General features: G+C 46.2%; 1 long non-coding RNA gene across 1 annotated transcript; it reads right to left on the bottom strand.

Moving 5' to 3' along the window:
- Window positions 1-53,164: 53,164 nt before the first annotated feature.
- Window positions 53,165-67,096, bottom strand: LOC131480954 (uncharacterized). Its single transcript, XR_009245913.1, has 3 exons — window positions 66,973-67,096; window positions 54,092-54,190; window positions 53,165-53,255 (listed from the first exon to the last, which is right to left on the bottom strand). It is a non-coding gene; the product is annotated as an uncharacterized LOC131480954 (long non-coding RNA).
- Window positions 67,097-72,089: the final 4,993 nt, after the last annotated feature.

The raw sequence follows: 72,089 nt of genomic DNA, 5'->3' as shown, positions 1-72,089 counted from the left end.
AAAGGACAGAATCTGGGCTTTTCCATCAAGTGACCCAAGAAGGGCAAGAGGAACCGTTGTTGGGTCATGGAAACAATTATGACAGCTCTTTTATAAACCGCTTTGCACCGTGTATTCAGCATAGCTTATTTGCTGAATAATACCTGCTTGAATGTGCTTGATTCTTTTGTAATTACTTTGTATCGTACGTAGGCTTGGAATATAAAGATGCTAATCAGCCGAATGCTAATCATGGTTGTGTGAGTGAAAGGCTTAAGGTTTTGCTTGTTATTTTCTTGCTCCTTAACTGCATTTCTAAAAACTTCTTCGTGACATTTAAAGAAAAGACCAAAAGACATAAAAGGAACAAGAAAATAACAAAGTTCTAAATTTAAAATGTTGATGTGTTCTGTTGTTCTGGTGAATTTCTCCTGGCTTTTTATTTTTTAAAAAGTATTTAATTTCTTTGAAAGGGAGGGAGAGACAGAGAGACGGGAGGCAGCAGGGGGAGGCGGGGAGAGATAGAGAGCGAGCCATCATCTGTTTTTCCTAATGCCCCTAACAGGTGACCAAAGTCATGAGCTGGGGACTCAGTCTGGGTCTCCCACAGACCCAGGTAGCAGGGATAAAAACTGCTGTGGCCATCTCTGCTGCCTCCCAGCATAGAGCAGGCTGCTGTCACACGCCAAGGGGACCAGCTGATCTGTGGCACCATTCACAGGCTGCAGTTGCGTCTGACTCTTAGCATGACCTTCAAGCATAAGCATGGCAGTAGCTCTAGTTCAAGCCTCACACAAGCCCCCTGTAGCCACGCAGAAAAGGAAACTGCGGCCGAGCATCTTAGTAAGTTGCCTTGGCACAAACACCGCTGCCCCACCCATGACCCATCTTCTCTGGTTTCTCAACTTCTCCACTGTCATAAGAAACAGCATTGGCCTCTTCTTGTTTTATATGTATGGGGAAAAGACCACACTTGCAAATCTTTTATGTATATATAAATATAATAATACTATAAATAAAATAATATAAAAATAAATTTGTATTATAAAAGATTATAAATAAATCTTTTATATGCATAAAAGATTTATATATATAAATCTGAAAAAATATATAATATATATTATGCATATAATATATATATGACCAACTCAAATAAAACATAACTCCATAATTATTTAGTCTACCTTCCAACCCAACCTTAACCTCCTGAAAACATTCAAATTTTGAAAGAGGAACTTGGAAATTTGATGAGTCTATGATTGATAGATTGTCTGTTGGGGCAAAGATTTTGAGAACAGATAACTATTTCTTTTTCCTTAGCTTTCCTCTGTTAGCTCCAGTTTCTACACTTCATCAGCTACCACAGCACTGGAATCAGCAACTGACATCTCTCTTTTCAAAGTTCACAATGTCATCCTGAGAGTGGAAGGGTCCTTTAGTTAGTTTCCATGAAATAAAGTTACTAAAGGAAATGCTTTTTATTCATGGCCTAAATATATCATGCTAATTTAGACACAGAATATATTCCATTTTTCTTAATTTAAAGTTTTATTTATTTGTCTCCCATCCAAGTACTAACCAGGCCCGACCCTGCTTAGCTTCCGAGATTAGGTGCGTTCAGGGTGCTATGGCCGTAGCCAACAACATAAAGTTTTATTTTTTTGAAAGGCAGAGTTAGGGAGAGAGGGAAAAACAAAGGGAGAAATCTTCCATTGGCTGGCTCACTCCCCAAATGGCTATATGGCTGAGACTGTGCCAGGCCAAAGCTGGGAGCCTGGAGTTTCCTCTGGGTGTCCCACTTGGGTAGTATGGGCCCATGCACTTGGGACACCTTCTACTGTTTTCCCAAGCACATTAGCAGGAGGCTAGAGAGGAATGGAGAAGTTAGGACTTGAACCCATTCCCATATGGGATGCCAGCACCCTGAGTGACAGCTTAACCTACTCTGCACATTTCTAACTGATACTTCCAGAGAACCCCTCTCTCCATTTTATAACCTCATTTACAGGCTCAGCTTCGCCCATTCTCACTTCCTCCTGCACCTGCACTCTCCTACTCTTGTGGATTTGAAAGTCCTTGAGGGTAGGATCTTCATCTAATTCCTCTAGATAGAGTCCACACACACCTAAGACAATACCATTACAACACACTGAACACAATGTAATTACGACATGCCAACCTTCGCACAATATACTACTTGTCGAGAAATACATTTTTTTTCTTCACAGCTAAATATCAAACACTGTGTGTGCTTATAATTGGCATATGTATTATCTTGTTGTCTTTTACTCATTTTCTGGTCTGACTTTTTTGTGGTTGAATTTTGAGAATTCTTCAGATTTTAGATATTAATCCTTTGACAGATCCATAAATTATAAGTATTTTCTTCTGGTCTCTTAATTTGCCTTTTGATAGGGATCCAACAGAACAAAAGTCTTCAATGTTGGTAAAATCCAGTGTATCAATTTTTCACTTGCTTGTTACTTGTCACTTTAGCCTAGTCCTAGACCATGAATGTTTACTGACATCTTTCTTCTTGAACTGTTTTCTAGGTTTTAAATCCACGATCCATTCTGAATTAACATTTGTGTAAGGTGGAAGGTTTAGATTGAGAATCACTGCTTTGCTTTTGAGTACCCGATTTCTTCAGCACCTGTTCATTGAAAGAAGAATTTGCTCCATAAGACTTCTTGAGTTGGGGATACATGTGTGAACCTGCTTCTGGCTCCCCCTCCTGCTCCATTGTTCCCCATGTCTATCTCTGCTGGTGCCACACATTCTTGATTACTGCAGCTGAATTAGATGAATGAAAATTAATTGGGTAGACAGGTCTCATTTCCATTCTCTTTTAACACAATCATTTTAGTGATTGTGGTTCATCTTGCAACAGAGTGTCAGTATTCTCTTTCTCCAGCTTTGATGGGGATTGTGTTCAACCTGCAAATCAACTGGCAGAAGACTGACATGTTTGCTATGTTGAGTCTTCTAACCCACAGCAAAATATGTCTTCACTTAGTTAGGACATCTTTGGTTACCTTTAGCAACACTTTGTACTTTCAGACATACAATTTAAAAAAAGAGATTTATTTATTTATTGGAAAGATGGAGTTGGAAGAGTGGGTGAAGAGAAATAGAGATCTTCCAGCATCTCATCGTACGAATCTTGTGTGTATTTTGTCGAATTTATACCTACCTAAGCATTTAATTTTTGAGCAATTGTAAATTATGTTGTATTTTTATCCGGAAAATAGAAATGCCATTTTGTGTATTTATGTTCTGCTCCTTTCTGAAGCTACCCATTCTAATAACTTCTTTTAGATTTTTCATTCAGTTACAACATTGGAAAACAAGGGAGGCATTGTTTTTCCTTCTTTCCTAATCTGTATGCATGATTTTCACTTCTTGTTCTTGCTATGATTCTTTTGCCTGCTGCACTGGCTAGAAGTTATAGCAAGAATAAATAAGAGTAGTGAAAAGAAACATCCCAGAGTCCTGATTTTAGAGAGAAATCATTCAGCTTCTCACTACCCAGTACAATGTTATCTATAAGTTTTCTGTAGATGCTCTTGAGTAAGTTGAAGGTCTCACTATCCCTATATTTAAAAAAAAAAGTTTAATTATTCATTTGCATGGAGGAATATAGAGAGACAGAGAAAACAGAAGGGGTCAGTGAGAGACAAAAAGAGTTCCCACTTGCTGGTTCATTCCTCAAGTGCCCACAATGGTTGGTGCTGGGCCAGGGTGGGAGACAGGCTTTGAAAACTCAATCCAGGTCTCTTTGGGTAGCAGGGGTCAAACTGCTTGAGTCTTCACCATTGCTGTGCAGTGTCTGTGTTGGCGGGAAGCTGGAGTCGGGAGCCTGAGTGGGAACAGAACCTGGACACTTCAATGTGGGACGTGAGCATCCTAACGACTATGCAAAATGCTCAGTTCCTGGGAGGTTTTTTTTTTTTTTTCAGTTGAGAATGGGTGTTGGATTTTGTCAAGCATGTTAATACCTTGATTAATCCAATCATATGGTGTTTCTTCTTTAGCCTGTTTGTGTCCTGGATAGCAGTGAATAATTTTCAAATGCTTAAACAGACTTTTTGGAGGGTGGTGGTGAGAAACCAACTGATTTTCTGGGTTGCTGGATTCTCCAGTACCTAGTAAAACAAAACAAAACAGGACCCGGAACGGTGGCCTAGCGGCTAAAGTCTTCGCCTTGAATGTGCCATCCCGGTGCTGGTTCTAATCCCAGCAGCTCCACTTCCCATCCAGCTCCCTGCTTGTGGCCTGGGAAACAGTTAAGGATGGCCCAAAGCCTTGGGATCCTGCACCCGTATGGGAGACTTGGAGGAAGTTCCTGGCTCCTGTCTCCAGATTGGCACAGCACAGGCCTTTGCGGTTCACTTGGGGAGTGAATCATTTGACAGAAGATAGTCCTCTCTCTATATGTGACTTTAAAAACAAAACAAAACAAAACAAAACAAAACAAAACAAAACAGAACCCAACACCATGTCAGTCTTTTGAGTCTCAGGGTATCCAAGTTTTCTGCTGTCTTCTCTCTACCTTTCAAGGGCCAATCATTTCCAGTGGTGAAATGTCTCCTATACCAAAGACCCTAAAACATACATACAATAGCTAATTAAGTCATCTGTGTGAAATAAACAACTTCAAGTATTGGTCATCTTGACTCTGATTTTTGGATTTCAGATGGTCAAAGGAAGTAACAGTCTGGATGCTCCACAGGCTAATGCGAAGGAAAAGTGTCTTCTTTTCCCATTGTGTAACACAGGCCATTTCCTAAGACAGCGCTGAGTTTTTCCAGACAGGTGCTTCATGTATGATGTGGATTTGGAACTAGGATATGTGCTGTCTGACAAATATAGTGGTCTCAGATACTATACTCGAGTAATTAGGATTGCAAAAATCTTGTGATCTCCTGTAAGAAACAATATCAAAGCATAGAAATAGGCATAAGGCCTGACATGATGGCCTAGAGGATGAATCCTTGCCTTGCACGCATCGGGACTCCATATGGGCACCGGTGATCAGACGATTGTGTTCCAATCATGTGGATGACAGAGCCGAGACAGAACAAGGCCTGGCCAGGTCACCCTGGACCTTTTAGAGGTTTCCAGGGAGTCACCTGTGATTGATCTGTTGGCACCTTGCTTCTTCGTGTTGTGTTTTTCCAGGACCAAGGTGCAATCTCTTTGTTTATCCTCAACACCCACAGAAGATGGGGACAGACTGGGTCCTTGCTGGCAAGAAACAGAGGACAGAAGGATTCCAAGAAGGCTGAGGAGATGTTATTGAGGAAACAAAAGAACTTGCCTGGTTTTTCTTGAATTGAGATTTTTTAAAAAAAGATTTGTTCTTAGTTGAAAGCAGATTTTATGGAGAAGGAGAGTTAGAGAAGGCCTTGTAAATGCTGGTTCACTCCCCAAAGGGCCCAATGAACATTGCTGAGCTGCTTTGAAGCCAGGAGCCAGGAGCTTCTTCTGGGTTTCCCATGTGGGTGCAGATATCCATGGCTTTGGGCCATCCTCTACTGCCTTCCCAGGCCGTAAGCAAGGAGCTGGATTGGAAATAGAGCAGCCAGGACACAAACCTGCACCCATATGGGATGCCAGTGCTGCGGGGTAAAGGATTAGCTTGTGGTAACACTGCACTGGCCTCTTGAACCGAGATTCTTAAGCTGTGGTTCCAGATGCTGTACACTTTGATTCTCAAACTCAGATTATGGAGTCAGATGCACTACCATTGTGCAACGAGGCCCCTGCTTCTCAGACTCAGATTAGAGCAATTTCCTGTCATAGCCTGATCTATAATGCAGATGTGTAAGTTACAACGAGGATTCCTGGGGTGTCCACCCAGAGATTTTATTCCAAGTCCACTAGGGAGCCCAGGACTCTGCATCATCATGGAAATGCCAGAAGTCTTACAAGCATAAATCTGGAGGCTACAGAGAAATAACCTGAGAGTGGGTGGGTGGTTGTGGTGGGTGAGCAAGAAAATGTGGAGGGAGTCACTGCTGAAGCCCTGAAATGTACAAGAAACAGCATCCAGTGATGCTGCTGATCTTTTCTAAATGTGTTCACGGACACATTCACACATGCAGAAGGGCCGGTGCACCAGCCCTTGTCGCTGTCCACAGCAACATGCGAGTCTGCAGAAACTAGTCAATCTCAAATTCCTCAGGGAAGCTTAGCTTCTCTCCACTTCCAGCCTCAGATTGCTCCCTGAAATCCACGCAGGGTCACAAAGGCATGTCCCTGGTGATTCTGTTGTGGATTTTAAAAAAAAGATTTATTTATTTTATTGGAAAAGCAGATTACAGAGAGAAAGGGAGACAGAAAGAAAGATCTTCCTTCTGCTGATTCATTTCCCAAATGGCTGCGGTAGCTGGAGATGAGCCGACCCCACACCAGGAGCCAGGAACTTCTTTTGGGTCTCTGATGAGGTGCAGCATCCCAAGGCTTTGGGTTGTTCTCTGCTGCTTTCCCCAAAAGGCCACAACCAGGGAGCTGGATGAGAAGTGGAGTAGCTGGGACACAAAATGATGTCCATATAGGATTCTGGTGCTTGCAAGTGGAGAATTAGTCAGTTGAGTTATTGTGCTGGTCCCAGTTTAGTAGTCTTTTTTTTTTTTTTTGAAGACTTGTGTATTTATTTTTAAAAATCAGAGCTGTGTATTTGTATATATGTATATATGTGCAGACAACCAACTGAGCTGGTGTTGGGGTGGTAAAAGAATTCAACAGCTATGACAGACTGAGCAGATACAGATTAGAAGGACACCAGGAGCAGGAAGAACAGGTGGGAGCTTACTACTGCTAAAACAGACTATAATAGTCGGAGAGAGTAAACCTGAACGGGTGGTCCCTTGTCAATTGGGGTGACTGTTGCCTTATGCTCTCAGTGGAGTAGTAAGCAGGACAGCCAGAGTTTGTCTGTTGCTGTGTGGGTTGCAATCCAAGAAGCAAACTTGTAACTGTCCTATTTTATCAGGGAGATTACAGAGGAAAACAAGAAAATTTTAAAGGGGTTGGAAATGTTCATTGTTGTCATTGTGATGATGGTATTGGGGTTCATAAAGCAATACCCCAAAACACGGCAACCAGGTATTCTGGTTGTTTTAAAATAAAGGTCCTTGGAGAGAACCAGGTGCTGGAAGAGATTTTTAGTATTCCCTTATCAGCCTGTAGGTTGGCCTGCCAAAAAGAAAAACAGCTGCACTGGGATCCAAGTCAGTGCAGCCAATTAAATTGTCTCCTGCAATTCCTGCATCCCACATGGGCTCCAGTTGGAAGCTCTGGCTGCTCCATTTCTGATCTGTCTCCCTGCTAATGACATGGAAAGGTACAGAAGATGGTCCAATTACTTGTGCCCCTGCCACCCACGCTGGAGACCCAGATGGAGTTCCAGGCTTCTGACTTTGGCCTGGCCCAGCCCTGGCAGTTGCTACTATTTGGGGAGTGAACCAGAGGGTAGAAGATCTCTCTCTCTCACTCTCTCTACTTTGCCTAGGAAATAAATCCTTTTAAAAAGAAACAAAAGGAAACCATTGCCTTTAGTCTCCCCACATCCTACCAAAACCCTTGAGGTTCTTTATTAACTGAACTCACATTCCAGGAGCGAGGACTCTGGATGAACTTTGTCACAAGCTTTGCTTGTCTCCCAGGTCCATTCATTTTTTCCAGTGAGAATCAGGTATAAACTACTGTCAGTTCTCTTGGTATCCTCATTCCTGAGAGAGAGAGAGAGAGAGAGAGAGAGAGAGAGAGAGAGAGAGAGAGAGAGAGGTTATTAATCCTCCCTCTTGAAACTGCCTACTGCCCCCAACAGCATCCGCCCTGTGAAGACCGGTATCCAAGTAGCTGAACCTTGCTGTGATTAAGCACATCATCTGTTCATCCATCGTCAGTCCATTTCTCCAAATCTTCAAAAGGCACAGCAATTTTCCCTTGCTCCACTGCATGTGTATCTTTATGTGAAACTTGATCAACTTGTAAAGTGTTGACCTATACTTTTTTCTGTGTATCAGTTCTATCTGAGTAAAATGGCAAAGAAATCATCTTGTAAAGAGACTGAATGTCCAACCTGTGAAAGGGAACATTACTCAGGATCTGGTATAAAGAAAGCCCAACCATCCTTGGTTGGAGGAAAATACTGGAAAATAGTATTCAGGGATCATGTTTGCTTGGTCATTGAGACTAACGAGGTCTCTCCCAAGGCTGTTTCAATGACTGTCTCCACTTCTCTCCAGAGAGGCAGGAGCACACACTGATCACATGGTGGTGTGAGGTGAGTCTGAGGACGCAAGAGCAGATGCTGCTGGGAGCTGGGACCCAGGAGTGCTGCGTCCACTTGAGGCATCACAGAGCACAAAGAAAAATGGCTCCTTTCTCCTTTCTGTCTTCTAACCTTCCCCCAGCCTCTTCTCCACTGACGGGATAGCACGGAGGCAGGTAGGAGGGGAGTTTATTTTAATGGTTTTCAGCTTGGTGTGGTCAGAAAGGAGCTAGCAAAGGTGCTTCAGGAGTTGGAGACCAATGAGCAACTGGCATAGCTGTGTGATACTTGGTCATTTTTCAGTATCCATCAGAGATTAGTTGTAGGGCCCCCAAGGATCCCAAAATCCCAGGATGTTCAAGTTCCTTCTTGAAAAGGGGTTTGCTTGTAACATTTTGACACCCTACTGTGTACTTCAAACTACCTCTAAATAACTTATAGCACCTAATATACTTCAATGCTGCATAAGTAGTTGTTACATTGTCCAGAAACTAACAAAAAAAATCTGTACATGTTGCATATAAATGCAGTTTTTCCTCAAGTATTTCCTATTTATCCCTACCAGGTTATGGTTGTGGATGCAGAACTCATGGATATATAGGATCAATTGCATTAATATTGAGTTGGGAAATTATAAACTGGGTAAATCCATGTGATTTATACGTTCATGAGTATCATCTTCTAGCACAACCTAGTTCTCCTCTGATCTTACAGCTGTCCTGTCTTTTATCATTACCAAAGAGCTCTGTACTGGGGCCAGTGTTATGATAAAGCAAGCTAGGCTTCTGTCTACAATATCAGAGCCTCATATCAAAGCACTGGTTTAAGTCCCAGTTGTTTGTTGGGGCCAGCTTCCTGCTACCGCACCTGGGGAAGCAAGGGGAAACGGTGCAAGTGCTTGGGTCTCTTCCGTCAAGTGAGAGACACATTCCAGGATCCCAGCCCAGCCAAAACCATTGAGGCCATGTGAGGAGTGAACCAGGGGATGGAAACTCTCTCTAGCCCTCTCTCTCTCTGCCTTTAAAATAAACAGAACACATCTTCTACAAAAACTAGCTTCACATTAAAGCAGTTGCCAAAGCGAGGAGAAAGCACAGAATGCAGGCACAGAAGGTGGAGGGAAAAAGGAAAGGTGTTCGGGTGGGTGGGGACAGTGTTACACCAATGGGGGAGAGGTTGGTGTTCTTTTTTTATTTTGCCACTAAGCAGCTTTTGTGTATTTGACAACTGGTCTCTGAAATAAACCCATCTGAGAATCCCTGCTATATAGAGAGATGCTCATGGAACTCAGGATATGCCACCCGGAAATGTGACTGTCGGACCAGAATATGCCATTCTGAAATGTGCTTCTGTGGCATAAGGTTTATTTTTTAGTTGATTATTTTGGGAAGCAACTGATAAAGGAGAAGCTTTGAAAACAGACAGAAGTCATCCTTTTGTAAGAGAAGTCTATGTCTCCAAAGCAAGTGTCTATTTGTAAGGGTGACTTCTCTGTCCCCACTGAGAGAGAATGAGGTTAAGTCACTAGAGACCTTTATCAGTGGAGAAGGTGCCTTACAACCTCAGCCTTTGTGTTTAGTTCTTTTGCTGGACACCACCCTGTTACCCCATTCCCCTTTTTTTGTTTTAGCTGATGATGGTATTTCAGCCATTCCTTTGAGATTTTCAATTTTTCCTTGGGCAGGAGTTACCTATGCATCTGAGTCTATTTGTGCTCCTATAACAAAATGTGTTAACAACTGGATAATTCACAAGGAACAGAAATGTGTATTTTATTTACCGGAAACTGAAACCTAAGATGAAGGTGGGGGAACCATTGTATCCCCCAGAATGGAGGATCGCTGTGTCCTCACAGGGCAGGGCTCCGTCAGCTTCCCATCACTACAACCAAGTGCTCAAGACAAAGTACCTACGCAAGAAGGTTTATTTCAGCTCACGGTTTTGGAGGTTCACAGTCCAATGTCAGCTGCTTGCCTGGATCTGGCATTGGATGCAGGCTGTGAGCAGGGGAATGTATGCAAAGGAGGGGTCACTTGCTGAGCCAGGAAGCAGAGAGTCAAGGGCTGGGCCCAACTCTCAGGCTTTCCTAAGAACCCTCTTATGAGAATTACCTGTGGAGGGCATGCTGTTAGTGTCCTAAAGATCTCCCCCTAGGCTTGCCTCCTAAACATCATCGTTGGATAAAGTTCTCACTCTCTTGGTACCATCAACTTATGACATTGGGGTTTTAACTTTCGCCATATGTGTGCACTTAGAAGATTTATACATTTGCATAATACCAAATCTTTCATAAGGATGCTAATCCCATGACTCAATGGCCTCCCAAAGGCCACATCTCTTCACACTGTTAAGTTGAAGATGAAGTTTCCGATGAGGGCACAGGTGTTTACAGTTGAAGATGCCCAAGTCTGCATCAGTGCCTGGATTCAGTTTCTGGACCTAGGTTGAGTTTCAGACTCCTGGATTCAGCCTGGTTAGGCTCTGGCTATTGTAGACATTTGGTGAAGTATCCAATAGATGGAAATGCACACACACTTGTCCTCTTTCTTTCTCTTTGCATGTATCCTTGCCTCTCTAATAAATAAAAATTCAAAAAATGAAGCATAAAGTTTTTAGGGGACACTGTTGTTTAAATTATAGAACCATACTATTGAATTTTGGGTTTGCTATTAATCTGTCATGGAATTTAATCCCCAAGGAATTTAATCTCCATGGAATATTATTCAGCTATTAAGAAGAATGAAATTATACTCTTTAAAACTAGGTGGCCCCAACTAGAGGCCATTATGCTCAGTGAAATAAGTCAATCACAAAAAGAACAAATACTATATGTTCTCTCTTATATAAGAGAACCAGCAGGGAATGTGTAACTTTAATAATCCGATCCATACTTGGGTTTTTTTTTGGGGGGGCTGCATCCCATGTATTTTGATGTTTTTTATTTCAGTTTTATTTATTCCAAATACTTTTTTTTTTCTCTTGTTGAATTCATTGCTGGCTCATGGATTACACAGTGGCATCATTTTTCCCAAGAGACTTTTGTGTTTCCTTTTTGTCACCTATGTGTTGGTTACTCAGTGGTGCGTTTTTTCCATAGTGCTATAATTTGTTGTTGTCATTGTCATTGTTGTTATTGCGGTTGTTCTAACTCAGACCAGTTGTTGACCTTGTTTCTTGGCTTCCCAATTATGGAAATGTGTATGGTGATGGAGTACTAGAGTCTACCATATCCAGATATGGGGGTATAAAGCAACATGCATCCTTGCTTTCAGATGGAAAATGGATTCCCAATGAAACTGTTGGAAATGTGTAGACCATGGGATTCTGGACTGTCTGACATTGTACCAGCAATGTTGGGGTACATTTAAATAAGAGACTAATGGAATTGTGCTTCCTTATGAAGGACTATACCATTGTAGTAAAATGGGGAAAATCTGTAAGGGGGTAGGAGTTTGGGGGGGAATCCCAGTCTATACAAAGTTGTACCAATAATTCAAAAATTCTAAGTAAAAATAAAAAAATTTTTTTGAATAGAAAAAAAACCAACAAAGTAAGGCTATGATGTGTCCAACACTGTAGCCTAGTGGCTAAAGTCCTTGCCTTGCTTGCGCGCAGATCCCATATGTTTGCCAGATGTGTCCTGGCTGCTCCACTTCCCTTCCAACTCCCTCCTTGTGGTCTGGAAAGGCAATAGAGGATGGCCCAAAGCCTCAGGACCCTGTATCCACATGGGAGACTTGGAGGGAGCTCCTGGCTTCAGATTGGCTCAGTTCCAGCCGGCTGTTGCGAGCACTTGGGGAGTGAATCAGAGACGGAGGATTTTTCTTTCTTTCCTTCTCTTTGTAAAAATCTGACTTTCCAATGTAAACAAATAAATTAAAAAAAAAAAAAAATCTTAAAAGGGAGGGTGGGGCAGATCTTTCTAACCAAAAATGCAGCAAAGGTAGGAAACAAGTTGTTTTTTTCCTCCCTTAGAGTATCCTCAAAGATTAATTCCCACACTTGCATGTTAATTTATTTTAAGGGTGTTTGAAGAATATTGGGTGCCATGGAGGAACTCAAAGTTTACTTCTAACACAGAAAGTTATAATTGATGACGAATTCCATCTTATATCCCACAGACTTAAGCTCAGTTCCTTGCAAACCTGCTGTTTGCATCACAGTAACCATTTGCAAGGTTCAGTGTGGGAAGGAAGAGGCACCATTAGTGTAGTTCTCTGGCATATGCTTGCTTCTAATGGCTTAGGAATCCCACATGGTGAGTTCCGTTATTTAAAAATGTTGTGTCTTGTTAAATTGGTGTGGCACTGACAAATTCCCTGGTTACAACCTTTCAGTAATGCCTAACAAATCAAACACTCTGAGAAAATAGATGTAATGAAATAAAAGGAGTTGATTTTTTTTAATGCATGTAAATCCAGATCTTTGAGTTTTAACCCACATACTTAGAAAGGAGTCTCTGAGTTTATGAAATATTTACATTTAGTTTTGCTTATATAAGTAATTGACAACTAGTCAATGAAAAAACTTTATAGTACAGGATAGTGAAACAGGTTATAATAATTCCCCACAGTTGTTCTCCATCCTGGAGAATCATCATTATTAATGATATGCTTTTTCGTTTGGCCATGTATTTTTCAAAATCCTTCAGTAAGTTGTAGCTGTCTCTTTTAAAGGACTACACATTTATTCTTTAGTTCAATACTTGCTGTTTCATTGTTTTGAAATGTATATATGTTTTCTAATAAATTCTACAGTTTATTTTTGCTCGTGTCTAAGAAAAAAATAACTCCTAAAAAGAGTTTGCACACTGACTTAAGATTTTACTAATTCTGATAATTTGCCAGTTGATTCATTTGGATTTTCTGATAGATAACCACACCATTTGAAAACAATGAGAGCTTCCCCCTTTTCCTCTTCATTCTTTTGTCTTATTTTGGTATGGAATTAGCTAAAAATCTACTTTGCTTGCTTGGACTACCACAACAAAATATCAGAGACTATGTAGCTTAAATAACAAAAGTTTGTTTTCTCCAGCTCTAGAGATTGCAAGGTCAAAGTGCCAGCAAGATTGATTACTGGCGAGGCCTCTCACCCTGGCTTGCACACAGATGGCTTGCTCTCATGCTGTGTCCCCATAAGGCACCTGCAGAGAGATCTCTGGCCTCCCTTCCTCTTACAAGGACACTTGTCCTGTTGAACTGATGCCCGGCCCTATGACCTCATTTAACCTTGATAACCTTCTAAAGGCCCTTTCTCCAGATCAGCCAACTGGAGTGCAGGACCTCACTATATGAATTGCAGGGGGGGGCGATGCAATTCAGTGTAAAACACTGTTGGTGAATAGTAACAGCAGATTAATTTTTAAATGATTTTCCCCCTTTATCCCATTTCTAAATTAGCATGAAAATAACATTTTATTTTTATCTTATCTGAGAAATAACAAGGGCAAAATAGGCAAAGGAAACCTAAGTTTCACGCAAATCTGAGTTATCACACAAGTTTATCTAAAAAAATCCACAAACACCAATTCACTGGTAGGTGCAGATTGGATGTTCCAGCAGTACCTGTTCATTGCCGCTTAACAGAACTGAGATAGCCCTTTGCTATTATGCATGCTGTGTGTCTGAAATGTTTGCAAGTAATTGTGTTTAACACCACATAAGTGAGGAGTTTGTGTCCAAAAAGCGTCCATTCATTGTCTTTCTCTTTTATGCAGTATAGACATGCTGTTTGGTATTAGGTATGTTTAACACAGATGGCAAAGTCTCTGCCTGGTACTTGAAGATACCATGCTATTCTCTCTTCAACTAAGATGAAAAATATTGCAATAAATAGAATCTCAATTTTTGGATGACCCAAGGAAGTAAGTAAAATTTAATGACTATAAAAGTAGCCATAGGGATCCGGCGTGGTGGCCTAGTGGCTAAAGTCCTTGCCTTGAACACGCCAGGATCCCATATGGATGCCAGTTCTAATCCCAGCAGCTCCTGCTTCCCATCCAGCTCCCTTTTGTGGCCTGGGAAAGCAGTAGGGGATGGCCCAAAGCCTTGGGATCTTGCAGCCACATGGAAGACCTGGAAGTGGATCTGGGCTCCTGGCTTCAGATCAGCGCAACACTGGCCATTGCAGTCACTTGGGGAGTGAATCATCGTATGGAAGATACTTCTCTCTGTCTCTCCTCCTCTCTGTATATATCTGACTTTGCAATAAAAATAAATAAATCTTTTTAAAAAAAGTAGTCGTAATTCCCATTCTATGATGAATTGGAGATTGGGGGGGGCAAATGTTAATTTTGACCCCAAATTATTCTCAAATAGTTCATTCTTTTTAAACATATATAATATTAACTAGGTAAAGGATTAACAAGTAAATTCTAGGAAATGGTAAAAAAAAAAAGCATTGATATATTTTTTTAAAGATTTATTTACTTTTGGGCCTGGCGGCGTGGCCTAGTGGCTAAAGTCCTCGCCTTGAACGCCCCGGGATCCCATATGGGTGCCGGTTCTAATCCCGGCAGCTCCACTTCCCATCCAGCTCCCTGCTTGTGGCCTGGGACAGCAGTCGAGGACGGCCCAAAGATTTGGGACCCTGAACCCTGTGGGGGACCCGGAAGAGGTTCCAGGTTCCCGGCTCGGATCGGTGCAGCACCGGCCGTTGTGCTCACTTGGGGAGTGAATCATCGGACAGAAGATCTTCCTCTCTGTCTCTCCTCCTCTCTGTATATCTGACTTTGTAATAAAAATAAATAAAATATTAAATAAAGATTAAACGGATATTTAAGATATTTAAGATAGCATTCACTCAATAGCAATCCATCTTCTGTAACTGTCACAGTGAGTACAAGGTAGAAAACGAAACGAAAAGTTGATTTTGATGGGAAAAATGTTGAAGTCATATACACACATATATATGAATATATATGCATACACACATGTATGTATGTATATATACATATATGTATTATATATGTGCATGTATATATTTGAGTACGTAGAATAGGAATAACAATTGTCACCATTAACTTCCTTATTATGAAGTTGAATTACCCTTGGGAGCAGCTTGTGTGGGTGGATTTCTATGGCGTATGATTGAAGGAATACTGGAAAGGTCTTTTAAATTTGCATGCTCTGTCACAGTCACTGAAATACTGTTATTAGTAAGCCAATCATTTATATAAAACTCAGACTTTCTAAGTCATTAAAAGGATCCTTAAAATAGCAAACACTCAGTGCATGCGCATGCACACACATGCAGACAAATCCCTAAGAGGCAAAGTCAACACTGCAGGTGTAGGTGTAAGGGCCTGGTGAGGATTCATGTATTACCAACAAGGATCAGAGGCAACAAAAAGGCTGAAGGAGCAATGACGGGGAGAAGAGAACTGAGAGCTGTCTGGGACACAAGTTGACATATACTCCACATCAAAGCACCGAGGGGCATGCATGAGGCGCTGATACAAAGTGAGCAGCACATTGTGCCTGTGTAGCAGTCACAGAGGAGGACAGGAAAACACCTGCATCAGGGAAAGGTAGACCAGGGGAGCTGCACAGAACCAACCCTTTCTAGAAGGACACTGCACTGAGGGTTAATGCAGAATAGTGTCTGATGTGTCCCAAGGGACTATTTCTAGGCCTTGTATTGGAATTGCAACCCATCAAGGCAAGCGATCTTTTATTGAACACGTCAAGTTTGAAGCACAGCCTGGGAAATGGATTCTACTCTGACAAATGAAATCCATTTGTAAGGGAAGTAGGCCAAAGGAAACACGTAGGCCTGGACTCTCAAAACATTGCTCTGTGTGGATGTGTGATGTCCCTGGGACCCTCCCAGCACCTCTTTGTTCTGGTTTGCTCCCATGCACACTCCTGGCCACCAAGCTCGCCGATGGGAGGATGAGCACATTCTTGCAGCTGCTATATACCATAGGTCTTATGCCACATTTTTGTGTTGCTCATCGTTCATGTAATCATTGCTCAGCAGTGCTGTTGCTCTGGGACTTCCTCCACCTGGGGAGGGGGCTCTGAACAGAACTTTCGGTCCTTAGAACTTGCAGTTTCCTTCACTTTCTATGCCTCTGTCACCTCCACTGGAACCCACAAGGTACCTCCAGGGCCCAAGGAAGGGAGCCAGGCCCAGCCAGATCCTCTTCCTTTCTTCTTTTTTGCTTTCACTAGTAAATTCTGTGTTTGTTTTATGCTGTTTTTTTCCACTTACCCTGATAGTTCCTCTCTATTTGAAATCTGTCCTTGGTTCTGTGTTCATATCACAGTGCTTTTCCCTTTTCAATTTTTATAATTTTAAATTTTTACTTGAAAGGCAGAGAGACAGATCGATCTTCCATCCTCTAGTTCATTCTCCAAATAGCCACAATGGCCTGGGAAGGGCTGGGCTAAGGGCAGGAGCTCAAAACACTGTCCTGATCTCCCACAAGGGTGGCAGGGGCCCAAGCACTTAGGCCATCCTCTATTGATTTCCCAAGTCCCTGAGCAAGGAACTAGATCAGAAGTGGAGCAGCCAGTACTTAAACAGCACTCGGGCCCAGCGTGGTGGCCTAGTGGCTAAAGTCCTCATCTTGCATACGGCAGGATCCCAAATGGGTACTGTTTGTGTCCCAGTGGCCCCACTTCCCATCCAGCTCCCTGCTTGTGGCCTGAGAAAGCAGCCGAGGACGGCCTAAAGCCTTGGAACCCTGCACCCACATGGGAGACCTGGAAGAAGCTCCAGGCTTCTGGTTTTGAATAAGTTCAGATCTGGCTGTTGTGACCACTTGGGGAGTGAATCAGTGAACGGAAAATCTTCCTTTATGTCCCTCCTTCTCTCTGTATATCTCTCTGTATATCTGTATATCATAAGAGAAGAAATAAATAAAATATTGGGGAAAAAAAAAAGAAAGAACAAAACCAGCACTCCAATATGGGATACGGGATGGGGGCACCACAGGCAGAGGTTTAATCTACTGGGACCACAATATTGGTCCCAACTTTTTCCTTTTGAAAGTTTTCTTTTTTTGGATAAGTGTAGAAATGACCAGTTCAGAATATTAGTCAAGGTTGAGTTGCACATAGTAGTGAAAACAAAAGTTCTTTTGTCTACCATCTCAATCTGGTTTGTCCAAAACATTCCTGGTTGTAGCTCTGAGAATCCCATCCTCTAGCAAGCTGCTCATCCCAGGACACCTGACTGGCCAACCTCACCTCAGGCAGCTGTTAACCGAGTCCCTGCTGTGTGCACACTTTTGGGTGACTCCATCCTTGTGCCTGACCATCAGGCAAAGAAAAAACTGGAGTAAGTGAGACAGCTTTGTTGTGAAAATTTGACTAAAAAGGGGTTCATTTGAGAGGGGGACAAATTTAACAGTCCTGGACCCAAATGGGAATTTAGTGCAGAAAAATACAGCTTTCTTTCTAAGCAGAAATGTGTGATTAGCTACAGGGTGAGGAGTTCTCCCCTGCCAGGCATTGCCATTCTGTAGCTGACTTCTGACTACCTTTGAGTGAGGGGCAGAATCCTGCAGGACAATAGCAACGTCATGCACGTGGTTCCTGCTGAACTAATATGTGCCTCCTTTTACCCCCTTCACCTCCCCATGTCTCAGGAGCTGCTGCAGTGGGCTTTACCAAGAAGGTATGTGAGTTCTGTCAAGAACCAGCCCTGAAGAAGTTCTATAAAGGACAGGGCAGTGTTGGGAGCCAGGCCATTGTGCCCCTAACCTCCTCTAGGAAGAAGTGTTTTCATCAGTGGCCTTGAACATCTCTGAAACTGAGTGCTCAAGTTTAGCTTCCTTGGGCTTGTCCTGAGGCAGAAAGGAATCATGAGCGATGCTCCTGGCTGTTAATACAGCCATCTTTCAGTGTTCTTCCATAAAATGACAGCGTTGGTTTATAATAGCCAATACTCTGTAAATTCTCTGTAAATAGTCAGTGTGCCTTATTGTATAGGGAATGATGTCAAGGACAAAATGTCTGTGCATGTTCAATACAGACCTGATATTTTATCCTGAATATTTTTGATTCCTGGTTGGCACAATCTGTGAATGCAGACCTGTAGGAATAGTGTGCTGACTATAGCCATTTCCAGTCTCACACATGAGCCACATGGGCCATCTGCTCTTGCTGATTTGTTGCGTCTGCTTCAGGGGCCCACATTCAATGCTCAGAATCAGGGAGAGGCATTGCCCATGATACCAACCTTACATACCGGTGGTTCACACACTTTATAGTGCATCAGAATTGCCCCCACTTTACCCCCAGAGAGTCCAAGATCCCAGAGAGCTGGTGAACTGCATTTCAAACAAGTTTCCAGGCATGGCTGATCTTGCTGGTCTAGTACCAACTTTTTTTTAAAATGATATATCCATTTTCATTTTATTTCAAAGGCAGGAAGATACAAATAGAGGAACAGAGAGACAAAGAGAGGTTGTTCATCCATTGATTCACTCTCAGGCCAGAACCAGGAACCTAGAACTCAATCCAGGTCTCTTGTGTGGGTGTCAAGGACCCAAGTGCTTCAGGCATCACCTGTTGCCTTACAGAGCACACATCACTAAGAAGCTGGGTTGGAAGTGAAGCCAGGACTCCTCCAAGAAGAGATGCAGGTGGACCAAGGGATATTTTAACAGTTGCTCCAAACGCCTGCTTCTAGAGCTACCTCTTTTGAAAATTGTCCCTACATCCATTTTTGAGGGATCCTTGATGCAACCTGGTTACATAATGGTTTATGTTTTTATGTTGCATGATCAGGCTGCCACCTGAAGATGACCATTTTTCCTGTACAGGGTATAGCATGTTTCCTTCATCCCTTCTTTATTTTGATTTATTTATTTGAAGAGCAAAATGAGAGTGAGAGAGGGGAGAAAGAGGGAGAGAGAAAGAGAGAGAGAGAATGAGAATCTTTTGTCTACTGGCTCTCTCCCCAAATGGCTGCAATGGCTGATTTTAGTTCAGGCCAAAGCCAGGATCCAGGAACTCCACCTGAAACTCCCACAGGGGTATCTGAGACCCAGGTGCATTAGACAGGAGCTGGATGGGAAGTGGAGCTGCTGGGACTTGAACTGGTGGTAGGATATGAAACATTAAAGTCACAAGTACCGGCTTCACCAGCTGTGCCATCATGCCAGCCCCCTTTCTGTCTTCTAATTCTGCTCCACTGCATTCACCTCAGTGACGAAGTCACGGCAGAACAAGCCCTGCCAGGACCCCATGGTGGACTAGTGAATGACAGCGGGAATTCCTCCATTCTGTGCTTCAGTTGTGATTCTCAACCTTAAGAGAGAAGGGTCCATCTGGACAAAGGCCAGGAGGATGCTCTTCTGGACATGTAGAGAGGAGGGGCAGGCATTTCTGCTGCTGGACAGACTTGTGGGCAAACATGAGTCTATGCTGCTGAGCCTGAGGGTCCAGGATCTGTGGACCCCAAAACACTCTGGCAGGAGGGTTGCAGGCAGTATCCGCTCCTCCTCAGTAGGAGACACACAAGTCCTTGCTAAGGCCCCAGGTCCAGAAGAGTGAGCTGTCATTCACTACCAGTACTCTGAATTGAAATCTGGGGGGCCAAACTTTGGGCCCTAGGAAGAGTAAGTCAATGACGCACCTAGGGCAGCCGTGGGCCTGCTCTGTCTCCCACGAGGATGTGGTCCCAGGGATGTGGGCTGCTGTCCTGCTGCTGTGCTGCAGCCGTGGGCCAGCTCTGTCTCCCATGAGGATGTGGTCCCAGGGATGTGGGCTGCTGTCCTGCTGCTGTGCTGCAGCCGTGGGCCAGCTCTGTCTCCCGTGAGGATGTGGTCCCAGGGATGTGGGCTGCTGTCCTGCTGCTGTGCTGCAGCCGTGGGCCAGCTCTGTCTCCCATGAGGATGTGGTCCCAGGGATGTGGGCTGCTGTCCTGCTGCTGTGCTGCAGCCGTGGGCCAGCTCTGTCTCCCGTGAGGATGTGGTCCCAGGGATGTGGGCTGCTGTCCTGCTGCTGTGCTGCAGCCCTAGGCCTACTGACCTTAACAGTATCAGGTGTCTGAGGAAGCTGTCCCTCTGCTAAGAGACAGAGCTACCCAGAAGTGCCAGGGGAGGGCATTCCCTATGGCCACAGCAGTTAAGACAGACTCAATGGCTAATTAGTTACAGCAAAAACAAATCTTACAAGTACTGATTACAGGGAAAGTATTCTGTGCGTTTATGGCATGTCAAATTGAGGTATAATTGTAAAGTATGGCACATAATAACATGCCCATGGGGCTCATCTTGCTTCAGAGCGTGATTTGATCAAAGCGCTACATTTTTCCTTTTCTTTTCTCAGGAATGAATAGCAAAGCAATGGAGGAGCTGAGGAGGCCATCCAGTGGTTACTCAGAACAAATATCAATTTGCTTTCCATGAACAATACATAAAGATCCTTCTCTTGCCATATATTCATACACTTTTTAGTCGTAAAAATAGATAGATAGATAGACAGACACACAAAAAGCAGATTAAAACCACACATTACTTATAGGAAAGTCCTGGGGGAGAAATTTGATACATTTTTTAAATAATAAGATTAAATATTATTTATTTAAGATGGAGAAAGAGCCAGAGATCACCCATCTCCTGATTCAGTCTCCACATGCCTGGAATAGCCGGGGCTGGACCGGGCTGAAGCCCTGTAAGGGATGGGGCTCCAAGCATTTGAGCCATCACCCACTGCCTCCCAGAGTGCGTGCTATTAGAAAGCTGGAATTAGGCACGGGACCAGGACTCCAACTCAGGGCTGCAGCCCAGGGGAAGTCAGGCAGCTCTGAATACCTGCTTCATATCCCACAGTGCCCCAGACACCGGGAGGAAGTTGTAGAAATCAGCTGCGGGTCCTGAGACCAATCTCTTTCCATTGCCTTTAGGGTTCAGCAAATGCAATGTGGCAGATGCAAAGGATGATAAAACAGACGTGCAAGCAGGCAGTTTTAGGGACCCTTGCTCGCCTGTCTGTTCCAGGTAACCTGGGAAGAGAAGAGGAGCTGTCTTGGGTGAGAACCCACTTCCAATATGGGGCCAACAAAGGTGACTATCTGATTAGGGCTTACTCAGTGTGCGTACTGTATATAGGAGGAACAATACAGATGGACATGTATAAGCTGTCCCCTGGAAGGGGAGGGCACAGGACAAACCAAATTCCTTTCAGCTGCCAGAAGTTTGACAGGGCTGGGGGAATACAGATGTCCCGCTGAGCAGCCCTGGGTAACCCTGTAAATCGGAAGGGAGGAAATTGTTGGGACACTCAAGCTCCATTCAGCAGGAAGTAGTTATAGAATAATGGCTTCTTCCTGTATATCTCAAGGACTAGTGGTTAAGTGGCTGTCATTGTGGGGACAGTGGATAAAACTGTCTCTTGTGATGTGATGCCAGCACTGCTTATGGTCACATCCCAGCTGTTCCATTTCTAATCCAGCTCTGCTAATGGCCTAGAAAGGCAGTGGAAGATGGCGCGAATGGTCAGGCCTCTATTACTCTCATGGGAGACCTGGAGGAAATTACTGGCTCCTGGCTTTGCCTGACCCAGGCCTGCTTGCTGTGGCCATCTGGGGAATGAGTCAGCGATGGAAGCTTTTGCTGTTTCTTCCTCTCTCTCTCTCTCACCCTCTCTCTCTCTCTCTGACTCTCTCTCTCAAGTCTTTCAAATAAGTAAATACATCCTTTAAAAACTGAAAAGGGGGCCCAACTCAGTGGCCTAGTGGCTAAAGTCCTCTCCTTGAATGTGCTGGCTTCCATATGGGCGCCGGTTCTAATCCCAGAAGCCCTGCTTCCCATCCAGCTCCCTGCTTGTGGCCTGGGAAGGCAGTCAAGAACAGCCCAAAGCGTTGGGACCCTGCACCCCACATGGGAGTTCTGGAGGAAGTTCCTGACTACTGGCTTCGGATCAGCGCAGCTCTGGCCATTGCGGTCACTTGGGGAGTGACTCATCGGACGGAAGATCTTCCTCTCTGTCTCTCCTCCTCTCTGTATATCTGCATAAATACATCTTTTTAAAAAAACTGAAAAGGAAGAGTGAAATACCAGACAGGACATCGTGTAGCCAAGGGTTAGGATTTAGGCAAGAGAGAAGCACAGGAACTGCGCAGAGAACCTGAAGCGGGTGACTTCCTTGAGCTTGTGGGCCAGAGGATGTTCTAGAAAAGCTCAGCTTGCAACTTTGTGCTGACTGGGGGCCAAGCCGGCAGCCAGGAATCAGTCTGAATCAGAGCTGGGGACAAACGGTATGGGAAGATGTGTGTTGCTTGAGCACCAAGATGTCTCTTCCTTCCTCTTCACTGCATACTGAGCACTCCTCTCCCCCTTGCTGTGCAGGCCCTGGCCGACTGCTTCTCAGGGGGCAGTTTCTTTAGAGAACTCTACTTTCTCACTGACTCCAGTGCTTGTCACATGCTAATAAAGCTTTGCTCTGAGCAACTTCTGCTTGTGGCTGCTCATGGGGGTGACCCCACAAGCAGACACACCTCTGATTCAGGTTGGCCTTGAACACACCCCGCCACCCCAGGCATGGCTCAGAAGACTCCCATCTTGTGTCTGCTAACACTTCTACATTGTGGGTTCTGCCCCAGGTGGTCCTCTCTGCACTGGATAGGAAAAGAGGATGATATAGAGAGGGTCTACATGGATCAGTTGTGTATGACCGCCTGACTGTGGTCTGGATGAAGGACATGTGGAGGTGTCAGTCTCAGATGCAGTGGGAGTATCATCCTTGGGAATGAGATTCACAGAAACTGAATACTTGTGCAACATCTGTCAGCAAGCCCAGGCTCCCCTCCCTTCAGGGTCTCTCCGGGCTGTCTCCTGGGGACACACTATTATTACAGGGCTGCATATAGCAATGGGCTGGGAAGAGGGGATATGGCTGAGGGAGACACAAGATCACAAAACAACAGTCCCTAGTGAGTCAGTTCTTGCCTCCTTAAGGTAGCAGTGATGTACCTTGTACAAGACCCAGTGAAGCAAGTGTTTACCAAATAATACCTGATTGGGCATTACTGATCTGGGGAGAGAAGAAATCTGAATGGGTAGCAGAATTGGAACAGGTTAGGAAAGAATCCTCCTTATTTTGCTTAACAGTCTAGATGATTCTCTTCTCCACTTTTAGATAGTCTAGCTTCCTTATCTTCAGGAAATATTTATCTTTGTAAACTAAACAAACAAAGTAGGGGCCAGTGTTCTGGCACAGGGGTTAACTTGTGGAAGCAATAATTCAAGCCCTGGCTATTCCATTTCTGATCTCAGCTCTGTACAAATGTACCTGGAAAAGTAGAAACTGGCTCAAGTGCGTGGGTTCTGCACCCACACGGGAGACCTGGAGTTCTGGGCTCCTGGCTTTCAGACTAGACCAACCCAGACCATTGAAGCCATTTAAGAAGTGGATAGAGGATCTTTTCTTTTTTTTTCTCTTCCTCTCTATCACTCTTTCTAAATAAATAAATATATATATAAATAAGTCTTAAGGAAGAAGGAAAGAAAGAAAATAAAAAAGAAAGAAACTGTATAACTTGAACCAATCCCTTCTGAGAGTTGCAAAAATTCCAGCTGTGGACAGTTTTATTTTTTACCCAATTCTCTATTCCTTTGCTAACTCCTGACTTTCCAGTTTCATATTAGGCCCATCCATTTGCCCCAAGAGATTAAACCACAATCAATAGAAGCCCTGAAGGAAAGGCAGTAGGACTTTATGAATTTATGTTAGTATTGTCTTCCGAGGTTGGTGAAATGAAATTGAGAAAATGGCTGTAATAAAGTGAATCCCAGGAGAAGAAGTTTTCAGTGTGTGGCAGCTGCGAGGATTCTGCTGTCCAGGGCAGCTGGCAGGGAGAACAGGTGGCTGCAGATGTTGCAATCAGACCTCAGGAGGGTGGAGAGTGAAAAGCATTTGTGGAAAGAAGTAATTTAGTGCTTAACTGGCACTGAAATGATGGACAGTTTCGTAAAATGCATTTTTAAAGCAGGAGATAGGTTCCCTTCTAATTCTCTGAAAAAATAGGGACATTTCGGTAATGTAACATATATTACTTAGGATAAAAGACCCAACAATACTGTTGTTTAAAGAGCAAATATCTTGGGCCCACCACGATAGCCTAGTGGCTAAATCCTTACCTTGCATGCAGTAAGATCTCATACAGGTGCCAGTTCATTTCCTGGCTGCTCCACTTTCCATCCAGCTCCCTGCTTGTGACCTGGGAAAGCAGTCGAGGATGGCCCAAAGCCGTGGAACCCTGCACCTGTGCGGGAGAATAAGAAAAAGAGTCAGGCTCCTGGCTTTGGATCAGCTCAGCTCTGGCAGTTAGGGCCACTTGGGGAGTGAATCAGCAGATGGAAGATCTTTCTCTCTGTATCTCCTTCTCTCTGGAAATCTGCCTTTCCTATAAAAATAGATAAATCTTCAAAAACCAAAAAAACCCACAAATACCTTTTTCTTGCTTGGCTTGGTGTCTGCACATGGATTAGCCAGACTGGCAGAACCATTCTATTCTTTCTTTTTTTTTTTTTTATTAAAACAATTATTTATCTGAAAGGCAGAGTTATAAAGCAAGGAGGAGGAGAATCTTCCATCTACTAGTTTCATTCCCCCAAATGACCACAATGGTTGAAGCTGTGCCAGGCCAAAGCCTAGCATAGTCTTAAGAGTTCCATTTGGGTTTTTTTTTTTTTTTTTTTTTTTTGAGTGCAGGAGCTGAAGTATGTGGGCCATCCTCCACTGCTTTCCCGGGCACATTAGCAGGGAGTTGGGACTCCAACCGATGGCAGCATATCAGACAGAAGCTTAATCTGATGTGGCAGATGCTGGCCCCAGAGCTGATCTGTTCTTTAACCCCTTCAGATGTGTAGGACTTCATAATCATTGCCCCATTCCCTGCTGTGTGATCAAAGCTGTGTTACCACCAGCCTGTGCTCCACTCTGATATTGTGCATGCACAGCATCTTAAGACCAGACTTGAGCCTGAGAAACAGTACTTCCTTGCACAGAGAGATCCAGCAGTAGAACCACATTCAGGTAGTGTGGTCCATAGTTGGGCAATCATGTGTAATGATTAGCCCCGTTGCCTTAGAGTTAGAAGGAAAGTCTTGGTAGGCAATGAACTGACCAACACAGTTCTCAACATGAAGGAAGCGTTGCAGGTTGACCAAATCTATCCCAGAAATGAGTCGCAGGCAGACTTTTAGAAGCTCAGGAGTCTTTATTTACCAGTCAGGGCAGCCGGGATGGCAGTTACACAACAAGATGCTGATAAACTACCATCCTGAGCCTTCCAAGTGAGGGGTGTTTTAACGCTCAAAGTACATTCTGAGTGATAAGAAAAGCCAAAAGAGGCAATTAGAAAAATGATGTTGTTAATCAGATAAGGGTATAGATAGCACTTGTGGAAGCCATATGCAGTGTAATCAGGGTCAGGGTTACAGCCAGAAACAGTCCTTTAATTAGAATAAATATGAGTTGTGGGCCACAACAAACAGGACTTGTTCTTCCCCCGGCTCTTGCTCAGGAGGGTAGGAGTTCAGGTCACTAGGAGATTAAGATGGAGTGTTATTTACAGTCTAGTAACATCCTGTAATGTGACAGAGGTTCAGGGAGGTGGCCCATTACAGAAAGGGAAAGAATTCTTTTGGCATAATCATAGACTGTGATGTGTAGGAAGAAGAGGATGCTGATGGTGCAAAAGCCTGTTGAGGACTGGTAGGTGCTCCACAGGCAAAAGCCAGAATGCCCCTGCCCCACCCTGACCTGATGGGTTGTGATGGGATTAGATGGCCATCCACTGAAACTGGAGGCCAGGCAGAAGAAGTGGGATCCTATGGACCAGACTCCCCAGAAGAGGAAAGAGAAAGAATTTAAGCAGAGTGACTTGAGGCCCCATGACTGCAAGAAGGACTGGACATGTGTAGCTTCTGCCAGAGCCAGAGTGAACAGCCCATGTCTGGTAAGGGAATTGCAGGTGAAGGAAGACAAATCAAGCAAAGAGCTTCCATTCTAGAACATTCCTTGGATTGTTCTCTGAAAGAATGAGAAGATCTGCCAAGAATCTGAAAAACTGTTTTGAAATTCTCAAGAATCCTGAGTATCTGAGTGAGCAGTTTGGGAATAGCCTTTCCAGTTGCTTCTACTGTGGTTAAAAGGGTTATGCTGCCTGGTTCCACTTCTCCCTTCCAGCTGAACAAGCAGGGCATTCTCCACAGGGACCCTGTTGACCTATACAAGGTACATTTTTTGATGCAATCCTTTGGTGACCAGGACTCTTACTATTGCTTCCCTCATTGTTTTGGTAACTCTTGTTTTTGTATCTGTCTTGTGTCTCACATTGGAAAGCTGGGATCTGGGGTCTCCAGTGCCTAGGTCAGTTCTTAACACAGGCTCAACACATAGTAGGCACTTGATTAATAACTTCTACATTTCTATGGGGCCTTGTGGATTGTGGATGATGACTTACGATGGCGCTCAAGAAAGGGCCGAGAGCTATCTGAAGAGGAATGGAGAGCCACATTGCCCTGGCAGCTTCTCCTGTAGCCTTCCTCCCAGTGCCTTGCTCTTCACCAGTGCCACCCCTTTCTCTGGGCCCTTTGGACCACATAAAATCCCTCCTCATCTACAATTTCATCTCTTCCCTGAGGACTTGCATGAAAAGGCAGGTGGGATGGAAGAGACTCCTCAGCCTCTGGCATAGCACACATGCTAGAATGCATTGAGAGGCTGTCATTGCCTTCTACATTTCCAGACCTGTTGTCTTCTCTAAGATCCACACTTCTTAGATGTTCCTTTCTTCTGCTTTGCTTGCCCTATGTGTCTCAGTTCTGTCATCCAGATAAAATGGCTTTACTCTCTTGCCTTGACAGATGTGGCCATTTGTTCTTGGCCATTCTCTCACCAGCCACATTGGCCCCAATGTCCTCTCTGACCCTAGTCTTGGAGAGCTGGACCTTCTCCTCAACAGTCATGCATTCCTTCACTTTGGCTGCTTCTTTGTTCCCTCTCCAACTTCAGTGCCAGCTTCTTGGAGGAAGAGCTTGTGAGTTCTGAGGGCCTGGGACAGGGTTCAACCAAAGCAAGCTCTCAATCAAAGTTTGAGTGAATGGCTAAACAAATGACCATGTAAAAATAACCATCTGCCCACATTGGAGGTACCAAAGTAAGGTATTTAATAAGTCACACTGCATCGAGTCACAGGATCCTTAACTTCAGCTAATTATAATTAGCTGTGCAAGACCTTTACTTGGAGAATTCCAGTACTATTATAATTGTGAAGATCATAGACTCAAGTTTGTCATCCTTCAATTATGAGAATATTAGGTCTTGGTATGGAAATTTTGTAAGAAAATACCTATTGCTATGGGGAAGTGGAGGAAGGACTAATTTGACATGTGAAAGAAACCGAATGTTGACAAAAGCTCATCCTGAGAACAGAGCTGAGAATTAGCTGTCACAGGATGGTTTTAGGCTGTGTTTTTGTACCTCACAGAGGGCTACCTCAAAGATCATGTCCTCTGGATTCATTTCTGTGACTTAGGATATAAATCTGGTAACTAGAGAATGGGTATGCAACCCTGTAACCCAGGGGGCTGGGTTTGACTCCTAGCTCTGGCTGCTGACCCCTGCTTCCTGCCAGTGTGGATCCTGGGAGCCAGTGGTGAAGGATTGAGTCGATGAGTCCCTACTACCCACATGGGCGATAAGGACTGAGATCTTGGCTTTGGCCTGATTCAGTCTCAGCTCATGCAGTCAGTTATTTGGAGAATGACGCAGTGGGTGGGCGCTCTCTGTGTCTGTCTAGCTTGCTCGCTGTCTCGTCTCTTACATAAACTAAAATTCAAAATGAATTGGCAAGCAAGTCAAATATATTCAGACTAAACACATAGACAACAGCAAATTCCTATGCTTCATGCATATACAGAGTCAACTGATCATTTTATTTTTAGTGCTAAAGCTTAAAGACCACCATGGGCAAGCCTGTACTGCAACAGATTCATGGGTATTGGCCTGCTGAAGTGAGGGAGTATTGTGTGGAGCAGCCATGAGATGCTGCTGAGAAAGAGGGAGATTCCCCAGCTGTAGCCAAGTGTTAGACTGTTGGGAGAAAAGCAGCGAAGAGCTGGTAGCCATCCTGGACTTGGTTAATGCCAAAACATGTGTTAACTATACCAGTGTGCCAGCATAGTTGCCTATTTTTTTATCTTGAAGATGTTTGGGGGGTAGATGCCAGCACACCATCAGAAGGAATCTGAGGACCCACACCTGAGCATGTGTGAGACCCAGGCAGGTGGGCAAGGTAACAGGGAGGCATGACACACCACCAGACGACTGGGCTTTGGGGTCCGCTTGCTCATGGGGGAGCTGGGAATTGCTCGAGGAAAGGGCTCTGGGGATGTGTGGGAGGGAGGACTGTTGAGAGAGAACGTGACAGGTGAGGAGTAACTTCTGGGGGACTACCACCAGCCAGACTACTGCACTTGCAGGTAAATAAGAGGGCTGAGACCACGTAGTTTAGAGGAGGGAAACCAGAGGACCTTTCAGGTCCAAATAAAACTGCCCTCGTGGGAGTCCCAAACATTAGCCACCAGCTAACGTCTTGACCACAGCACTTGCCAGTGAGTGTCTGTAAACTTGGCCTAATCTGGGCTGCTCCCAGCCTTGGTTCTTGTACTCACCTGCAGGGACTGCACCCTGACGCAGGAGTTCCCCAAGCTCCTCAATTGAGTCTCCTCCCAGTGGCAGATCTTGAGCACATTGGTGGGTAATTGGCCTATAGTGACTTGGTCCACTTTCTGTCCTGTCTTTAAAAAAAAAAATGGCCTGGGAAAGCAGCAGAGGAAATCCCAAGGCCTTGGATTCCTGCACCCATGTGAGAGACTCAGAAAAAACTCTTGGCCCCTGACTTCTGACAGCTCTGTTTGTTGCAGCCATGTGGGGAAAGAACCACTGAATGGGAGATAGTTCTTTATTTCTCTTCTCTCCTCTCTCTGTAGCTCTGCCTTTCAAATAAAGATAAATATTTTAAAGCAATAATGACCCTCTCCCAAAAGATCAGCTTGTTTCTTTTCTTTTTTTTTTCTTTTTCTATTATTGGAAAGCCGGATATACAGAGAGGAGAAGAGACAGAGAGGAAGATCTTCCATCCGATGTTTCACTCCCCAAGTGAGCCGCAACGGACCGGTACGCGCCAATCCGATGCCGGGACCAGGAACCTCCTCCGGGTCTCCCACGCGGGTGCAGGGTCCCAAAGCTTTGGGCAGTCCTCGACTGCTTTCCCAGGCCACAAGCAGGGAGCTGGATGGGAAGTGGAGCTGTCGGGATTAGAACCGGCGCCCATATGGGATCCCGGGGCTTTCAAGGCGAGGACTTTAGCCGCTAGGCCACGCCGCCGGGCCCGATCAGCTTGTTTCTTAAAAAGCATTTGTGGGGTTGGCACTCTAGCTCAACAGGCTAATCCTTCTTTAAGTGCCAGAATCCCATAGTGGCACCAGTTCATGTCCCGAATGCTCCATGGCTTAGGAAAGTAGAGGCGAATGGCCCAAAGCCTTGGGACCCTGCACCCATGTTGGAGACCCTGAGGACGTTCCTGGCTTCTGGCTTCGGATCAGCTCAGCTCTAGTCACTGTGGCCATTTGGGGCGTGAACCAGGGGATGGACAATCTTTCTCTCTGTAAATCCCCATTTCCAATAAGAAAAGAATCCTTTAAACAATCATATTTGTGTTCGTGATAGTCATTGAGGTGCCAATTCTTATCACAAACACTGAGAAACTACTTGACATTATGTAGCTCTGCCGCAAAAGCAGAAACAAAATACACAATTGACTACACTTTAAAATCCGGGGGATTACAATGGAAAGGCCATGTGCTTTTAAGATGAATTAGATGAATGTACTTGTGACTGATGGTGCTTCTAAGTACGAGAGCAGATGGAGGGCAGCAGGGTCTGACCCTTGGAGGCGTGGACTGACACACGGCCGAGTGCAGACACTGGGGCCTTGACGCCCTTTGACAATGTATCTCACTTCTGCCATCATCCAGGGATGAGTAAGATCAACTGTCTATAGAATAACTGCCAGGAGTACAAACGTTTATGATACACATTGAATCATGCTCAGCAGATCCTTTTGAATGAGGAGCATCTCGTTGCTCAGTTAGGCATCGTAGCTCCTCCCCTTCCACACCCCCTGCCCCGAATATCTTAATGTGTCTAGCTGTCTTTTAAGTTGATCTTGGAAATACAGCCCCAGCCATTCCTGTGGCTGAACAGATCAGGCATGACCCCTGAACTTCCCTCCTACTCTGCATCTTACTCTGTAAGGTCTTGAACAACGGACCACCAACTTCCTATTGAATCCCAGCAAGTTTTCACACAGGGGCTCTGGCCATGGACATGGATGCACATCTTTACCATCTCATTCTGGCTAGACAATAGGATAGGATAAGAATGAAAACCAAAGATTTCCATCAACCACTGACCGCTTGCTAAAACTGTGCCTCCTGCAGACGACAGTGGGCAGCCCTGTCAAAGCCACCGTATGATCTTACTGGGCTTGATTTCTGCACAGAAGAAAGAGGCAGAAGAAACTTAGCCGTAGCTGCTTCAACATAATCTTGCCAGAGCCTGCATGCCCCTTGGGTGCCTCAGGCAGTGTTCTCATGTTGATATTTCAGCTAGGGAAATGCCTTTAGGTTCTTGTTTCTTCTGGAGATGGACAATGGCTCATCCCCATTCCTATTCTGGTTGGGAGCAGAAAGGCCCTGAAAAACCAATACCTTTGGAAGACAATCCATCATACACGCAGTTTAGTGAAGTGTGAGAATACAAAGACCCAGCAAACAAGGTTGTTGTAATGACATCAAGGGGGTTTCCTATAGAAAGTCAGTGTTCACTGCCTGGCAAATATTTGCGTAGTTGCTGGAACATTCCAATACTCGGGCTCCTGCCTCCACCTGCCTCTTGAGCACCCACAGGGTTCTATGTTAATCAGCTCTGAGGAGGGTTCAGCCTCACTCAATTATGCGATTTTTATTTGGGATTGCAGAATGGATCCATTGGTTTAGTGTTATCCTTCTAAACTCTGTGTTTGGGAAGGAATGATAAACAGACATAAACACACTAGGAAGGAGAGAAGATTGACCTTGGTAAGCAGAAGCATGGAGAGACCAGGAGTACATAAAACAAGGGCTGCAATCAAATTCAGAAAACTAAAAAACATAACATCTAAAATATCAGATACATCAACAGGCTTAATAATTGGCCAGCATTCCAAGGAAAGAGCTTGGTGAACTTTAAGGGAATGAGGGCACCTCTCTAAAAGAAAGTATGGGAAAGAGAGCTGGGAGCAGGCAGAGGTCAGGCACTTGCAGATGTTCACACGGGAAGCTTACCTTGCACAATGTGCATCTCCATTTGTCGCCGTCCTGCAGCGACACTAAAACGACGAGGAATATTCTTGGAGGTCCGGGAAAAACTGGCAAAAGCGGCTGTGCTTAAAACCTTCTCTCCGTTGCACCTGCACCGTTTGTCTAAGTTTTCCTACTCGTTTCTTCTACACCCTTCCTCCCGTTTTTCACCACCCTTCTTCCTAATTCTTCCCATTTCTGTATTCCCCCATTCCCCCCAAGAGAATGTCACAAGCCAAAAGAGAGAGCGAACTGAAAACGGACTGCTTATATCTAGTTCTTCCACCAATCACTTCTGCACGTGGTCCATGGGGTGCTATCTGATAGGCCAGCAATCACAGTCAGGGAGAATTAACCTATCCTTGTAACTTCCTGCCTGCCCACTGGCCGGGACAAGTCCCACCTCCTGGCACTCGGCCAGCCGCCATCTTGAAGCCCCTCATCCATGTGGGGTCCGCCACTCCCCACATCCATTCTCAGAGCACTATGACCACAATGAAATAAGATGAAACCAACAGGAAGAAGGGTATGAAGTTCAAGATGTGGGTGGCACAAAACAGAATGAAAGAGAAAAGATTGTCCAGAGTAATCTAGTTGGAATGGCTGTTCAGTGCGCAGGTTAAGATGCCACTGGAGGCACAGGCATTCCAAACCTGAGTACTTGGATTCAAGACCCAGTTCCATTTCCAATTCCAACTTTCTGCTTAGATGTGCCTGTGGAGGCAGCAAGGGATGTCTTGAGTACTGATGCTCCTGTTATCCCAATGGGAGAGCAGACTATGTTCCCAGCTGCTGGCTTCCACCTGGCTCCAACCCCAGCTGCTGCAGGTACTTGAGGAGTGAATCCGCAGATGGAAGACCTCTTTTTATCTGTCTCTGTCACTCTCTTTCTCTGCATGCCTGGCTTTCACACAAATAAAAGAAGTAAATAAAGAGCTCAAAGAAAAGTAAACTTCTGATAAAGAAAGACTGTGTGCAAAGTACTGAGAAAATGAACTTGCAAAATTTGCAATACAGACTTTAAGTCCAGCTCATTAAATAATACAGCATAAAAATACACACATATGCACACACCCTTACACGTTACCAAGGCGTAATGGTGAAGAAACAGTGGTTTGTTCTTAAAATTACTCTGTCCACAAAGACTGTCACATATCTGTAGCCACCAGCTGTATCTTAAACGTCAAGGATAAAGTTTTGTGGCTTATAACAAAGGATTCAAGGTTTAGTCATGTTCAGGGACAGGTACTCCACAAAGCAGCACAGAGGCGGCTATCTCAAGGTCCAAGTCCTTTCTTCATGTGATGCAATTACTTAAGCCAAGGCCAGTGCCAGAGCAGGGTTTCAACTGCTTCCTCACATGTTTGCAAATCACTGATTCAAAAGATTGAAAGAGCCCTCATGGCAGGGGATAGATTTCAAAGCAACCAAGAGAAGAGTCCGGGGAGGCCTCCCTGCAAGGGAGGCTAAACATCAGGCAAGCATTTACTGTCTTCCTCTAGCTATGTACAGTCCAATGCTTGACATGACCTCAGCAGAGACATCTGCACTGTACCACCAAATTGCAAGGAGTGCCTACCAGACTCAGCATCCTACCTGTCTTAGATCCAACAGGTGGGAGCTAGGCGTGGGGTCAGGAGGCACAGTGGGGGACTGGAAATGCAAGCTACCTTATGCCAATTCAGACTTGAATGGTGTTCCCTCTCACTGTCCTTTTATCATTTCTTACTGGGCAGATCTCCGTGGTTTTCTAGATCTGCTAATTTGGCCCAGTTCTGTCTGGTTCCAAAGCTTACCGTTATCATCTAAGGCTCATGTCTGCAGGATCCGTCTGCCAAACCTGACAAAGCAAAATCTTGCAGAATGTGGGGCTTCAGAAAGAGAAATCCATTTTCTCACCATGCTGGGGGCTAGAAGGCTAAGGTGGCAGGGTCAGTAGGGCTGGCTCCCTCTGAGGGTTCTCTCCTACGCTTGTGCCTGGGTTCACACATGGTTTTCCCTTCTCTGACAAGGACCCCATTTGTACCGACTGGGCCTCCCCAGCCATGTCATTTGACCTTCATTACTGCTTTTTAGATCTTGTCTCCAAATAAGGTCACATTTTGAGATGCTGGGGACTTCAACACAGGCATTTTAAAGGGACCTGATTCAGACCGTGACATGCTCCCTTGTACAGATTAGGAGGTGCCGTGTGATCAGAAGACAGCCTGATGGAGGAATAACATCATCCCTCCCTCCGAGAGCCTCCGCTGTGCAGGTAGGTACCAGGATGTTCATAGAGAAGGAAAGGAGATACTCTTGCCCTAACGACCAACAGGTTGTGTCCTTGACCATTTGTCCTGTCAGTATTCCGCAGCTTGGTCCCACCTCTGCTCAGGAAAATGTACACCAACGAGTTCCTAGAAGGTGTGGGGCAAGTGTCCTTTCTACACAATTCCCTGAGAGCCAGCAGCCCTTCCTTCTATACCAGCCTCTCTACCACAGTCTTCCAGGAGTGCATCAGGCAGGGCAGGTCAAGCCTGGCTCAATCCTGGCCCCCAGAATGTATTACCTGGCAACCCAGATGACAGCTAGGCAGCCTGCTGCCAGTCCCTGCTTAGCGTGCCTCAGGGGCCAACCTGCTTACCTGCTTGGCAGCAGATGCTTAACTCGATAGTCTGACAAGAATTAAATCAGTCTTAGTGAATCCGGGACAGGTGGCTGTCTCCAACAAGTCACTTCTTTAGGACTTGAAGATTTTATTTCACCTCTCATCTTTGGGCTTCCAGAACCAATCCCCTGTTCACCTCCCCTTAGCCAGGAGTGCAATCAGAATCTGCATTGGTCATTCTGACTATGAGGAATGAAAACCTTGGGAGTCTGGGGAAGTTGGTTTGGTTAACAAGGGGAGCAGTGCTGGGGACCGGCAGCTGAATGCACTAAGATCCAAGCCTGCAGTAACAATTTCTGAAGCTCTACCTTCCTCCCCACCTTCCTGCATGACTCATGGAGATATTTTAAGCGACAGCAAAACCTTTGTGCTCACTTCTCCTGGCTCAATAATGGAATATCAAGCACTCGTGAGGCTTGTGGGAGTAAAACTAATTGACATCACAAAGGAGCCTATGTTCCTTATTACAAAGTGGATTCTATTTCTCAAAAAGCCCAGACAATTCCTGTCTCCATCATTACATAAATGTGACGCGAATAACAGATTTCACAGTGAACTTCAAAGACAAAATCAATGGTAAGCATAGCCCCGGCCTGGGTTTCTGAAGACTTTGATATATTGCTCCTACTACCTCCCTCCCCTGATTCTCCTCAACTGTGAAACAATGCGAGGAACCCAATTACTGAGGTTTGAATGTGTTCCCCAAAAGCTCCTGTGGATACCTCATCTCTAAAACCACATCTCCATAGTATTTGGGGATGGATTCTTTGGGGATAATTGGCGTTAGATATTGTGAGGTTTGGGGCGCCCATGGTGACACCATAAGACGTTAAGAAGAGAGAGCTGAATTAGCACACCTGCTCTGTTGTTCCGTGGGATGGCCTCTGGCCTGTTTTCATGCAGCCAGAAGGCCCCTGCCAGAGGCCAGTGCCATGTAATTGACCTGGCCAGTCCCCCAAATCATAGAATAAATACCTATTTTGTATAAATTATCTGGTTCCAAGATTTGTAAAAAGAATTATTATTTTTATTGGAAAGTCAGATATACAGAGAGGAGGAGAGGCAGAGAGGAAGATCTTCCATCTGTTGATTCACTCCCCAAGTGAGCACAATGGCCGGTGCTGAGCCAGTCTGAAGCCAGGAACCTGGAGTCTCTTCTGGGTCTCCCATGCAGGTACAGAATCCCAATTTGGGCTGTCCTCGACTGCTTTCCCAGGCCACAGGCAGGGAGCTAGTTGGGAAGTAGGACTGCTGGGATACAAATCGACACCCACTAGGCTACTGTGCCAGGCCCCTGGTTCCAAGTTTTTGTTCTAGCAACAAAAGTGGAGTACGACATCAATACCCTTAAACTACCTACTTTTGTGTGATTACTGGGAGACATCATGTATTTGAAAAAGCTTTAAGAACCAGGTGTCAGACAGACGCCCCAACTCCATTAAGTCAGTGGTCAAAAAAGCAGCCACCAAGACACTGTGAACAAGCAGAATGATGTCAGCTCCTGAGAGTTGGGGACGTGAGTCTAGGTGGCCTTTTTTTTTTTTTTTTTTTTTTTTTAAGGAGAGAAGGAGATAGAGAAAGATCTTCCATCCACTGGTTCACTCCCCAAGCAGCCATACGAGCCGAGCCAATCTGAAGCCAGGAACCAGGAGCTTCTTGTGGTTCTCCCACGTGGGTGCAGGGTCCCAAGGCTTTGGGCCATCCCCTACTGCTTTCACAGGCCACAAGCAGCGAGCTGGATGGGAAGCAGAGCAGCTAGGATTAGAACCAGCGTCCATGTGTAATCCTGGTGCATGAAAGGTGAGGATTTTAGCCACTAGGCTATCATGCCAGGCTCTAGGTGGCCTTTTAAGGCTGCTAATAGCAGGCTCCTTTGGAGGGACCATGTAACCAAGTGCCAACAGCATGCCAGTTGAACAATGCATGGAGAACCATGGCTTCTTATGTTAAAGTGTTCACATATTCTTGGCCTTCAATGCACAACAGTGCTTGTTTTGTTCTAAAAAGAGTACGAACTACATAACAAGACTGCAAAGTACAGGATGTATAACATGTTATTTCATCAGATAGGCCTCATAAGAATTGTCTAATATAATGCACAGTACTGTCATAATAGAAACCCATAAAGGCAACAGGGGTTGTGTTACGTTGAACATGACCAAGAACTTGATCATCCCAAATTAGACTGCCTAAGAGGGACCTCGGTGATAGTTATGCAGGGTCCCACCATGCTGAGCTCCTGGTCCCTGTGCCTGGTCCACTGGGCATGGACTAGATTTGGTCTTGGCCATGGTCACCCTCCTCTTTTTGGTTTACAGAGCACTTGGGGCATGGAAGCTTCTCCATTTTATCATCCCTGCTCTGGGCACAGTTCCTGATCTTCAGGTCCCCATGAATGTGGCTAAGAGAAAAAAACAGGCCTCCTCATGAGGATCTGCTCCTCTTGGCTGCTGCCTCCTGGTGGACACAAGGAGACAGGGTCCATCGCGAGAAGATGAGAAGCCCTGTGAACCCAGAGACCACATGAAGCAGGCATGATTCATCACGCTTTCATCCACAATAACTCAAATGCTCATCCCTTTTCTCCTCCCCTGGAAGAGACAGTTCTGACCCTCTAAACCGCATGGTTGGTTCCCCTAGGAGTTCATTTCAAGAGGACGCAGGAAGCGCCAAGAATTACCTCCTGAGAGTCAAAGATGCTTTGACCATCCAGGAAATGACAAGAGATGTGGGAACTCTGAGTCAGATGTTCTCATTACTCAAAAATTTACAATGCCTTTAGCAGCTCTGGCACAGGAGCTGGCATCTAAGACCGAACGTCACAATAAAAGATTTTCCTAGCACTCCTGTTGAATGAGGACAGCATCACTAGTGGCCCACACCTCTTAAAACACAAGTTAAGAAGAGAGGAAGTCTGATGGGCCTGCCACTGGGACCTCCTCCTGCCTACCTGCTCTGCTGGACACGGTGTGCTTGCAGTTCCTGCTGCTCCTCCATCCCCTTCATCCGTCTGTCTATTGAATTAGGGCATCTCTGGTCTCATTGGAAGTTGAGAATTGAGCTCACAGTGTTCCTAGGAAAACCCTGCACAGAACTTGCGTGGGTCTCTCCTCAGTCAGGAGCATGCTCACGCAGCAGAGTCAGCCCAGGAACAGGCTCTGTGTTGCTGCAGGGACCAGGCACAGGTGGATGGGCAGGTGGAATGGGACACAGCTGCAGGTAGAAGCCTGAAGAGCTTTGGAGCTACTCCATCTTTCAGAGGATGTACTGTGGAGAGTGCATGGGGTCAGAGCAGTATTTGGCCACCATAAATTGCCAATAGGCAATGCTGTGATTAGAAAGCCATTCCAAGGGCTGGTGCCATGTGGCAGTGGGTTAGGCCACCACCTGACACCAGAATCCCACATCAGAGCACCAGTACAATTCCCAAACCCTTGGCAGCCAATCCAATTACCTGATAATGTGTCTGGGACCTGTGGAAGATGGCCCAAGCAATCGTTGAACCACAGTCACTCATATGGGAGATCAGAATGGAGTGCCTGCCCTGGCTTTGTCCTGACTCAGTCTTATCTAATGTGGGTATTGGGGGAGTAAACTAGCAGATGGAAGGTGGATATCTCTGAATCTCTCTCAGTTTTCAAACAAATAAATCTTCAAAGAAAAAAATTTATTCCAATCATGTCATATTTTTTTCTCTCAAAATCAGAACTACATCTAAATACATGCTTTTGAAGTTTGTTCAGACACCTATACTCCTAAACTGGAAGTTGATGAAGTCTCAAATCAAATTATTCAGTAAAGCTATAGGCAACTTTGAAAGCACAGTAAAATCAAATTGATTATGCAGTGGGAGCTGCAGCCCATTGGAGAGGTGCCCACAGTTTCCCTACAAGGGCTGATCCCAGGCCCAGATCTTGCACTCTCCAGGTAGTTCTGAAATGTAGATTGATAGGACTTGTCCCCAGTCCTAGCGTTTGCCAGCTGGTGCTGTGGCAAAGCCCAACCAGCCTGCACTTACTCTGGCTCATACATGCAGTGGATATAGTTGCTTAGCTCAGCCTGGCTCCCCTCCACCGCAAACCTGTTCACATGTAGACATGCAGCCCTGCCTGGCCTGGTCAGCTCCTGGTCCCAGTACTCATGCTCACCAGCAGGAGCAGTGGCCCAGCAGGGGACTCTTCGCTGCCCTCTAGTGGGCTCACTCTAACCCACCCCAAGTCTGGCATGTCTTGCCTCACCTTGGCAGTCACCAGCAGCTGTTTACACCCGGCCATGTGTGCCCTCAGTTCCAGCTCATGCTAGTGGGTGCTGCTACCCAGCCCACCCCAGCCAGCCCACAGTCCCAGCACAATTGTGAACTGGCTGGTGTTGTGGCCTAACCTGGCCTATCCTGTACCCCATCCTTGGTTCTTACAACTGCCAGTGGGTGCTATGAACTGGTCCAGCCTGGCTTGTCCCCAGATCTGACCCACATATATGCTGGCGGGTGCTGTAATCTGGCCTGGTCTGGACTGCTCCCAACCTTGGTTCTTGTGTTTACCTGCAGGGACTGCATCCTGGCAGAGGAGTTCTCCAAGGTCCTCTATTAGGTCTCCTTCCAGTGGCAGATCTTACACACACTGGTGAGTCCTTGGCCCAGGTTGACTTTGTCCAGTTCCTGTTCTGGTAGGAATAGTCGCCTTGCCTGACCAGCCCACACCTGTTACAGTTCTTACTGCTGGGTACTACAATCCAGCCACACCTGGTCCATACCCCCAGACTCAACTCTCCTGTAGTTGGGTGGGTGCTGACACTTAGCTCAGCCTGTCCTGCACTCACCCTGACTCTCACAAGCACCAGCAGCTGCTGGAGTCTAGCCTAGTCTGGCACACCCCAAAGCCCAGTCCATACCCATGCTGAGAGATACTCCAGTCATATCCAGCCCAGATCACCATCCCTACTCTGGCTCTCACACTCACCTGTGGGGATCACAACCCAGCCGGGGCATCCCATTAGTACCCCAACCAGGTCTGTTCCCAGCTGCAGATCTTGCACGTGCCAGTGGTTGCTCTGACCCAACCCAGCATAACCCACCACGTGTTAGCCTTTACCACTGGATGCTGCAGCTTGGCCTGGCCCAGCAGCACCCAGTCCCAACTCTTGCTGGTGGGTGCTGCAGCCTAGCCCTACCCAGTTTGCCCTCATCCCTGATACCCATCCCCCTCTTCTTAACCTCATCTCTTGCACAGGCAACCTAGGCCACCACTGGGCCCCAGCATGGCAATCATTTTGATATGGTCTAGGCAGGCAGCTAGTGTAGGATCACAAGTCTGGAAGCTACCCTTCTCCCACATGTGTAGAATCTTCCACCCACCCATACGTCAGCTTGTCAGTGCCTGAGACTTGGCGGGAGGGGAGAGGACAGGGCTGCACTGTGATTCACCATGGCCCTCTCAAGCCAGCTAAAAGCCGGTGCCAGGGAGAGGTTCCTGCCCCTCAGCCCTCTTGCCATCCGCACCCCCTCAGCTCTCTTTTGTTTCCTGCAGGCAGACTCAGAAAAAGGTCACAATTTCTTTCCCTTAGGACACAACATCTCCCCCACACCCCCTTTCCTTTGTGCTTTGCCACTTGTTTTTTGTCACAATAATGCTTGTGATTAAAATGCTTTTAAATCAAAGGCAAGAACCTGAGGAAACCTAAACAACATTTTTGTTGCTCAAGTTCACAACCCCGTGAGCTGCTCTGGTGTTCAGGGCCTGGGGACCTGGCACACTTCTGTACTTCTATAAGTTTCTGTTTTTGCAAGGCCCAGGGGCAGCCTGACAGGGTCCAGCAGGAGGTCAGGGACAGGCAACTGTGTGTCCCACTGAGCCCTCTGGAAGGGAGATGCTTCCCTAATGACCGCTCCGGCCACATCTGCTCTCTTCTCCAGACACCACTGGTCCAGGTCCCACAGACCCTCCTGGCAGCTCCATCCTTCTCTTAATGATGTGGTTTAGGCAGGTAGCTAGTTCAGGGTCACGAGTCTGGAAGCCACACTCCTCCCCCCACCCTCTATTGTGTAATCTTTTTTACCCCCCAAGGAGTCGGTTTGTCAGTTTGTCAGTTAGTGCCTACCCATCATTCCTTGGGACCTAGGGAGGGGCAGGGTTGCACTTTGATTGGCCACTCCCTTCTGAAGCCCTATAGAAGCCCATGCAAGGAGGGGCTCCTCCTTTTGGCCCGTTGGCCGTTTTGGGGGCTGTCTGTCTGGTTGGGCTCTTCACTCTCTTTAGCTCCCCTCCTTCCCCCACTGGTTTCCTGCAGGCAGCCTCAGAAAAAAGCTAGCAATGTCTTTCTCTTAGGACACAAAGTATCAATCTCCATCCCTTACTCCCTTTTCTTTTTCTCCATCTTAGTTTCTATTTCTTACCACTTGTTTATGCCATGCTAGTGCCTATGCTTAAAATGCTTTTGAAGTAAAAGGCAAGAACCTGAGAAAGCCTAGAGCACAGCCTTGCCTCAAGGGGCTGTCCTCCACGGAGACACAAGCCAGCCAGAGACAGTGGCCAGGTGCCGTTGCACTTGGCCACGACTTACCTGAGGCTGAACAGATGGAGGTCAAGGTGAACAGGCCAGCTGCAGCATCTGGGCAGACACCAGCTAGTTGAAGAATCAGGGTCCTAGAAGCCAAGACCCTCCTGAGAAAGACATGGGTGCCTCAGCCCACACACACATGCACCCATGCAGGGCAGGCGAGAAGAAGTCACTCACTGCCAAGGTTGCTCACCCTGGGGAGAGGGGAGATTCTCCCTACCTCTTGACTCGCCCCAGAGATGGTTATGGTGGCAGGACCTGGGCAGAAGGCCCTGACATCCAAGTGAGTGGCTGCTTGTGTGTGGAGCCTGAACAGGGAGGGACGTCGACACAGGAAAGCCTGGTGTCTGGGGTGCCCTGCCAGCAGGTGTCACCAAGACTCCACCTATTTCCTTGTTGTAAAGACAGGAAACGGGGCTGCGTTCAAGGAAAATCACAGGCTGCCAGCTCGGGAGGAGGTGACAGGACAGTTCTGAATGGGGCCCCAAAGTTCCTGCTCCAGCAGGGGTCGGGGCCTCAGTGGGGAGAGCCCAGGCCAGCAGCAGGGCTGTCACAGCTGGCCACAGTGAGCACAGCACCCAAGGAGAAGAAAGGCAGGGGTGGGTCTTGGATGCTGGAAGTAGGACAGGGTGAGCCCCCAAGGGCTCACTGGAAACTGGTCTGTACCCACTTTCTCTTACCAGGGACCTGTGCCCTGGCCGGGTGTTGTGGAACCATGCAGACAAGTGACATGTTTATTCCATGGGCAGGTTAGAAAGGGGCAGGGGAATGGCAAGCCCACTACGTGGGTGCTCCCCAACACTGACTGTCCATTCCCACTCTTGGGTACTAACAGGCTACAGGGGGCAGCTGACCTCACCCAGAAGGCCATGCACTGGCCCACTGGAAGTCTGGGCCCTGTGTGCTGCCCAGGAGGTTCCAGTGAGGCCTGGGGCATGGCAGGAAATGGCTCCCAGAGGACTCCCACATGCAGACAACACATCCATTAGCACCCATCCAGTCCCAGTCCCAGTCCCTCACATCTGCAGAGGTGATGTGCCTCTCCTAACCCCCTATTTTTTCAATCAAAATGGCATGTTTTTAAGCACTGGCACATCGTGGGAGTGATAAAACTGCTCTTGCTGGGACAGACACTGGGTAGGAATTGCTTTTCCCACACACCATGCTTCTGCCCATACTATCTCCCAGGTTCTCAGAGAATGCCTCACCCTGCTCATCTTAATGTTCCACACAGCCTGGCTTCTGACCAAGACCTCACTTCACAGCAAATGAAATGCAGCAATGGGGCCATGGTCAGGGATATCCCCGCTCTTCATGCTCCCATCACGCTAAAGCAGATGGCTTCATACATGGATGGAATGGCCTTTTGAAAACCATGCTGGCCAGGCAGCCACACATTGTCAGAGAGAAAGCAAAGTTTTCCAGGAGACGTTCAATGAGCTGAATCAGTGCCTGATATATGATGCAGGTTCTCAACTGATTCCAGTCCTGGCTCTAGCAATCTAATAGTAGAACTGGAAGCAGTGGGACAGGCATTTGGTGCAGCAGTTAAATCTCCACTTGGAACACCTGCATTCCATATTAGAGTACCTGGCTTGAGTCCTGGCTCAACTTTCCATCTGTGCACACCCTGGAAGGCAGCAGTGATGGCTCAAATATTTGGGTTCCTACCACTCACACTGGAGACTTGGTTTGAGCTCTGGGTTCCTAGCTTTGGCCTGGGCAAGCATTTGAGGCGTGTGGGGATGGGTAAACCAATGGTGTATAAGCAAGCACACCTTGCAGCCAGAATTCCAACTGCCTCTTCCTGATGTCTGGGTGGGCATATACCCACATGGTAGCTCACGGTTTGTCTGGTTGATAACTCGTTATGGTCTGAACTACTTCTCAGCAGTTTCTCTTAACCAAAATAGTGGCTAAGTTTTTTTATCTTGAAATTTCTGCCACAACGTTTGTTCACTAAGGAAAATGATATTGTATGTAATACTTGCTGGGAATCTGAAACATACTGTAGAAAATAAGTTTGCTCAGGTACCTAGGCAGGAACCCTCTTAGTGGCTCTCCAGGTGGGGCTTAGTGGCTCTCCAGGTGGGGTTCATGGCTGGAGTTCATGGGGCAGGTGCAGGAGACATAAGATTCCACCTGCCATTGTATCTCTGCTACTAGTGGGCAGCATTGAGCCCCTGGGATATCCCTTTCTGGGGTACAGTTTTTCACGACTAACTCAGGGCATGCACAGCTTCAATTTTGGGCATGGAGGGGAAATAGCCCATCCAAAAGATGAACCAAGTGGAAGGAAGCCATGCTTACTTTCAGGAACTCACAAACATGTCCTCTCTTACCCTCAGTGGGTTTCCATTCCCAGGAACCTTGCAGAACTCCTGGCATTTAGGGAAAGCAGGGCCCTTCTTGATGGCCGATTGGAGAACCTAGATACAAAGGGAGACACCTCTCCCCTCATCACACATGCCCTCCAGGACCTCTTTTTTTTTGAGGACACACTGAGCCCAAGACACAGTGAGCGGGCTGTGTGGGAGCTGCTCTTCCTCTGTGATATGTGCCCAATGATGCACCACAAGGCACAAAACTGCAAAAGGCAGTGACACATGCGCACATGCCTGTGAGTTCACTGAATCCTAGTGTCTGCTCTCACAGTTCCATGCTTGAGCCCTGTAGTCCAGGAGGTTCAAGCGCTGAACAAGGGGTGCACTCTGCGTAGACTCTGCTGGTCAAAATACTCACTGCTGGAGCCTGGCCTCTGAAGGCCATCACTGTGCCAGCTGTTAATTCTTCAAGTGCAGGATCAGGGAGAAGTTTTGAAGTGGCTGTGTGTCATGGCCAGTAGAACTTGCCTTAAGACAAACAACCAGAACATCTCCTCCCATGGGACTCAGCTGAGTATCAGCCCCATTCACATCCCTTCCCACCTGTTGTCACAATCCATTTCTCTTCTCTACAAGCCTGTGGCTGTTTTCCAATCTTTGCAACAGAGGTGACAGGGTCTCCTCTTTCAGTAGCCTGATGGGCATGGGTGGCCCAAATCCAATCAGCCCAAGAACCTCACTGTGCAACACAGTCACCCAGACAGCACCTAGGACCCAGGTCATGCCTCAGCATCCAGACCCACAAACACACAGCCTGGTTTTGAAGGGAGTCCAGCCCTTCTCCTAAATCCAGGAAGATCAGGGTGGTGGGAAGAGGTTAAGTGGGTGCTGGGAGCCACTCACAATGGTTGCCGTCTTCTCATATATGAGATGAAAACCAGAAGAACAATCACCATAATCGTAAAGATAGCACCCACGATAAAGGCAGTGACAACGATGTTGTGGCGCATGAAGCTTAACAGCTGTGCACAGGGCATGTTCCCACCACGGACACCTGCGGAACATGACACAGAGTAGAGAACACATGAGAGAGGCAGCCAGCCACACAGACCCTGGCTGCTACCCACCACCCAGCCCGACTCTGCCAGTACAACCTAGGAGTTTGGCTCACAGCAGAGACGCAAACACCAGCACCTCATGGCCTACCTGCTGCTGCTGGAAATGCTCTTGGAGAAAGAACTGACTTCCTTTAGGGAAGTGAACTCATAAGCCACTGGCAGGCAATAGGGCAGCAGAAAGAAGCTGCTAGAAACCACGTGGGAGAACTGAAGTGAGAGACTAGAGGAGGTGAGAAAGTCCTATTGCAGACTTGCAAGGACAATGGAGATGAGCATTTGGCTGACAGCCTTCTCAGTGATATAAGCCTGGCTCTGCTGCCCCTCCTCCTTTCTCCCAGCCACAGCAAACCCTATGGTATACAGACTCAGCCACATGTGTGCAGGCTGGGGGTGGGGGGATCACACCTGTACCAACAGGAGGTGAAAGGACAGTGATGGTGCCAGGTTCTAGCCAGCAGCAGAAGGGCAGCAGCCACCAAGGGTGGGCTTGGGATCTTAGCTGGAGCTCAAAGGAAAAAGATGCCAGCTGACATCAGGAATGTCTAGGTCTTGTCCTCCTCATCACCACTTTAAATGAGACTGACAGGAAAAGGGAATCAGAGAAACAGGACGCGGAGGGACAAGGGCAAGAATGATTTTAATTTTAGCCACAAATCATCCACTTTTGAAGGTGAATTAAAGGTGTGCCTTCCATCTCCAGCACGCATGCTCAAGTCTGGGCACTTACGGCTCTCCCTTGGTCCAGGCTGGAGAGTCTCACCTTGGCTAACTACTGTTTCTGTCATGCTAGTCGCAAGGCCCTGTACATCTCTGAGGAACAGGATCTGCTAGTGCCCATGGCCTCTGAAATGTGATCTACAGAAGACACATCTAACATTAAGCACCACTGGTCTGGGATGAGTTTTTATGGTGAAAGTTATTTCTGTCTAAACTCAAAGTTGGGAGTCTAGCTGGACTTCCTGCTGTAACCCTGAGCCCTCCTGATGCAGAGCTGGGTAGGGTGGCAGCAACTTCCCCTGGGGGCTGTGTTCAATCCTACCTGAGTCACCTCCTCTGCCTCTAAACCTCCCCATAAGTCCATTTAACAGGAATTCCTGCAGGTCCATCCCTGAGCTAAAGCACTCAGGCCTTTGGCGGTCAATGTCACACTCAGGGTCATGGAGCCTGCAAGTGGCAGTGGGGCTCTGAACCCAGCTCAGGCTGATACAACAGTCAGAACGGCCGCTAGGAAAGCAGGACTCCCAGCCCCAAGCAGGGCCTGGGCCTCCCCCACATCCCTAGTGACCCAGACTGCTCCAGCAACCTTTGACAACTGGGGAGACTGCAGCAAGTCCCTGAATCCAGCAGACTCAGTTCTCTGTGCCCATTGGTTAAACAATGTCCCTCCACTCCACACATGGTGAGGCCAGACTCTCCAACCTCAGCCTTCACTGCCTGGGTTCTTTTTAAGAGTTGTTGCAACCTCAGCAAGAAGTGCTCCCTCCCCGGGCCTTAGGTTTGGGGGTAGAGGAGAGGCAAAAGTGGGCCCAGATGAGAACAATGTTTGGAAACCCCATTCATTAACATGGGACAGCAGTGGGTAGTTGGTAATGTGGTGGGGTCTCACTGCTACAAACCCCTCTCTAGTCGAAATCTCTAGGACTGAATCAAATCTGTTCTGAACCTCACCCAAGTGGGATGAGGATTCTGGCGAGATGCTTACCCAACACCCCATACCCAGCATGCTGCACAGAGTCACTCCCTCCCATCTAAATACAGGGAGGGTGATTTCCGCCCCCCTCCAGGGCACCCAGCTGCTGACTCCAATGTGCACTTGTGTCCCTTCCAGGTTACCTGGCCTGTCCCCAAGTGTTGGGAGCACTGACAATGCCCTGCCCCAAGATGGTGCCTGGACCCTACTTCCTCTTGGAGACAGGTTTCAGGAAGTGCCCTGTGATTGGCCCTTTACTGCTTGCCTCAGGCATGTAAGCTGATTGAATGATTGAGAGATAGCCAGGGGCCTTGGGGGAGGGGTGAGGAGGTTCTCTGTGTAAGGGAAATAACGGAATTAACTGACTTAACTGATGGCTTCTCGGTAACGGATTTAACGGATAGGAGGGATATATAAGCCAGGGGCTTCTGCCCCAAAGAAGGAACTGAAGGTTGGAATAAAAGTGCCTCTGAAACGTCCTCCAGTGTCGGGTGATTTCTTCCGCGGGACGGGAGGCAGCTGACCACAGTGACCACAGCACCCAAGGAGAAGAAAGGCAGGGGTGGGTCTTGGATGCTGGAAGTAGGACAGGGGGAGCCCCCAAGGGCTCACTGGAAACTGGCTTGTACCCACTTTCTCTTACCAGGGACCTGTGCCCTGGCCGGGTGTTGTGGAACCATGCAGACAAGTGACATGTTTATTCCATGGGCAGGTTAGAAAGGGGCAGGGGAATGGCAAGCCCACTACGTGGGTGCTCCCCAACACTGACTGTCCATTCCCACTCTTGGGTACTAACAGGCTACAGGGGGCAGCTGACCTCACCCAGAAGGCCATGCACTGGCCCACTGGAAGTCTGGGCCCTGTGTGCTGCCCAGGAGGTTCCAGTGAGGCCTGGGGCATGGCAGGAAATGGCTCCCAGAGGACTCCCACATGCAGACAACACATCCATTAGCACCCATCCAGTCCCAGTCCCTGTCCCTCACATCCGTACCTTGAGGGGCATGCCACAGCCTCTTCCTCAACCTCCTCTCCTCCCTCCCCACAATGGATGGTGCTCACCCCCTCAATACTGTCCTCTTTACCTGGTGTAATGGCAGAACGTACTAAAAGACCAAGCAGAGGAGAACTGACACCATCAAAATTGCATTCATCTCAGTGAGTTAACGGTCACACTTCCTGGGTGATAGACACAGTTGCGAGCACTTTCTTGTAACCTGCTCGATGCATTCTCATTAGGGAAAATAACAGGTGCCAAGGATCCAGGCAGATGGAGGCCTGGGCAGGCTGGTTCTAGGAGCAGATATTCCATGATGCCAATATCCACTTATAAAAAAATTGGATACTTACAAGGAAAAGTATTCTCCTCAGTATTTAATGAAGTGCTTTGAGGCGGCTGACATGATGGCTCACTTTGTTAATTCACCCCCTATAAGTGCTGATAACCCAATCAGGCACTGATTTGTGTCCTAGCTGTTCCACTTTCCATCCAGCTCCCTGTTTATGGCCTGCAACGAGGAAGGCCCAAATCCTTGGAACCATGCCACAATGTGGGAGACTAGGAAAAAATGTCTGGCTGCCGACTGGCTCAGCTCAGGCCACTGCAGCCATTTAGAGAGTGAACCAGTGGAATGGAAAATCTTTTTTTCTGCCCAGTCTGTGCAAATCTGCATTTCCAATAAAAATAATAAAGGATTTTTTGTGGGACAATCACAGTGACAGAAACAAGATTCACAGAGACATTTTTTCCACATGCTGGTTCACTGCCTCAAAGGCCACAACAGCCGGGGTTGGGCCAGGCAGAAACTTCTAGGAGCCTGGAACTCCATCCAGGGGTTCAAGCCTCTGGTCCAGCTGCTGTTGCTTTCCCAAGAGTATTAGCAGGGAGCTGGATGTGAAGTAGAGCAGCTGAGACTCCCGACAAGCATGTTGGCCTCACGTGTGAAGATCAGCTCTTTAGGACAGTTACCCAGGCAGCTGGAATCCAGGCAGCAAGGCTGCACACTGGCACCAGGGGTGGCAGCATTTGGAGCTCATGCATTAGGCATCTTTGGGTGCATGGGGAAGGGGTGTCTGCATACCCTGAAAAAGGAACAGGACACCTAGACCTGAGGGGCACAGGTGCAGCAGCCTTTGACCAGACCCTGCTTCCTGGCCAGAGGTGACTGCAGAAAGTGCATAGCAGCAGCTGAGCACTCACTCTGAGACTGGGGCTGCAGGTTAAGGCGCGGGTTCAACCACAGTGACAGCAGCAGAGGGTCTTATGCATGCTGGCGAAAATCACCTGAGCTGGGGGAAGCAGCTGTGTGTCCAGGTTGTGCCCATGGCCGCTTTTGCTCCAGACAAAGAGAATGGGAGGGAATCCGTGTCCCACCTTGCACCTTTGGGTCGTCGGTCACACCTTGCCCCAGCCTGAGGTCTCCCCACCCCTTCACCTGCTGGACTCACAGTTCTCTTTCAGTCTCCCAGTGTACAGGACTTCCTTCAGGAATCCTCCTGGATACTCAGATGGGGTTGGGGTATGGTTTTGTGTTGCCTATATTTGACCAGCTAAATTCAGTGAAGAGGGCACCAGACAAGGGCTCGAAAACCTCAGAAGATAGACCAGGACTTTATGGTGCTGGAAAGTGGTTGCCCCTTAGTGCAAGAACCCCCAAAAGAATGACAGCCTCCCTTTCAAGCCTCCCACACACACAACCAAACACACATTGCCCCGAGCCCAACACTGAATCTCTCCTGGTACTCTGATCATCGGCCAGCATAAGTGATCTTTACCTCTTGGGTTTACCACTACCCATTGAGGGACCCTGAAAATGTCCTTGGCCTCATGGAGCCTTCATTCTCATGCCAAGGAAAAAGGGATGACCGTACATGCTTGGCATGGCTGCTGGGAAGGCTGATATTGGCCTGAAAAAGACAAGCTCCATTATGGCTATCACTGTCTCCCCACGGTCCAGTTTCTATAGTGCACCACTGACTGACAGTTCAAACGCCGACTCCTAGGCATCAGCAGCAACTTGGTGTCCAAAGGATGAAAATGACCCAGCCCATTCTCAGATACAGAAATTATTCTCCAAGGCTTCAAGTGAGAAGAGAATGGGACAGTCTTAGCTGTCAGCTGGGGTGCCTACCCAAGATCTGCCATGGAATACCTCTAGGAAAGCTGCTGGACTCCAAGGGGTCAGTGATTCATACTCACAGATGTGGATGTGTGATGTGGAGCCAGGTTTGTTTTAACTCCCCATTATTCAATTAAACAGTCATGATTTCAAGCAATGTCACTTTCTCGGTGTGATAAAACTGCTCTTGCTGGGACAGACACTGGGTAGGAATTGCTTTTCCCACACACCATGCTTCTGCCCATACTATCTCCCAGGTTCTCAGAGAATGCCTCACCCTGCTCATCTTAATGTTCCACACAGCCTGGCTTCTGACCAAGACCTCACTTCACAGCAAATGAAATGCAGCAATGGGGCCATGGTCAGGGATATCCCCGCTCTTCATGCTCCCATCACGCTAAAGCAGATGGCTTCATACATGGATGGAATGGCCTTTCGAAAACCATGCTGGTCAGGCAGCCACACATTGTCAGAGAGAAAGTAGTTTCCCAGAAGGCTTTCAATGAGCTGAATCAGTGCCTGATATATGATGCAGGTTCTCAACTGATTCCAGTCCTGGCTCTAGCAATCTAATAGTAGAACTGGAAGCGGTAGGACAGGCATTTGGTGCAGCAGTTAAATCTCCACTTGGAACACCTGCATTCCATATTAGAGTACCTGGCTTGAGTCCTGGCTCAACTTCCTATCTGTGCACACCCTGGCACAGGCAGCAGTGATGGCTCAAGTATTTGGGTTCCTACCACTCACACTGGAGACTTGGTTTGAGCTCTGGGTTCCTGGCTTTGGACAGGCCCAGCGATGGATGTTGCAATAATCTGAGGAGTGTGGGGTGAGTGAAACTATGGATAGAAGATCTCACTTCCTCTTCCTCTCTTTTATCTTTTCAATAAGACAAAAATGAAAATTTCTTTAAAAGCAGGAAATGGAGATAGCTCTACTCACTGTGCCCTTTAAAAATTATTTGCTCCAAAGCCCCAGGACTCAAGGAGTGCAGAACTGAAGGTTGCACTGTACAATAACATGTATCAACTTAGGAGGCCTATAACCCCCAACTATTCATTCAAGTATCAACCCTAGGTGTGGCTGTGCAGCCATCTGATAGATATGATGAGTCTACAGTCAAGGCTCAGGCATTCAGCCTGCTAGTTAAGGCACTCACAGCACATATCCGAGGACCTGGGCTCAGGACCTGCTTCCAAATCCTGCAGATGCAGTCCCTGGGAGATGGTGGTGATGCCTCAAGGGATTGGGCTGCTGCCACCCATGAGGCAGATTTAGATGGAGTTCTTGGCTCCCAGTTTCAGCTTGGTCCAGTCCCAACCACGGCTGGCATTTGGAGAGTGAACCAGCAGATGGGAATTTGGTCTCTATGCCTCTTACACAACTCATCTATAACCAGTTACTTCAAGTAGAGAACATTATCCCAAATAACCTGGGTAGGCCTAATTTGATCAATCAATAGGCCTTAGGAGCACAGCTCTGGGGACCTTCCAGGAGAAGAAAATTTCACATGTGCCCTGTAGCTTGTGTTGGAGAGCCCAGCCTGCCCTCACTGATGGTCTGCCACAGCTCTCTGACTTGCCTGACCAGCCGGCACTATCACACAGGGCAGGTTCTCAGGACAATAGACACAGGAAAGAACAGACATTAAAAGATCATTACCAAAGACAGAGCACTGTAACACAACCCCTAATGGGAGATGGAACTCCAATATGCAAAATGAATAATCACAGAAACAAACACTGAGAACCCATGTTAGTATCTGTATGGAATAAGATGATGATAACAGCTTTAGCTGTCCTCATGCCCAGAAGAGAAAATGTTCAAGGCTTTATGCTATCAAAAACTCCCACAATAATCTTAACAGAAAACAGGAAAAAATGAAAAGAAACCCCAAGTCAGCAGATCATGTTGACCTGGAAGAGAGAATGAGTCTCTGAGGTGTACAACTGATGTTGTGACTAAGACAGAAATCTCCTCTGTATGAATTTAGTTCCTGTTCAACAGCTGCGGGTAGAAGTGAGAATCTGAACAAGGAAGATGGTTGCAGATTGCATGGAGACCAAGTTCTTACGAAAACACTTTGTGAATGTGTGGGAAATTTTTAAACACTGATTTTAAATGCCTGATTCTGCTACAGAACTGGAAGCTTATGAAAGCCTAACTGCAAATGGAGCCCCATAAACTGAGTAGCGTCTTTGTATCCTACTTGATGTATTCCCACCTCCCAGAAAACATACTGAGTGTGGTCAGGCCCTCACACCACCCCAGACTGCAATCCTGCCTGGGGCAGAACCCAGGCAAGATACATCTTTGGTTCCTTTGTTGCATTTAGATATTATTGTCTGTTAGGTGTTCATTGAATAATAATCCAATGATAGCCTGAATTTATTAGCAAATGCTTTACTAAATGAATTAATGACTAATAGGAAATCAGGTTTCTGGGAAAACGGTCTTCTGTACTAAGCATGACAGTCAGGTCACCGTAAGCATCCTATGATGCAGTATGTTTTCTTAGTCCATTGAAGACTGGGATAGGAAGGATAAAGGTGTTTACCAAGGACACCTTGAGGTCAGAATTAGAACTGCCTCTGCACCATCTGGATGGAGCACAGTCCCACGCTGCAGACTGCTGTCTTGGCTGGCTGCCTCTCCAGCATCTCTGTTAGACACAGGAATTGCAAGGCAGCAACTTCACTTTTCCACATAACTTGCTGAGACATTTCTCAGAATTCTTCTGCCACCATGTTTTTTCACCCATTATGAATATGTTGTACGTAACACTTGCTGGAGGATATCTGAAACAAACCACAAAAGACAACCTTGCTCAGCTACTTAGGCAGGAACGCTCAACAACTCTCCAGGTAGGTAGATGGGCTAGTGTTCTTGGGGCTTAAGGGAGGGACAAGGATTCCATCTGCTAATAGGAAGGCTTCGCCTGTGTCACATCCCTGCTACTCCTGGGTAGCACTGAGTCACCAGAATATCCCTTTCTGGGATACACTTTCCATGACAAATTCAGGCCATGCACAGCTTTGATTTAGGGCATGGAAGAGGAATAGCCCATTCAAAGGATGAACCAAGTGGAAGGGAGCCATGCTTACTTTCAGGAACTCACAAACATGTCATCTCTTACCCTCACTGAATGACCAGTCCCAGGAACCTTGCAGAACTCCTGGCATTTAGGGAAAGCAGGGCCCTTCTTGCCAGGCAATTGGAACATCACAGCCTCAAACAGAGACACCTCTCCCCTCATCACACACGCCCTCCAGGACCCCTCTCTCTGGAGACACACTGAGCCCAAGACACAGAGAGCGGGCTGTGTGGGAGCTGCTCTTCCTCTGTGATACGTGCCCAATGATGCACCACAAGGCACAAAACTGCAAAAGGCAGTGACACATGCGCACATGCCTGTGAGTTCACTGAATCCTAGTGTCTGCTCTCACAGTTCCATGCTTGAGCCCTGTCATCCAGGAGGTTCAAGCGCTGAACAAGGGGTGCACTCTGCGTAGACTCTGCTGGTCAAAATACTCACTGCTGGAGCCTGGCCTCTGAAGGCCATCACTGTGCCAGCTGTTAATTCTTCAAGTGCAGGATCAGGGAGAAGTTTTGAAGTGGCTGTGTGTCATGGCCAGTAGAACTTGTCTTAAGACAAACAACCAGAACATCTCCTCCCATGGGACTCAGCTGAGTATCAGCCCCATTCACATCCCTTCCCACCTGTTGTCACAATCCATTTCTCTTCTCTACAAGCCTGTGGCTGTTTTCCAATCTTTGCAACAGAGGTGACAGGGTCTCCTCTTTCAGTAGCCTGATGGGCATGGGTGGCCCAAATCCAATCAGCCCAAGAACCTCACTGTGCAACACAGTCACCCAGACAGCACCTAGGACCCAGGTCATGCCTCAGCATCCAGACCCACAAACACACAGCCTGGTTTTGAAGGGAGTCCAGCCCTTCTCCTAAATCCAGGAAGATCAGGGTGGTGGGAAGAGGTTAAGTGGGTGCTGGGAGCCACTCACAATGGTTGCCGTCTTCTCATATATGAGATGAAAACCAGAAGAACAATCACCATAATCGTAAAGATAGCACCCACGATAAAGGCAGTGACAACGATGTTGTGGCGCATGAAGCTTAACAGCTGTGCACAGGGCATGTTCCCACCACGGACACCTGCGGAACATGACACAGAGTAGAGAACACATGAGAGAGGCAGCCAGCCACACAGACCCTGGCTGCTACCCACCACCCAGCCCGACTCTGCCAGTACAACCTAGGAGTTTGGCTCACAGCAGAGAGGCAAACACCAGCACCTCATGGCCTACCTGCTGCTGCTGGAAATGCTCTTGGAGAAAGAACTGACTTCCTTTAGGGAAGTGAACTCATAAGCCACTGGCAGGCAATAGGGCAGCAGAAAGAAGCTGCTAGAAACCACGTGGGAGAACTGAAGTGAGAGACTAGAGGAGGTGAGAAAGTCCTATTGCAGACTTGCAAGGACAATGGAGATGAGCATTTGGCTGACAGCCTTCTCAGTGATATAAACCTGGCTCTGCTGCCCCTCCTCCTTTCTCCCAGCCACAGCAAACCCTATGGTATACAGACTCAGCCACATGTGTGCAGGTTGGAGGTGGAGTGGTCGGGGGGGATCACACCTGTACCAACAGGAGGTGAAAGGACAGTGATGGTGCCAGGTTCTAGCCAGCAGCAGAAGGACAGCAGCCACCAAGGGGGTGGGCTTGGGATCTTAGCTGGAGCTCAAAGGAAAAAGATGCCAGCTGACATCAGGAATGTCTAGGTCTTGTCCTCCTCATCACCACTTTAAATGAGACTGACAGGAAAAGGGAATCAGAGAAACAGGACCTGGAGGGACAATGGCAAGAATGATTTTAATTTTAGCCACAAATCATCCACTTTTGAAGGTAAATTAAAGGTGTGCCTTCCATCTCCAGCATGCATGCTCAAGTCTGGGCACTTACGGCTCTCCCTTGGTCCAGGCTGGAGAGTCTCACCTCGGCTAACTGCTGTTTCTGTCATGCTAGTTGCAAGGCCTTGTACATCTCTGAGGAACAGAGGGGATTCTCTGGTGTCAATCGCCTCTGAAACATGATCTACAGAAGATAAGACACATCTAACATTAAGCACCACTGTTCTGGGATGAGTTTTTATAGTGAAAGTTATTTTTGTGTCAACTCAATACTGGGAGTCAGAATTTTGGAGAATTTAAATCCCATCTGAATTCAGCCAGGTTTACCCCTGCCTACTATTGTGAGCATTTGGGGAGTGAATCTGTGGATGAAAGATCTCCTTGTCTGCTCCTATATCCCACTCTCTCCCCTCTCCTCTCACTCTCTCTCTCCCTTACTCACTGTCTTTTTTGGCATTTTGGATAATAAAATCAAAACGATTACATGTGGGTTTGTGGATGATTTAGTCGAAGAAAGATGGGGTCAGAATAACAGGTATTTGAATCCCAGCTCTGCCATTTTAACTGGTTTATGTGTCGATAGCTGGATGAAGTTCTAATCATTCCTTGGGAAAAGGAGTCTTGTTCCTTATCTATCTAATTGGACCTAAAAAGACAGAAAACACCCATTTTAAGGTGACTCATAACCATTTCATGTGGAAAAGGCCAACTTGTCAAATCAGAGCCAAGATGGTGACAGCCACAGAATCTTCTGGCTAGTGTGAAGTCAGTGCATAGAGATGTGGGCTTGCCTTGCTCTTTCTTTGTTTATATATATAATTCTTTTTTAAAGATTTATTTATTTTATTGCAAAGTCAGATATACAGAGAGGAGGAGAGACAGAGAGGAAGATCTTCCATCCGATGATTCACTCCCCAAGTGAGCCGCAACGGCCGGTGCACGCTGATCCGAAGCCGGGAACCTGGAACCTCTTCCGGGTCTCCCATGTGGGTGCAGGGTCCCAATGCATTGGGTCATCCTCAACTGCTTTCCTACGCCACAAGCAGGGAGCTGGATGGGAAGTGGAGCTGCCGGGATTAGAACCGGTGCCCATATGGGATCCCGGGGCGTTCAAGGCGAGGACTTTATGCACTAGGCCACACCACCGGGCCCTTGCCTTGCTCTTTCACAGAGCTTTAAACAACTAGATTTGATCCTTAAACACATTTACTCTCCTCCTGTCTACACAACAAAATTAATCCTCTTGTTTTCAGAATCACTGTATATACTTGTCTTCAGGAAGGTCAAAAGTTTTCTTTACCTAAGTATCTTTGAAGCATTTGAAGAACTTCTATTACATGTGATGAGTTGTGATCATAACCATTTGTTAATTTTTAAAAATCTTTATTTGAAAGGCAGAGACATAAGAGAATCTTCACTCTCAAGTTCACACCTTAACTATCCATAAGAACTGGCCCCGGGCCAGGCTAATGCCAGGACCCAGGCACTCAGCCCAAGTTTCCTACATGGGGGCAGGAACCCCCAGCAACTTGAGCCAGCACTTGCTGAGTTCCAGGGTGCAAATTAACAGGAAGTCAAAATCAGAAGCAGATCTGGAGACTCAAAACCAGCAATGCCCATGCGGGATTCAGCCTTCACAAGCACCCACCCTTTGGATTTTAGCCCTGTGGTAAGGAACGTACCATGAAGGTCAGATTCTCAGATACACTGACTGATTTCCAAACACTGCTGCTTTAGAAAGCAAACTACGATGACAACCAGGATCCCTTAGCGGTCCGCAGAAACAGAAGAACAGTAAACTTCCTTCGGGACTAGGGAGAGGAGCTTTCTCTGATCCTAGTCTACTTCCAACTTTGGGTCCCCACCCTCTCTCGTAATGACCCCATCAGGATCGCTCCAGAAACCCCTCAAAACAAACAAACAAACAAACAAACAAACAAACAAACAAACTAGGATAGACAGAGAACAACAAGGAAAGCTTAGAAACAGACAGGAAATGGTCAGCGGGGATGCACTTATAACTCACTGGGTGGGACACAAAGATCAGTTACTCCTCACTGGGGTATTGAACATTTCTCTGCACACCCCCCAAAAAAACGTTCACCTAAACTGTTGAGATATGTCCTGTTAGAGTTACAGAGTTAGACTACCCGAAAAACAGCCAGGTTCAGCAAAATCATGCTTCAATGCTATAAAATGCTAAATACTAACATTAAAACAGACAAGAGACAGCTGAATAGCAATCTATAGCCATTTTAAGGTATATAGAACATGGTTGAATATAAACCAAAATTGAAATGTCTAAGAGGAAGACACAGGTTGTGGCTGAGAACCTGCACTTTCTTATTAACATATTGGTTAATCAATACCATGTCAATTAATGCCATAATGTTGTAAATGGTTGTAAATATTATGTTGGGGTTTTTAATTGATTGGGATGATACTCTGCTGGCTCCACCTCCAGACCAGAGATGGTCTCACCAAGAAACCATTGAACTTACTGGGACAATAAGATGCTGGACTTTATGCTTGGTCAATACCTCCAATGAAAGAATCTCAACTGAATTTGAACTATGGAAATGCAACAAGGTGGAGCAATCCACCGTGGGGGGGAGGGTTTGGGGAGGGACGGGGGGAATCCCAGTGCATATAAAAATGTGTCACATAATGCAATGAAATTAATAAAAAAATTAAAAAAAATAAACTAAGGCTTATGTTTTAGACTTCAAAAAAAATAGAAAGCAAACTACGAAAAATGCACCAGACCTTTTCAAGAGTGAGCACAGTAGCACATAAGCAAACATCCCCGTCGTTTCACAAAACAGACTCAACCCAAGTCATCGATCATGCACACCCCATCCTCCCGCAACAAAATCGTCCTAAATGAAGCAAGAACATTTGACTTTGTGCTCAACGAGAAAACCAAGTCTTTTTGTCATCATAGTTTTTGGTTTTATGCTCTTAGGGGATGAGTATGGATATGGACCTTTATGCAGAGATGAATAATACCTCATTGCTGGGTGTCCCAACTCAGACTGGAGGCCCCAGAGACAAAGAATAGCTTTAGCTACTGGCTAATATGATGTGGGTGACAAGCTGAACCCCTCACTGGTGGCACTTGTAGGAGTCAGGTCTGGAGTCACCTCTGGTAAGGTCTCTCTGGGGACTCCCCCAATTGGACCACTGGACTCTAAACTCCAACCACAAAAAATGACAGGATCTGTGGTCTGACTATGGAGTGCCATGTGTCAGAAATGGGCCTCCTTGGTTGTTGAAACCAGTGTAGTGGGTGGCATGTCAGATGTACATGGGGGACATGACAGCTCACTCAGGCCCACAGAGGACATCTAGTACCATAGCAGAGGATGGAGGGCAGAACAAATTGGACAACTTTCTCTACCACGCGTCGACAGCAAATATCTGGGCAAATGGAAACTCCAAGTTTGACTATGTCCGTCAATGGACCTTGGAAGGATTCCCTCAACCTTGGAGCAATGAAATTAACAGCATCTCGGAACCATTGAAACAACTTAAGCAGTGCCCTCACAACATGATCCACATCGGGGACCCTGGCATGACATCAGTGGCTGTCCTGCATCTCAGGGTACTGATATGATTAGGCCACTGGGAATCACTCTCTTCCCTTCTCTCCTTCCTTCCCCCAAATACAACAAGAAGAAAAAAATTTGAAAAGGTTGCCTCACCCATTTCCCCTTATTTCTCTCCCATTCCCACCCAAATCAGTGGTCCACATGGGTTTGTGTCCTCCTCAACTATGTAAACACCATCAAGAATAAACTTTTGATCGCGACCCGCGCGGAGACCAGCAACGGACGCAGCAGTCGGGAGACGCACTGGCGGCCAGGATTCCCACCAGAGGAAGAGGCAGACTGCAAGAACCTGAGGTTTGAGTGAGTTGGGTGGGGACAGTGGTGGGTTGGAGGCTTCGGGAGTTGGCCCCCCAGGGGCACGGACAGAGCCTGAACACAATTGGTCTCCCCGCCCCTCCCCCCCCCCCCCCAGGCTCTAGCCTCTAGAGACACAGGGCGAGTGCCTTGAGACTGCCAAAACTGTGTCTGGGAGAAAGGCAAAAGGCACACTGGATACTCCCCTGTGCCTTTGCGGTGTGGCACTCAGCTGGGCGGTGCTATCCCACAGGAACCCAAGCACGCCTCTGGGCTGGGCAGTTCCCTGCTAGCGCAGGGGCGGTCGGTCCCCTGCAAGTGCTGGGGTGGGCGGACCTGCGCAGGAGGCGTTTCCAGAGAGCACCTGGAACACGCCCTATAGTCCCTTGCTCCGAGCCCTGTGATCCAGTAAACAGGGTGCGCGCACAGAGAGTGCCTTCACTCCCCCACGCCCTGTGGTAGCATACCTGTAGGGGAGGAGCTGAGAGTGCGCTTTGAATCCTCTGGGCCCTGGAAGAGGCGCCCTGAGGTCCAGTGTTCTGGAGACGCACCAAAAGTGCCTTGAAAATTCCCACACCCTGCTACTCCACGCCTGCAGACTCCGATCTCTACAGGATAGTGCTTGGAGACCCCTCAGCACACTGGTGCCTAGGTCTCTCAAAAAAGAAACACTAACACAATGGGAAGAAATACCAGAAAAGGTAATGATCCAGATGAGAGTGCCAACACCCTACCAATAAAGGATCGAAAGCCAATGTCTATTTCGGAGATGCGAGATGAAGACATAGAAGATCTACCAGACAAGGAATTCAAAAAAATAATGTTAAAATATGTCAGAGACAATGAGAAGAATTGGGAGGACTTCAAGGAATTCAAGAACCACATAGCCTCAGAAATACAACAAATGAAAAGTAAAATCCTTGACTTAGAGCACAAAATTGAGAGCCTAACCAACAGAACAAATACAGCAGAAGAGAGGATCTCTGAAACGGAAGACACACAAAACGAACACACCCAGTTCATGAAACAGCTGGAGACAAGTCTGAACAAAGCCAATAAGACCATACAAGAAATGAAAGACAACCTCAGAAAATCAAATATTAGGATTATTGGCCTTCCTGAAGGAGCGGAAAAAGAATCAGGAATGCAAATGGTGCTCGACGAAATTATACAGGAAAACTTTCAAAACACTTGGAACATGAATCCAGCTCAAATCCAGGACGGTAAGAGGACTCCCAGCAGATATGACCCAAAGCGATCTTCACCCAGACATATGGTGCTCAAGTTCCACTCCAACGAAGACAAAGAAAGAATCCTGAGACAAGTACGAAGCAGAGAAAAGATCACATACCGGGGAAAACCAATCAGGATCACGGCTGACTTTTCTGAAGAGACCTTACAAGCAAGAAGAGAATGGACAAAGATCTTCCAAATCCTGAATCAGAACAACTGTCAACCAAGACTATTGTACCCAGCAAAGATCTCATTCGTATTTGAGAACGAAATCAAATACTTCCACAGCAAAGAGAAATTAGAAGAATATGCCAGCACAAAACCAGCTCTACAAAATCTCCTTAGAAATGCACTAATTCCAGAAAAAAAGGAGGTGAATCATAAGCAAAGATGGCAAACAGGAAGGTCTCCCCACTAAAGTCCACACAAGGAAGGGCAATAACACAGATATCAACACCCACAAAAACAAGTATGGCAGGGCAAAATCACAACCTCTCAATTTTAACTCTCAACACAAATGGCCTGAACTCACCAATCAAAAGGCATAGATTAACAGAATGGATTATCAAACAGCACCCAACTATCTGTTGCCTACAAGAGACACATCTAACCAGAAGAGATTCAAAGAAGCTGAAAGTGAAAGGTTGGAAACAGATATTTCATGCCAATGGACGAGAAAAAAAGGCTGGGGTAGCTGTCTTAATTTCAGATGATGTGGACTTCAATCTGACACACATCAAAAAGGACAGGGAAGGACATTATATATTGGTGAAGGGACTGATCCATCAGGAAGTAATTACCATTGTGAACATATATGCACCAAATTCAAACGCACCTAGCTACGTGAAGCAATTACTCACGGACTTAAGGGGAGACATAGATATGCACACAATAATAGTGGGTGATCTTAACACCCCACTAACAACTATAGACAGATCAACAAAACAAAAACTCAACAAAGAAACAACAGAACTCATACAAACAATAGAACAACTGGACTTGGTTGACATTTATAGAATTTTTTACCCTAAGGCCACAGATTATACATTTTTTTCAGCAGTGCATGGCACCTTCTCCAGGATCGACCACATGATAGGACACAAAGCAAACCTAAATAACTTCAAAAAGATAGGAATCATACCATGTACCCTCTCAGACCACCACGGAATGAAGCTGGAAATCAGCAATTCAAAATGCCCCAGGAAATACAGAAACTCTTGGAGGCTGAACAATATGCTACTAAACGAACAATGGATCAGAGAAGAAATTAAAGATGAGATCAAAAAATTTATGGAAACCAATGAAAACTCTGACACAACATTCCAAAATTTGTGGGACACTGCCAAAGCAGTGCTACGGGGTAAACTCATCGCAATTGGAGCTCATGTCAAGGCCCAAGAGAGGCGCCAAATACAGGAACTAAACACACACCTCCAGGAACTGGAAAAACAACAGCAGAAGAGCCCCACACACAATAGGAAACAAGAAATCATCAAAACAAGGGAGGAAATCAACCAGATAGAAATAAAAAAAACCATACACAAAATCAATGAATCAAAAAGCTGGTTTTTTGAGAAGATAAATAAGATAGACACTCCACTGGCCCGACTGACAAAGAAAAAACAAGAGAAGGCAAGAATTAACAGCATCAAAGATGAAAAAGGCAACATAACAACAGACACCGCATCCATTAAGGCCATAATCAGAAATTACTACAAAGCACTGTACTCCAACAAATCAGAAGATCACCAAGAAATGGAAAAGTTCTTAGACTTCTACCACTTGCCAAAACTTAGCCCAGAGGCAACAAACGACCTGAACAAACCCATAACTGAAGTAGAGATTGAATCAGTGATTAAAGACCTCCCAACAAGGAAAAGCCCAGGCCCAGATGGCTTCACTCCAGAATTCTACAAAACATTCCGAACAGAGCTGACCCCAATCCTCTACAAACTCTTCAAAACAATAGAAAAAGAGGCAACCCTTCCAAACTCATTCTATGAAGCCAACATTACCTTAATCCCAAAACCAGACAGAGAACTAACAGAGAAGGAAAACTACAGACCTATCTCTTTGATGAACATTGATGCTAAGATTCTCAACAAAATCCTAGCCAACAGAATTCAAAAACACATCAGACAGATCATTCATCCAGATCAAGTAGGATTCATCCCTGGAATGCAGGGATGGTTCAACATTCGAAAATCTATAAATGTGATACACCACATCCAAAAACTGAAAAACAAGAATCACATGATAGTATCAATAGATGCGGAAAAAGCTTTCGACAAAATCCAACATCACTTCCTACTAAAAACCCTAACCAAGGTAGGCATAGATGGAAAAATCCACAACATAATTAAAGCAATATATGAAAAACCCAATGCCAGCATCATACTGAATGGAGAAAAGCTGGAACCCTTCCCACTGAGATCTGGAACAAGACAGGGATGTCCACTTTCTCCACTACTATTCAACATAGTCCTAGAGGTACTCGCTGAGGCCATAAGACAAGAAAAAGAAATCAGAGGAATCCAAATGGGAAACGAAGAAGTCAAGCTCTCACTATATGCAGATGATATGATTCTTTATGTAGAAGAGCCAAGAGACTCAATACAGAGACTGCTAGAACTTGTACGAGAGTTTGGTAGAGTGGCAGGGTACAAAATTAATGAACAAAAATCAACAGCCATAGTGTATGCGAACAGCCCCAAGATGGAAAAAGACTTAACCAGCAAGATACCATTCAAAATAACAGAGAAAAGTATGAAATATCTGGGAATAAATCTAACCAAAAATGTAGAAGACTTATTTGAAGAAAACTACAAACCACTTAAAAAACAAATTGAACAAGACCTCAAAAGATGGAGTAATATCCCATGCTCCTGGATAGGTAAAATCAATATCATTAAAATGTCTATACTGCCAAAAGCAATATATACATTCAACGCAATCCCAATCAAATTGCCCAAAATATTCTTCATGGAACTGGAAACAATGATCCAAAGGTTCATCTGGAAGCACAAAAAACCACGGATAGCTAGAACTATCCTGAAGAACAGGAAGTTAGCAGGGGGAATCACAGTTCCGGACCTCTGGACATACTATAGGGCAGTGGTTATCAAAACAGCGTGGTACTGGCACAAAGATAGAGAGGAAGATCAATGGAGCAGAATAGAAACGCCAGAAGGAAACCCACACAGATACAGCCAAATAATCTTTGACAAAAAGACAAACGACAACCCAGGCAAATGGGAAGGTCTGTTCAATAAATGCTGCTGGGACAACTGGTTGATAGCCTGCAGAAACAAAAAAATAGATCCACATCTCTCACCATACACTAAGATCAGATCTAAATGGATAACAGATCTAAACCTACATCCAGAAACCTTCAAACTTTTGGAAGAAAATGTTGGAAACACACTGGAACACTTAGGGGTAGGCCCTCACTTCCTAAAAAAGACTCCAGATGCAGTAGAAATCAAGACCAAAATAAACAATTGGGACCTCATCAAACTAAGAAGCTTCTGTACAGCTAGAGAAACAATCAACAAAGTAAAAAGGCAACCCACAGAATGGGAGAAGATCTTCGCACACGACATAGGTGATAGAGGGCTAATATCCAGAATATACAAAGAGCTACAAAACAACCAAAATGTCAAAACAAACAACCCACTCAAGAAATGGGCACGGGAAATGGGCAGACACTTCACAAAGGAACAAACCCAAATGGCAAATAAACATATGAAAAAATGCTCAAGTTCCCTGGCAATAAGGGAAATCCAAATTAAAACATCAATGAGGTACCACCTAACGCCAGTAAGACTGGCCCACATGAATAAAAGCACCAACGACACTTGTTGGCGAGGTTGCGGGGAAAAGGGAACCCTACTCCACTGCTGGTGGGGCTGCAGGCTGGTACAGCCTCTATGGAAATCAGTATGGAGAATATTCAAACAACTCAAATTCAACATACCGTATGATCCAGCAATAGCACTCCTAGGAATATATCCAGAACACTTGTTCTATGAGAAACCAACATGTACTCCTATGTTCATAGCAGCACAATCAGTAATTGCAAAAACATGGAAGCAGCCAAAATGCCCATCAAAAGAGGATTGGATAAGAAAGCTATGGTTCATCTACTCCATGGAATACTACTCAGCTATTAAAAAAAACAAAATGCAGTTCTTTGTGGCCAAATGGGCCAAACTGGAAACCATCATGCTAAGGGAAATGAGCCAATCCCAAAAGGTTAAATACCACATGTTTGCCTTAATTTAAGATGATATGATGTTATGTATAACATGTTATGTTTTGAATGTTATATGTTGTGTATAAACTAAAATTGAAGTATAGGTGAGGTGGTCACAGAAGGTGGCTGGGAACCCGCATTTACTTTTAACATATTGGTTACTCATTACTATGTCAATTAATTCCATGGTGATGTAAATTTTTGCTGATGGTATGTTGGAGCTTTCAATTGACTGGGATGATACTCTGCTGGCTCTGTCATCAGACCAGAGAGGGTATACCTAAGAAACCGTTGAACTTGACGGGACAATAAGATGCTGGACTCTATGTTTGGTATACGCTTGCAATGGGGAAATCTCAACTGAACTTGAGCTGTGGTTATGCAATAAGGTGGAGGAATCCACCATGGTGGGAGGGTTTGGGGAGGGGTGGGGAGAACCCAAGTATCTATGTAACTGTGTCACATAATACAATGTAATTACTGAAGTTAAATAATAAATAATTAAAAAAAAAAAAAGAATAAACTTTTAAGAAAATAATAATAAAATACTCTCCTTTCCAAATAAATCTTTTTCTTCATTTTAAAAAAATATTTTACTTATGTTTATACCAAAGTCAGATATGTATATAGAGGAGGAGGAACGGAGAGAAAGATCTTTGGTTTAATGATTCACCCCCCAAGTGGCCGCAACAGCTGGAGCTACACTGATCCAAAGTCGGGAGCAGAGTCATCCAAAGCCAGAAGCCAGGAACCTCTTCAGGGTCTCCCGCTCGGGGACAGGGTCCCAAGGCTTTGGCCATTCTCTACTGCTTTCCCAGGCCACAAGCAGGGAGCTGGATGGGAAGTGGTACTGCCGAGATTAGAACTGGCGCGCATATGGGATCCCGGCACGTGCAAGACAAGGACTTTAGCTGCTAGGCCACTGCACCTGGCCCTCAAATAAATCTTTTGAAACAATACTTAAGAGGTCAATGTTGTGGCACACCAGGTCAAGGCTGCCTCCTGCAGTGCTAGCATCCTGTAGAGGTGCCAGTTTGTATCCTGGTTACTCCACTTCTGATCCAGCTGCCTGCTAATAAGCTAGGGAAAATAACCAAAGAAGGTTCGAGTGCTTGAGCCCTCAACCACCCATGTGGGAGAGCCTGAGGGAGCTCCTAGCTTTAGCCTGACCACTTGGGCTATGAACCAGCACATGAAAGATCTCTGTCTCTTCTTTTCTGTAACTCTTAAAGATTAAAAAAAAGTAAGTAGGAACATGCAGTGTATTATAAAGGAGGCCTCTCAGATCACTACAACCAAGATGAACGTCCACATAAATGGTGCCAAGACAGGCGGGAGCCCATCACAGACAAATGGAGGAACACGGACTGTGTGCGTGAGATGGTCCCATGCCACGTGCTGCTCTAGATAAACAATCATCTCTTCTCCCTCCAGGAAGTCTGGACAGTGACATGTTTGTCCTGCTTTATTCCTTTCTTTTTGTTTGGAAATATGCTTCCTGGGGTGGCAGTTGCTCACCTTGGACTCAAGGCATTTTGCTTCCACCACAGTGAAAGCAGCAAGGCAGGCCTTTACTCATCAGCCAGAGTCAACTTGCCCATAATCCTCCTGGGCACACAGAGATTTCCCTGCTTCCTCATCCCCAGGGGTGACGCTCAGCAGAGTGCTCAGTCCCCTCACGTCAGGGGCAGAAGGGTTTCCTGGGTGAGTTGGGAGGACAGCAGCTTGTTCTTTTTACCCTGTTATACTGCACATCTTGCAGAAGTAACTCCTCAGCGGTATCACAGGGATTCTTAGCCTCCCCAGTGCTGGGCTCTCTGCTCAACTGGAGCCAAAGTTCCCACAGTCAAGTTTTTATAAGAGCCTGAGCCCCCATCTGCCAGGCACCTGCCCTAGGCTCTCATTGGGTTTCTGAACTTAGGCAAGAGACACAAGAACAGTCACTTAGGGATTCCCAGTTCCAACTTTAGCCATTTGCATTTACTGTAATCAGGGATTTTGTCCACAGTGCTGAGGAAAGAGTTGTAGGCATCAGGAGAACCGCAAGCCACACGAGCTCCTTGGATAAGACAAGGGGTGAGGCGGGGGGAAGGGGAGGTTTTCTTTAGCACATATTATGTTTCTAAAGTCAGAATGTCAATAGAGAAGTCGATTTGTGCTTTAGAAACGTGTCTGAGAGTTAAGTCCGTGGAGCAGATGGACACCTTCCCCTGACTGCGGCTCCCTGGGCAGAGGTGGTGGGAAACAGCCCTTGGGCACTGGAATGAATGCACATCTACACGCAAAACACCCAGCCAGGCTCATTCCCCAGCCTCAGGGGGTCTGTCGTTCTCCCAGTTCCCCCAGCACTCCTTTTATTCGGTACTAGGAAACTGCTCTGGACACAGTCATGGCCTTCGTTTGTCCTGTCTGTCTGTGTGCTCAGGGCAGGGCACTTGGGGTTTTGTCTTATCCATTGAATGGGGCCCTGAGGACTTTACCGCTCCCCTGCTCACCCACGACACATCAGCACATGGAAGGACAGAGTGGATGGAATAGAAAGTTAGAATGTCACCCAGTCTGGGATCACCTCAGACGAAGTTTCTTTGGCGATCCCTCCAACTGAACTGCTCAGCTCAGAACCCCAACCATGAAGAGACTACGTCAGCCAGTGGATTCTGAATAATTCCATCGCAATTGGAACAGCGAGAGTGGCAGCAATTCAGAACTGTTGAACTATCTTAACTGCTTGAGCAGGACCCTTGGCGTGTGTCTCACATCTGGGACCTGGGATGGGTGGGAGGCTGGGTGAGGCTTCTCCCTGTTTCTCCCCTGATCCCAGAAACAGGGGAAAAAATGATGATATTAGTGTGGAAACAATGGTATTACCCATTTTCCTGTAGCCCTTGACTCTTTGAACCCTAATCAACTAAGTAAGATTATTCAAAATAATAAAATAAAAATTTTAAAAAAGAATTTCACCCACGGTTTGTGTTGCCAGGAAAAATGAACTCCCTTTCAAATCTAATCCCTGAACAACATCCACAGTGGCAGGACTGCCTAGACCCTCGTATCCGGGGTCACACTAGAAGACAGGCGGATTACACTTCGGACCACAGACTCCATGATGTGGATAGACGTTTAGACAGAGACCTCACACTGTCTACCTTTGTCCCACAAAAGCTTCTTTCAAGAAGGTAAAGATAATACCAAATACAGAGCCTAATAAAAATGCGCACATGTGCCCGGTGTAGTAGACTAGTGGCTAAAGTCCTCGCCTTGCACATGCTGGGATCCCATATGAGTACCAGGTCTAATCCTGGCAGCCATGCTTCGCATCCAGCTCCCTGCTTGTGACCTGGGAAAGCAGTAGAGAATGGCCCAAAGCCTTGGGACCCTGCACCCACATGGGAGACCCAGAAGAGGCTCCTGGTTTTGGATCAGCTCAGCTCAGGCCCTGGCGGCATCTTGGGGAGTGAATCAGCAGACATAAGATCTTCCTATCTGTCTCTCCCACTCTCTGTAAATCGGACTTTCCAATAAAGATGATTATTTTTTTAAAGTGCACTTACATGTCTACTGACATATACTTACCTTCATTTACATCTCTCTTTGTAACTGATTTGCCTATTGTAGTGGCTTCTTCAGATGGCACCTCAGAGGAATTATGGAATGATGTCTGCTTGAGAATTTCATCTTAAATGAGACAAAGGCATGCTTAAATCAGCAATGCAGAATTCATATATTGTGTCACTAAGCTACTAAAACATCTAGTTTAACAGCACCTGAAGAAATGATGCAGCTCTCTGCTAAACATGACTGCTTTCACTATTGCTTTCTAAACTTTTTACTTTCTACGTTTTGTTGTGGTAGATATGCATAACAAAATTTGCATTGTAAGGATTTTTAGATGTACGACTCAAAAACTTTAGGAATATCCACAGTGTGGTTTAAATATCACATTTTCCCCACAATTTCTTGAGCACCCCCAACTGAAACTCCGGCTCCCACTGCACAGTACTCCCCCGGTCAGCCCACCTCAGGCCCTGATCAGATAGGTGATTTGCAAATGCCTTCTCCCAGTCAATTACATACACGCCTCTGGTGCACCAACCTTCTTCACTCAGAGAATGCTCACTGATCGAATTAGTCTCTACTGCCTGTGCTTTGGGAATCACATTTAAGATGCCAATGCCTCACCCAAAGACCGTGAATATGGTCCAATTTTCTTCTAGGAGCCTAAGAGTGCTAGCTCATAAGTCTAGACCCTCCATGTACATCAAGCTGAAAGTTTTGTACGTGGGCTGAAGAGAGGATTCACCCTCATTTCTGCACATGAATACCCAGCTTCTCAGGAAGATTGCCATTTCCCTTCTAATGGTCATGGCACCCTTGATGAAAATCCATTGCTCTTGTATGTCTAGCCTTATTCTGATACCACATGACTTGATAACTGCTGTGTAGAAAGTTTCAAATGCTATGAGATAGTAGGACATCAGTTCACAGTTTTCCGTCTCTGTCCTTGTCTGCCCTTCAATTATTATACACTTTGTAGTTTCACTAATGAACGCAACTGACTTTCCGCTGGCTTTCTTTGTTGCAAATTTTAACTCACTGATCCAATCTCTATACTCAGATCTTCTTTCCTTCTAAGCTCTTCAGTGTGTTGCCACAGAAACTTTCATATTGGGCCCGGCATGGTAGCCTTGTAACTCAAGTCCTGGCCTTTCTCACGCTGGGATCCCATATGCCCTCCAGGTCTAATCCTGCAGCCTCACTTCCCAGCCAGCTCTCTGCTGTGGCCTGGGGAAGCAGTTGAGGATGGCCCACAGCCTTGAGAACCTGCACCCGTGTGGGAGACCCTGAAGAAGCTCCTGGCTCCTGGCTTCACATGGGCTCAGCTCTGGCCATGGCAGTCGCTGGGGGAGTGAATCAGTGGATGGAAGATCTTCCTTTCTGTCTCTTCTCCTCTCTGTATATCATATTTTCCAATAAAAATAAATAAATCTTTAAATAATGTTCGCACTGTTTTCTTCTTCTTAAGACACTCTTTTGTTTTTCATTTTCTATTTAATGTTGGTGATGTGCTTAAAGCAACAAACTATAAGTTTCATTGATTTGCTCACTCTTTTTTCTATATTTTACTGCTTTCTAAAAATACACTTTATGACTTTTTTCTGCCAGCTTTTCATTCAAGTTGCTGTTCTCGGTCCCTCAGGTGTGTAGCTAACTTCATATCGTTCTTTCCTTTTTTAATGGGTTTAATTCCAGCTATAAATTTCCCTGTTTAATGCATCCCATAAATTTTATAATGTTGCATTTGATTTTCATTTTTATCGAGATAATTTCTACTTTCTCCCTGTTATTTCTTTTTTGAGTCATTGGTTACCTAAAAATGTGGTGCTTAAGCTGTAGCAGGATGTACTGCATTGGGATAAGCCACTGCTTGTAGTGCCAGCATCCCATAAAAGCATGAGTTTTGTGGCCAGCACAATGGCATAGCCAGCTTATCCTCTGCCCGTGACCCAGACACCCCTTATGAATGCCGGTTTGAATCACAGCTACTCCACTTCCAATCCTGTTCCCTTCTCCTCCTCCTCCTCCTTTTTTTTTTTAAGATTGTATTTTTCTTGGGAGGCAGATTTACAGAGAGAGAAACAGAGAGAAACATATTCCATCTGCTGGTTCACCTCTGAAGTGCTGTAATGGCCAGAGCTGAACCAACACAAACACAGAAGCAAGCAGCCAAGAGCCTCCCCCTAGTCTCCCACATAGGCGCAGAGTTCCACGGCTTTGGGCCGTCCTCGACTGCTTTCCCAGGACGCAAGCAGGAAGCTGAATGGGAAGTGGAGCAGCCAGGACATGAACCAGTGCCCATATGGGATCCCAGCAGTTGCAAGGCAAGGAATTAGCCACTAGGCCATCATGCTGGCCCCTAGCTCCCTTCTTGTGGCATGGAAAGCAGAGGAGAAAAGTCCAAGTTCTTTTGCATCCACCTGGATGACACAGAAGCTCCAGGCTCCCGGTTGTATAGCAGTCCAGCTCTGGCCACTGTGGCCATTTGGAGAGTGAACCAATAGATGAAAGAGATCTCTCTCTCTCTCTCTCTCTCTCCCCCCCACCCCCCAGAAATCCCTCACTTAAATTAAAGAAAAAAAAGCAAAACCAAATAAAAACAAAGCATGGGTTTGGGTCCTGACTGTTCCACTTCTAATCCAGCTCCATGCCAATGAGCCTAGGAAAGCAGTAGAGGACCCCTGCCACCCAAGGGGGAGGCCAGGATGGAGCTCCTGGATCCTGGCTTCAGCCTGGCCCAGCTCTAGCCACTGCAGCCATTTGGGGAGTGAACCAGTGGACGGAAGGAGATTCTCTTTCTCTCATTCACTCTCTCGCTCTCTGTAACTCTGCCTTTCAAATAAATAATTTTTGTAAAAAGGAAGTAGGTAGAGAAATCTCCAAATCTCTGTCTCTGATACGTGGTATTATATAAAATCTATTTGCCTCTGCTCCCTTTCGTCTATCATTTTCCTGGGTTACATTTTTTCCCAACTTTTTGAACTTCTTTTTGTCCTATACACAAGTGAATCTTGTAGACTGAATAAACATGCATTATTTTCTTTTTCCTTTTTTTTTTCTTTTTTTTTTTTAGGATTCATCCATTTCTATTACAAAGTCAGACACACATATAGAGGAGGAGAGACAGAAAAACCATCACTCCCTAAGTGACTGCAACAGCCGGTGCTACGCCGATCCGAAGGCAGGACCCAGGAGCTCTTCCAGGTCTCCCACGCGGGTGCAGGGCCCCAAGGCCTTGGGCCGTCCTCGACTGCTTTCCTAGGCCACAGGCAGGGAGCTGGATGGGAAGCGTGGCTGCTGGGAATAAAACAAGCGCCCACACGGATTCCCAGCACGTTCAAGGCACGGACCCCAGCTGATAGATTATTTTCTAAAATCAATACTTTCTAAAAATCGAGTCTGCTACTCTTTGCATTTTAATAATTCCATCAATTTCCACTTAATACGACTTTGATAAAGAAGTATATCTGTTCATTTTATATTCTGCTTTTTGGTTTTTCACTTTCCTAAATGCTGGGATGATTTTGATGCCCCTTTCTAATTTCATTCATTAAAACCTTGCAATAGGGCCCAGCATGGTAGCCTAGCAGCTAAAATCCTCGCTTTGCACGCACCAGGATCCTATATGAGCGTCAGGTCTAATCCTGGCAGCCCTGCTTCCCATCCAGCTCCCTGCTAAAGCACCTGGGAAAGCAGTCCAGGACGGCCCAAAGCCTTGGGACCCTGCACCTGCACGGGAGACCTGGAGGAAGTTCCTGGCTTCTGGCTTCAAATTGGCTCAGCTCTGGCTGCTACAGCCACTTGGGGAGTGAATCATCGGATGGAAGATCTTCCTCTCTGTCTCTCCTCCTCTCTGTATAACTGACTTTTCAATAAAAATAAATCTTTAACAACAAAAACTTGCAATATTTTTAAAAAAGACTTACTTCAGTTTTATTTGAAAGTCAGAGCTGCAAAGAGAGAGAGAGAAATTTTTTTTTAAAAGATTTATTTATTTTTATTGGAAAATCTGATATACAGAGAGGAAGAGAGACAGAAGGAAGATCCTCCATCCGACAGTTCTTTCCTCATGAGGTCACAATGGCTGGAGCTGAGCCAATGTGAAGCCAGGAGCCAGGAGCTTCTTCAGGGTCTCCCACACAAGGTGCACGGTCCCAAGGCTTTGGGCCATTCTCTACTGCTTTCCCAGGCCACAAGCAGGGAGCTGGCTGGGAAGCAGGGCTGCCAGGATTAGAACCGGCGTCCATATGGGATCCCGGCACATGCAAGGATAGGACTTTAGCCACTACGTTATTGTGTCAGGTCCAAGAGAAATATATCTTCCATTCACTGGTTCACTCCCCACAAATGGTCACAATGGCCAGAGCTGGGCTGGTCAAAACTATGAGCCAGAAGCTTCTTCCAGGTCTCCCACAAGGTTACACTGGCCAGAGGACCTGGGACAGCCTTCACTGCTTTCCCAGACCATAATCAGAGAGCTGGATCAGAAGTGGATCAGCTGAGACACAAAACAGCACCCGTGTGGAATGCCAGTGCCACATGTGGAGACCAGCCTACTACACCATGGCACTGGGCCCTTATGGTATTTTTATTTTTGATTTATTTGGATTTATTTTCATGTTTTTATTATTTACTTATTTTTATAGGAAAGTCAGATTTACAGAGAGAAGGAGAGACAGAGAGGAAGATATTCCATCTGATGATTCATTCCCCAAGCGGCCACAACGACTGGAGCTGAGCCAATCTGAAGCCAGGGGCCAGGAGCTTCTTCCGGGTCTCCCACATGGGTGCAGGGAAACAAGGTTTTGGCCCATCCTAAAACTGCTTTCCCAGGTGCTTTAGCAGGGAGCTGGAGGGAAAGTGGAGCAGGCAGGATTTGACCCGGCACCCATATGGGATTCTGGCACATGCAAGGCAAGGACTTTAGCCATTAGTTTACCACATTGCACCCATTAGGGTTTTTTTTTTTAAGGTTTTCAAAGTCAGATATACAGAGAGGAGGAGAGAAAGACAGGAAGATTTTCCGTCCAATGTTTCACTCCCCAAGTGAGTGCAACGGCCGGTGCAGTGCAGATCCAAAGCTGGGAACCAGGAACTTCCTCGAGGTCTCCCACATGGGTGCAGGATCCCAAAGC

Source organism: Ochotona princeps, chromosome 8 (genome assembly GCF_030435755.1).
Source record: "Ochotona princeps isolate mOchPri1 chromosome 8, mOchPri1.hap1, whole genome shotgun sequence".
Classification (NCBI taxonomy): Eukaryota; Metazoa; Chordata; class Mammalia; order Lagomorpha; family Ochotonidae; genus Ochotona; species Ochotona princeps.
This window is presented reverse-complemented; position numbering and strand designations above follow the sequence as displayed.